The sequence below is a fragment of the Erythranthe guttata genome, chromosome 2, assembly GCF_056151865.1.
Source record: "Erythranthe guttata isolate IM_541 chromosome 2, IM_541, whole genome shotgun sequence".
Lineage (NCBI taxonomy): Eukaryota > Viridiplantae > Streptophyta > Magnoliopsida > Lamiales > Phrymaceae > Erythranthe > Erythranthe guttata.
The window spans coordinates 5,334,423-5,404,838 of NC_142534.1; the positions used below are offsets into that span (position 1 = coordinate 5,334,423).

The 70,416-nt window shown below is 35.8% G+C and overlaps 10 protein-coding genes across 12 annotated transcripts in view; 5 read left to right on the forward strand and 5 right to left on the reverse strand.

Annotated features, from left to right (window-relative positions):
• Positions 1–2,471: 2,471 nt before the first annotated feature.
• Positions 2,472–3,377, reverse strand: LOC148772186 (uncharacterized). The gene has a single exon (XM_088814879.1). It carries the CDS (start codon positions 3,375–3,377, stop codon positions 2,472–2,474), a length of 906 nt encoding a protein of 301 aa, XP_088671005.1.
• A 7,506-nt stretch (positions 3,378–10,883) lies between these two features.
• Positions 10,884–13,082, forward strand: LOC105978147 (putative L-cysteine desulfhydrase, chloroplastic). The gene is made up of 2 exons (XM_013003566.2): positions 10,884–12,396; positions 12,781–13,082. The coding sequence occupies exon 1, from the start codon at positions 11,040–11,042 to the stop codon at positions 12,390–12,392; it is 1,353 nt and encodes a 450-aa protein (XP_012859020.2). The 5' UTR covers positions 10,884–11,039; the 3' UTR covers positions 12,393–12,396; positions 12,781–13,082.
• A 2,037-nt stretch (positions 13,083–15,119) lies between these two features.
• LOC105978130 (uncharacterized) lies at positions 15,120–16,350 on the forward strand. The gene has a single exon (XM_013003546.2). The coding sequence runs from the start codon at positions 15,359–15,361 to the stop codon at positions 16,181–16,183; it is 825 nt and encodes a 274-aa protein (XP_012859000.2). The 5' UTR covers positions 15,120–15,358; the 3' UTR covers positions 16,184–16,350.
• A 1,060-nt stretch (positions 16,351–17,410) lies between these two features.
• LOC148772187 (uncharacterized) lies at positions 17,411–18,590 on the forward strand. The gene has a single exon (XM_088826221.1). It carries the CDS (start codon positions 17,568–17,570, stop codon positions 18,390–18,392), a length of 825 nt encoding a protein of 274 aa, XP_088682347.1. The 5' UTR covers positions 17,411–17,567; the 3' UTR covers positions 18,393–18,590.
• A 469-nt stretch (positions 18,591–19,059) lies between these two features.
• Positions 19,060–21,454, reverse strand: LOC105978131 (uncharacterized). Its single transcript, XM_013003547.2, has one exon. It carries the CDS (start codon positions 21,300–21,302, stop codon positions 19,131–19,133), a length of 2,172 nt encoding a protein of 723 aa, XP_012859001.2. The 5' UTR covers positions 21,303–21,454; the 3' UTR covers positions 19,060–19,130.
• An 8,846-nt stretch (positions 21,455–30,300) lies between these two features.
• Positions 30,301–33,317, forward strand: LOC105978174 (nuclear envelope-associated protein 2). Its single transcript, XM_013003595.2, has 6 exons — positions 30,301–30,613; positions 30,992–31,220; positions 31,328–31,435; positions 32,189–32,650; positions 32,738–32,839; positions 32,945–33,317. The coding sequence occupies exons 2-6, from the start codon at positions 31,047–31,049 to the stop codon at positions 33,116–33,118; spliced, it is 1,020 nt and encodes a 339-aa protein (XP_012859049.1). The 5' UTR covers positions 30,301–30,613; positions 30,992–31,046; the 3' UTR covers positions 33,119–33,317.
• Positions 33,318–33,586: 269 nt separating this feature from the next.
• Positions 33,587–35,244, reverse strand: LOC105978173 (uncharacterized). The gene is made up of 4 exons (XM_013003594.2): positions 35,090–35,244; positions 34,095–35,009; positions 33,875–33,998; positions 33,587–33,783 (listed from the first exon to the last, which is right to left on the reverse strand). Exons 1-4 carry the CDS (start codon positions 35,148–35,150, stop codon positions 33,600–33,602), a joined length of 1,284 nt encoding a protein of 427 aa, XP_012859048.2. The 5' UTR covers positions 35,151–35,244; the 3' UTR covers positions 33,587–33,599.
• Positions 35,245–49,202: 13,958 nt separating this feature from the next.
• Positions 49,203–54,732, reverse strand: HASPIN (Protein kinase superfamily protein). The gene is made up of 15 exons (XM_013003627.2): positions 54,615–54,732; positions 54,389–54,521; positions 54,223–54,312; positions 53,106–53,196; positions 52,421–52,992; positions 51,114–51,237; positions 50,891–51,000; positions 50,638–50,749; positions 50,450–50,542; positions 50,306–50,367; positions 50,088–50,218; positions 49,953–50,023; positions 49,800–49,852; positions 49,608–49,674; positions 49,203–49,501 (listed from the first exon to the last, which is right to left on the reverse strand). The coding sequence occupies exons 1-15, from the start codon at positions 54,628–54,630 to the stop codon at positions 49,382–49,384; spliced, it is 1,845 nt and encodes a 614-aa protein (XP_012859081.2). The 5' UTR covers positions 54,631–54,732; the 3' UTR covers positions 49,203–49,381.
• Positions 54,733–64,428: 9,696 nt separating this feature from the next.
• On the forward strand, positions 64,429–68,245 carry LOC105978168 (putative receptor-like protein kinase At5g18500). 2 transcript variants are annotated; one of them, XM_013003587.2, is made up of 8 exons: positions 64,429–64,782; positions 65,014–65,720; positions 65,829–65,933; positions 66,183–66,305; positions 66,410–66,580; positions 66,684–66,813; positions 67,087–67,299; positions 67,844–68,245. In XM_013003587.2, exons 2-8 carry the CDS (start codon positions 65,056–65,058, stop codon positions 67,943–67,945), a joined length of 1,509 nt encoding a protein of 502 aa, XP_012859041.2. In that variant the 5' UTR covers positions 64,429–64,782; positions 65,014–65,055; the 3' UTR covers positions 67,946–68,245. The 2 variants fall into 2 exon arrangements, with proteins under 2 accessions (XP_012859041.2, XP_088682382.1); XM_088826256.1 differs by having other exon boundaries at positions 64,682–64,782; positions 64,998–65,720.
• A 260-nt stretch (positions 68,246–68,505) lies between these two features.
• LOC105978169 (uncharacterized) overlaps positions 68,506–70,416 on the reverse strand; it is a 4,282-nt gene continuing 2,371 nt past the window's right edge. For both annotated transcript variants that reach the window (XM_013003588.2, XM_013003589.2), the window contains exons 4-9: positions 70,339–70,416; positions 70,125–70,241; positions 69,413–69,610; positions 69,264–69,323; positions 69,088–69,186; positions 68,506–68,924 (exon numbers count right to left, since the gene is read on the reverse strand). The exon at positions 70,339–70,416 is cut by the window's right edge and continues 93 nt beyond it. In XM_013003588.2, the coding sequence (XP_012859042.1) occupies positions 68,829–68,924; positions 69,088–69,186; positions 69,264–69,323; positions 69,413–69,610; positions 70,125–70,241; positions 70,339–70,416 (648 nt within the window). In that variant the 3' untranslated portion in view covers positions 68,506–68,828. The remainder of the gene's footprint in view (positions 68,925–69,087; positions 69,187–69,263; positions 69,324–69,412; positions 69,611–70,124; positions 70,242–70,338) is intronic.

A 70,416-nucleotide genomic window follows, 5' to 3' on the forward strand; every position in this document is an offset into this window, starting at 1 on the left:
ACTGCTCAAGAAAAAGAATTCCAAATTTCAATGGTTAAAATGGTAAACCCTAAACTAATGAACCGATAATTCTAATAGTCTAATTCTTGAACTAACTACGACATGTAATAATTCTATTGAGAAAATACAAAAAAGAATAGGTCGTGGCTATATGCAATACTAATTTCAATTGTGCAAAATCAATATATTTCAATGTATAAATACTATAATACCCTTACTTGTTAAAAAAATAGAAAAATCAAAATGTGCAATACCAAAAAACTCTAAACCACCAAAAAACATTATCACAAAACCACAAGACCAACTCTCATCTTCTCCATCTTCCAAAACCCACAAAACCTTTCTCATTCCTCCTCCATAAACACATAGAACCTTAACATTCAAAATCATCAAAACTCAACAAATCTTACAAAGATGGCAAGTATGGAGTCAGAAGACATCAAAATAGAAGATTCTACAGTGGAAGAACCCAAGAAAGTTACTCCTAATTTCAGTCAGTTATTTTTCCAATTGTGCTCCTGCCACCTCATCAGCCATTCTTTTTTTTCGTTATTTAACTTTTTTTTTCTCTACCAGGTATATTAATCGACTATGATGAAGAATAGTCGATTAAGGAACTGATTACTAAAAATTAAAAAAAAAACACAACTACATAAAAACAAAAATCAACGTTTTTTTACAAAACAAATAATATATATAAATTGTTGTTGATTTATACAAATGGGAATCAATACACAAAAATTCAAAAATGAATTAAAAAATGAAGTCGAGTAACCTTAATCGACTACCAAAACAGTCGATTAACACTTTAATCGACTACCAAAGCATAGTCGATTAAGGGTCCAATTTGCGTAAATTTCTCCCCCCACGCCGTCCTCCATCCGATCTACCAAAAAACCCTAAATCTGTCTCCCGGTCGTCACCCCACCGCCGCCACACCACACCATGATCACCCCCCACCATCAACACTTAGCCAGTGTCGGCACCGCCCTATGCAATCACGTATCTCCACCGACCACCTCCCTTATGGTCTCTTCTTTATCTCTGCTATATCTTTTCTTCACCTCCATCACCACCACCACCGTTTTTATTTTTAGCGATGACGGCGCCTCCAAAGAGACGTGTTATCCGAAAATGGCGGTGATTCTTTGAGAACTACGGGAGGATTCCTTCAACATCTATGGTGGCGCGTTGAGGCTGTTGCCGGAGAAAAGAGAGAAAAAAAACAGAGAATGAAGAAGAAAGAAAGGGGAAATGAGAATGGGATGAATGAAAAATGAGATTAGGGTTTTGAAAGAGTACACTGGACAATTAAAGATAATATTTGAATTATGAAAATAGCATTTGGGTGGAATATTAACTAAGAGGGTTTTCTCTAATTATTTTTCGAAGAGGTATTTTCTATAACTACATTTCCTAGATAGGGGATTCTTGCTAATTTTCCCTAAATTTTATTTACAAATAATGTAACTTCTTTATTGGTTATTTAAAGTTGATTTTTCATAATATCTGCATACATTTTTTTAAGTTATAAAAATAAACATTTGTCCTAATCTTAACTCATAATAAGTAACTTTTATTTATATAAAACCTTTTCCAGGCACTAACGGTTATGTTGCACGGACACAGAAACTCCGACGGTGAAATGGGAAATCAGGCACGCCAAAACTCTATATTCCAAAAACATGGATACGAGAACATGAGGAAACAAGTAAATATTCGAAATATAGGAAAATATTCATAAATTCTAAAATTATTATAAACTTAAACATATATGTTTATCGTCAACTATAGATGTGCATCCTCAAATTATATATTCAACTATAGATGTGCATCCTCAAATTATATATAACTTCCGAACATAAAAATGTTTGTTTTTACTATAGGACTAACATCTATAAAACGATATCACAAGGCGGCGATAAGTGAAAAATAGACACAAGATTTTCGTTTTTTTTTCCTTGCAATTGTAGGCAATTTTGAATTTTTACTTAACAATGTTGATTTTTTTTTCGTTTGCGGAAACGCATTCTCATTTTTTCATTATTACAAAAAACGTGACTGGAACTTTTAAATATTTATAGAAACAACCCTGAATGTTTCGAACATGTGTCATGGAGTTTCGATTTCAAAAATCTGAAAAACGCGTAATTTAAAAAATATATATATAATGTGATTAATTATGTAAGAACTTCCAAATATAGATGGAGATTGACTTCTTCGACCCTACACCCGGTGATAAACATTGGGTGGGTATTCTGCTGCCACGTGTAATATTTAATTATTTATAATATATTCTCCCACTTTTTTTTTTTTTGATTGAAGATGTAAATAATATAAATCAAAAAAAGGTCGTAGACAATTACAACGGGCATACCTGAGGGAATTGAGGCAAGAACCGATAGCTACAAGCTATCAAAAACATAAAAACTCATAAAGAACAAATAACGATTGGGGTTAGCCCCCTAGGCCTAGTGGTCGTCAATTTGGCCGATGTTGAAACGGCTTCCTCTACTAGTAGTTAGTTCCGGGTATTGCATGAACATAACTGAGTAAACATGGGTTTGAATCTTCTTAGTAAGGGCGGTAGCCGTAGTCTCCGTACTGTCGAACCTCCATTTGTTCCTAGCCTCCCATATATGATAAACAACACTCGCCAAAGCACATCTCCTCGTCTTGCTTCGGTACGATTTGCCTTTAACATCCTTGAAGAGCCACTTCAGCGCTGCCCGTAGCATAGTCGGCCTTTGTGAAATTCCAAGCCATACACGGATACGATCCCAGACTTCCCTCGATATGCTGCATCGAAAGTATAAGTGCTCACGGTCCTCGTTCCCCGCTCCGCACATCACACAGGTCGTCACAACGGTCTGAAAAGTAGCCACATGTTCTAAGGTTTGCAACCGATCAAGGGCGGCTAACCAAATAATGAAAGAATGCTTTGGTGTCATTGAATGATCCCAAATGCGTCGGCCCCATGGGGGTCCCCCGGTTGGGACCCGAATCCAGTCGTAAATCCGCCCTACAGTAAGTTTCCCCATGCTCGAGAACGTCTCCAATCGAGCAAGGAGCAAAGGAATGGACCCCGCCTTGCCCACGATTTCATCCCGAATCCTACAAATATTTTTAAAATACGGTGGTGATGTCATCGACGGTTGCCGATCCCAAATTGCCGTGCCCTTGAGGTAGAACTCGTTGACCCATTGAATCCAGAGGGAATCCTTTCTCAAATGGATGTCCCACAGGTCCTTCACTAGCAAGCTCCGGTTCCACGTACGCAAACATCGAAGGCCCAGCCCCCCATCGGCCTTCGGTTTGCTCAGATATTCCCATCCAACTTTAGGTTTGCTTGTGCCCCATAAAAAATCTCGAGCCATATCCTCAATGTAACCAATAACCGTAGTCGGAATCGAGAAAATTGAAAGCCAATAACAACATGTACCTTGAACAACCGCCTTCAAGATCTACAACCGGCCGGCATACGATAGCGTATGACTCTTCCAAACTCCAATGGTATGCTCGATTTTATCCAAAAGAGGTTGGTAGTTCAGCACTCGAAGTTTTGACGCAGCGAGAGGAATACCTAAGTATCGAAATGGGAAGGTTCCGGTGGCAAAGCGGAATTCCTCCTCAATCGACGTCCGGTCGGCCACAGGAATGCCGGCAAGGAATAAGTTCGACTTCAAGTTGTTCACAAGAAGTCCCGATGCTTTCCCAAATTCAATCACCGTGGTGGCGAGCGTACGAACGGAGGCAACATCGCCTCTCGAAAAAAGCATCAAATCGTCGGCAAAGATGAGATGTGTCAGCTTGTGCAAGTGGCACATCGGGTGGAAGTTGAGCTCTTGCTCCATCGAACGAACATGCAGCAATCTCGACGGATATTCCATGCAAATCACGAAAAGGTAAGGTGATAACGGATCACCTTGACGAAGCCCTCTCATCCCCGGAAAGAAGCCTTTCGTCACTCCATTAACCGACACCGTATAGGGAACCGATGTCACACACTCCATAATCCATCGGATAACCAAATCCGGGAACCCTAGTCCCACCAACATCGAACGCAAGAAGTCCCAATTTACGGAGTCGTAGGCCTTCCGTAAATCCATCTTGATCATGCACCGGGGTGAGATCTGTTTGTGTTCGTATCCCCTCATAAGTTGCTCCACCATGTGTATGTTGTCCGTAATAGAACGCCCACTTATACGCGTAAAACCTACGTATGAAAAACCGCAAGTGTACAGTATCGCGTTTTGTAGAATAGTGAATTCCAGATATCGATCCACAGGGAATTAAGTTCCTAAATTTACCAAGTACCGTAATTATATTATCCTAAACTTTATCTAGACGATCGAAAGGGATGGGAAAAATGAAACAAAAAAGAAACAATAAATAATAAAAACAACGGTCCGCCAGTAAAAGCGAGGAATTCCGACGTGTGATGGCTTCTAGGGTAAAATCCACCAGTGTACTATCGATAAAGATCTACAAATCTGAATCTAATGTCAATTCTATGTTCGCTAACCCAGACACTAAAGTACCCTAACCCCCGTCTCCAGTGTAGTTAGAGTCTACCCACAGGTCCGACGTCTCCGTTCAGAACCTGATATTAAGAGAGCATTTAGGTCAAGTCCTTAAGGGCTACCCGAGGTGCATCACGTCTCCGTTTCCACAACCCGAGCTATGTTTTTCTAAAATCAAACGAGAAATCCTCTCTCGAGTTCATTCCCATTTAGAATCAATTCAACTTTTGGCCAAACAATCGAAAGCATTTAATACAGGAAAACATAAACATAATCAAAGAACGACAATTAGATCACAGACCTGGAAATCAAAATCAATATATACAAGGTTTCATTTCCCTAAAAGAAAATTCTTAGTTCATTGCAAACATAGCATCAAAATGAAGAACACGAGAAATTATAAACTAAACGTAAAGAAAAGCTTATGAAAAACCCGAGTCGAAACCCTCGTCGAAGCTTCCCGCGAAGAACTGTCGAAAACCGTAAAAAGTCGAAGAAGGAAAGAAGAATGAAAGGGCCTTTCTATTTATAGAGAAATGCAAAGCTTCCTCAAGAAGCTTTGCAAAACAAAATATCTTCCTTTAAAGGCGTGCCCAGATCGCGATCCGACTTCCTGGATCGCGATCTGGATCTTTAATGATTTCAGCTCTGTAAGACACCCCAGATCGCGATCCGGAATGCTAGATCGCGATCTGGGTCTTGATCCATTTCAGCTCTGTCAGACCCCCCAGATCGCGATCCGGAAAGGTGGATCGCGATCTGGGTTTTGATCCATTTCAGCTCTGTAAGACCCCCCAGATCGCGATCCGGGAAGGCTGGATCGCGATCTGGTCTTCTGCGCCAACTAAAAACACAGTTTTGACCCTTTGTTAGCCCAAATTTGACAATTTTGTATTTCACAAAACTTGTAGATCTTGAAGTTATCTTTCTAAGGCCACTTGAATCAGCTCAATCGGAGGTCGTATGCAAAAGTTATGCTTGAAATACGAAACAGTGCCACATCCCGCGATAATGCACTTTTGCACGTGTTTGGTTTTATTTTCGGCTTCGCTTCCAAAATCGTTTCGAATCGGCAAAAATAGCTTCTATTTACCTAAAATATAAATAAAACAAAAACAATATAATATGTACAAATAAAGCCGAAAACTCGGACGAACGAAGACCAAAACTCGAAGATTCGATAAGTAAAAGTTGTGCAAAATGAACACTTATCACCCACTCACAAAGGCTGATTGGGCACGATCAATAATAGTGGGTAGCACCTTCTCGATGCGCTTCGTAATTACCTTAGCAATGACTTTGTAAATAACGTTTCAGCAGGCAATTGGCCGAAAGTCACCCACCGTTTCGGCATGGGCTGATTTTGGTATAAAGACCAATACCGTGTTATTCCACTGTTTGAGCAACTCGCCACTTCGAAAGAACTCCAAGGCTTCCTCTGTAAGTAGCGGTCCCACGGTAGTCCATGCCGCTTTGAAGAAAAGGGCAGTATACCCGTCCGGCCCGGGTGTCTTATCATCAGCAATATCAAAGAGAGCTTCCCTAATCTCCACCCCCGTCACTGGTTGGCTCAGCCCGTCCCGATCTGCCTCACCTAGAATCGGTCCCGTGGCAACGATGTGAGGGTCGACAGGTTCACAAGTAGTACGAGTGCCCAAGAAATTCTTGTAATATTCCTCGAATTCACCAAGGACCTCATCCCTAGAGGTAGTGATCAAACCATCCTCCCTGCGAATCGATACTATATTGTTCCGTTTTGCATTCCGCTTTGCAATCCCATGGAAGAATTTCGTTGTACGGTCCGAATCTCGTAAATGGTGAAGTTTCGCCTTTTGGTAGAAAAAGCTCTTCTCCGCTTTTGCCAGGAACCAAAATTTCTCCACTTTGGCCAGCATCTCTCCACACAATTGTTGATTATGGGGGTCGTTGTGGTAGAGTTGTTGGGTTGCCTCGAGCTCTTCGCCCGCACGTTTCACCCGTTCGGATATATGGCCGAATTCACGTCGGTTAAATCGCTTGAGTGGATGCTTAAGGACCTTGAGGTTCTTGCAAACGGCCCATTGGTGGCTGCCCCGGTAGTTGGCCGTCCATACCTCCCTCACTTCTTGTTGAAAATCGTCATGCTGGGTCCACATGTTGAAGAACCGAAAGGGCCGAGATGCCGGGGGCTCGGTCCCACCCATTTGCACTATAATCGGAGAGTGGTCCGACACCGCCCCAAAGGGAAGGAATTGTGCCGCACTGCCCACAAATTCGTCATGCCAAATTCGGTTTACAAGTGCGCGATCGAGCTTGCTCCACACCGTTTGGTTCGTCCATGTATAGTGAAAGCCAATTGAGGGTAAATCCTCCAGTCCACTCTGTCGAAAACAATTATGTATATCATTCTGCAAGTAAGGTGTAAGCAAGTTACCTCCTGATTTCTCCTCGAGTTTGAGGACCACATTAAAATCTCCCAAGCAAAGCCAAGGGGCGGTGACACCCATCCCAAACTCCACAAGCGATTGCCACAATGGCCGTCTAGTAACCGGCGTGAAAAGTCCATACACAAATCTAGCATAATATAGCCGTTGAGTGACCATACATGTTATCTTGCAATGGACCACCTGCGACGTCATATCAACTACTTCCACCCGAGCCACGTCCGCGTTCCATACAATGAGAATCCGGTCTGCCGTGTGGAGGTGAAAATTGTTGATGTTCTTCCAATGCCGGAAGCGCCGTTCCATGATAGAGTTTAGCGTTCCTGGGTCCCAGATCTTCGTTTCCAATAAGCCACAAACCGAGAGTTTGTGCTTACCTATGAGGTCCACGACCTCCTTCTGCGTGAGGGAGTTAAGCAACCCCCTCACATTCCAACACCCCACAATCATTTCTTCCGTGGGGGTTTGAGGCCCCATCGCGGCTCCCCATCATCACGCTCCTCTCGTACTAACTTCGGCTCAATTGCCACTCCCGAACTTGATTCACCCTCTTTGAGCAACAGGATCGCATCCGGTGGAAGAAACTTCTTTTTGGTAGTGATCCTCGACTTGGGGGCTATTCCCGGGGATTTTGGAGAGTCTAGGGCATTAAACTCAACCAATGAGCCATGGTCATCGTCATCCACAGCATAGCACTCGGTCGATCCATCCTCCGATACTACATCCTCATCGTTCTCGGCTTCCACTTCCTTTTCCGGCACCGGAACCTCCTCGAGCACCGTCCTTTTGCCCGCCCATACCGTCGTCACCGGTGGATCTTGTCAACACTCACCACTGGTTTAGGTTTACGGCTTTGTCCACGCTTCAGCACCGCCTCTGCTCTACATTGATCCGTCTTATGCGTAAGGGTTTGGCATTTCGAACAAAACACCGGTTCATAGCTATATTCGATTGGGACCTCATAGCTTTTGCCTTTCGCATTTATCAATGTGAGCGATCGTCGTAATGGCTTGGATGCGTCCACCTCCACTTGAAGGCGTGCAAACTCTAGCCTCCCCATCTCATTCGTAACTTTATCCATTTGGATCGGTTTGCCAATCTTCTGAGCGATCTTACTCAGTGCCTTTTTGTTGTAGAGTTCAGCCGATATGTTGCGTAGGATCACCCAAACCGGTACAAACATCATTTCATTGATGTCAAAGTTGAAGAAATCCGGCATGGAACGGATGTATAGCGTCGCCAAACCATGCTCAAACTTTCCCATCTCCACCACCTTTATTCGATCTTGGTCCGTTGTGAATTTGAACACGATCCACCAGGTAGGGTGAATTTGAAATTTAACCGGGACCTCCCATTGTGCCTTGATAGCGCGTATGGCTTCAACTCCGGGGAATTTCCCCGAAAAATAAGCTACGGCCAAAAACACACCCTTAGTACCCCAATCAACCTCGTCGTCTTCCTCAAACCTTAGGACGTTCGTGTCGTCCAATCCTTTCACCGAATCCAAGGCCAAATCCTCCGGTGGTAGCGGGTTTCCTTTGAAGAATTGTGACCAATTCATTCGTTCGCCGTCGCCGGAGTGTTGCTCCGTTGTAGATCCACGAATTTCACCTGCCTTTGATGTTTCGGCATGTGGAATTGGAACCGTCGTCTCTGTTGTAGGAGCTGCCGTAGGAGTCGGACCGTGTCGAGCCAAAGCCGGATCCGTTCCTTTGCCTTTGCCGCCCACTGCACCGGCGGCCTTCTTCCGCACCATTGTGGTGCCGCCAAGCCCGAGCCCCTTGTGCCTCCCTAACCCTAACTTCCCAAACCCTAGCCGCCAAAGCCCACCAAGTAACCCTAGCCACCAAATCCCACCGAAACCCTAGCCGCCAAGGATTCGAAAAACCCTAGCCGTCAAGATTTGCCGAAACCCTAACGGCGGCCGCCTGCACACCGTTGGAAACAACGGCCGTCACCACACCTCCGACCTATCACCGCCGGAAACACCTCCAAAAACCACGCCGTAGCGACCAAAACGTGGCCAATCCTCAAGAAAGTCGTAGATCCAGCCACCCCACGACGTAGCACTCAATCACACACACAAACACCACCAAATCACGTGCAATACCCCCAATTCTCGAAGAAGAAGATAAAAACGAAACTTCCGTACCCGACGACAGATCCACACAAAATCACACTCAGATTGAACTCGCCGATGAGACGAATTGAATGGTGTTGCCACCACGGAAATCCGATCACCGGAAGAGGAGGAACGGCCGCCGAAAGCACCCCTTTGGCCGAGAAAGCAAGAGGGGCGAAAAAAGTTTTTCCTAACTTTGGGGAGCGTTTTTTATATATTCTCCCACTTGAGTTTACCTTTAAGGGTATTAGACAAAAGGGGTAATATGCCATGAGTCCCTCAAACGAAACCTAATTTGAACTAAATGACAAGTTCAAATCCAATCTTTTAATTAAATCCTTAAATTGAAATAATATATGAGCCACATCCCTAATTTTTTTATCCCTATCTTACCCTTATAGCCTAATCATATAACTTATACATTCACGTTTCTTCAATTTAGATTTGTTTTTCTTCCTTTCGTTTTCTCTCTCTCACGTTCTCTCTCTCACCGCTCTCTCTCTCATGTTTGCTACTATCTCCCTTTCTCTCTCTCTTCTTTTTCTCCAGTAGCAGCATAAAGGCCACCACCGCCAGCAGTGACGGAGGGAGAAGGAGCAGGGGCGGCGGAGGGCGTCGTGGTGGAGGCGGCGGCGGCAGCAGGGGGAGAAAATGAACCGGAATATTAGGGCGGGGGAGCGGCCACTTTTTCCGTTCCATTCGCCGAAGTATATCACGAATCTGACGAAGAAATGCTGGGCGACAGATCTGCATCAACGGCCGGGTTTTTCTTCGATTTGCTGGATTCTAGGCTACGCGAAGAGGTTTTTGGCGATTAGCCCTGAGCACAGCCAGATCGACGCGCCGATGCCGCCGATTGATTTTGGGGAGATTGAATTGGGGATTGTGAGGGGATTTCCATTGATCGGGAACTCGAATTTGGTGTCAATTTGGAAGATTCCGTTTCAGATATTTGCGTATAGGGTTACGGAGAGGGAGAGGGCTAACGTGAGCCAGAGGGAGAACTCTAAATCGGGAAGCGATGGGGCTTCGACTACTGTATTGTAACATTTGAAGGGTGTCATTTGATTTGAAAATGTTAAATGACATCTAATTAGGTTTGATTTGGTGGGGCTCGGGTTTAAAATGGTGAAATTAGAATTTTCAAAATGACTACTATAGTCTACTGGGTCTGACGGCGTTGTGAATCAAAAGATCGGAGCTAAGAAGAGAGCGAATCTTGGGTTTTAGGAAGAATATAGTTATCTACGGATCACTACAATTGACTATGACTTACTAAGGATGACCACGGATTACTACAAGTAACTATAGGTTACTTCGGGTGAAAGGGATATATATATATATATATATATATATATATATATATATATATATATATATATATATATATATATATATAGAGTGTGTTATGAAGTTGGATACATGACTTGGGTGACTATAAATGATTCCGTAGAACTATGGGTGACTATATTGTGATTAATATTCTGCATTTATCGATAAAAATCAACTAAATAATAATTAAGAATATAAAAAGAAAATTAAAAAAATATGAAAATATTAATCTTCAATTTTATATCACACAAATAAAAAATAAGGAAAAGAAAAAAAATTGAAAATATTTAAGGTAGAATAAAAAATGATAAATGCAGTTTAAATATTACTTTGTGTATATTTCATTTTTTGTATATGAAGGCATTTTATGAATGAAATTTATAAGAGATGTGAAGCAAACGATTAGTTTAGCTTGTCATTTAGTTTAAATAATTTTTATCAATACGTCAAGATCCACCCGATATAAAGAAAAACTGATAAAACATACGTGCAAACAAGGTCAACCAATTCCATGTGTCGTTTAGTAGTGAAGCGTCAGCTTTTTTATCAAACCTCTGTTTTTACTTTCAGTTATATACAATTTCCCAACTTCTCGCATGTCAGTTGTCACCCATCTCAATCTGTCATCACTAACCTCTAATGGCCGCCGCCCTCCACCACCGCAACGGCACCACCACCGCCGCCGCCGCAGCCCAAAATTCAATTCCTAAACCCAAACCCATCACCCCATCGGAGCTCCGCTCCGAATTCTCCCACCACGACCCCACCATCGCCCGCATAAACAACGGCAGCTTCGGCTGCTGCCCCGCCACCATCATCGCCGCCCAGCGCCGCCACCAGCTCCTCTTCCTCCGCCAGCCCGACGACTACTACTTCAACACCCTCAAGCCCTCCGTCCTCCGCACCCGCCTCCTCATCCAAACCCTCATCAACGCCGACCACGTCGACGAGATCTCCGTTGTCGACAACGCCACCACCGCCGCCGCCATCGTCCTCCAGCACACCACCTGGTCCTTCTTCTCCTCCGCCTTCCTCCCCGGCGACGCCGTCATCATGCTCCACCACGCCTACGGCGCCGTCAAGAAATCCGCCCACGCGTACATCTCACGCGCCGGCGGCCACGTCATCGAGGTCCACCTCCCCTTCCCCATCAACTCCCCCTCCATAATCATCTCCGAATTCCGAAAAACCCTCCAAATCGGAAAATCAAACGGCCGAAAAATCCGGCTCGCCATCATCGACCACATTACCTCCATGCCCTCAGTAATCATACCCGTCAAAGAACTCGTAACCATATGCCGAGACGAAGGCATCGCCCGAATCTTCGTCGACGGGGCCCATGCAATCGGAAACATCGACATAAACGTGAAGGAAATCGGCGCCGATTTCTACACAAGCAACCTCCACAAGTGGCTGTTCTGCCCACCCTCCGCCGCATTCCTATACTGCAAGAAATCCGACGACGACGAACTCTCCGACGACCTGCACCACCCGGTCGTGTCCCACGACTATGGCAAAGGGTTACCAACCGAGAGCGCGTGGACCGGCACCCGCGACTACAGCGCCCAAATGGTACTGTCGGAAGTAATGACCGAATTCGTCAGCCGATTCGAGAACGGGATCGAGGGTATAATGGGAAGAAACCACGAGAAGGTAGTGGAGATAGCAGAAATGCTGGTCGCGTCGTGGGGGACCGAGATGGGGGCCCCACCGGAGATGTGCTCGAGTATGGCTATGGTGGGGATGCTGACTTGTTTGGGGATTAGGAGCGATTTCGACGCGTTGAATTTGAGGAAGCATTTGAGGGAGTGTTTTAAGGTCGAGGTGCCGATTTATTACAGGGAGGTTCACGATGATTGTTCGGTAACGGGGTATGCGAGGATTTCGCATCAGGTGTATAATGTTGTTGAGGATTATTATAGGTTTAGGGATGCCGTTAATAAGTTGGTCGAAGACGGGTTTACTTGTGCTCGTCTCGATCTCCAAAAATGACGAGGTATGGTGTTTGTTTCTCTACTATTGATTTAAATCAGTTCTTGAATAAATGATTGAATTTGTGCCTTTTTTATATATTTGTTTGCGGTGTCTAAAAAGAGTTCCGTTGATCCTTGGTTTTCGATTATTGTCTAACCATATATACGGATGTACTAATGTACCGGACCGCCTAATTTTTGCCATGTCATCTTACTTCGAATTTTACGAATTTCATTTGCTAGGCTCTCCCCCGACGGTAATAAACACAATTAGTAATACAAATGCGTTTCTTTCCTTAAACCTTTTAACATAAATCCACTAGTTCGAAACAACGAGAGTTGTATTTATTATGAATGTAAAGATAAACTGTTATTGATTTTTTTTATTTTTTTTTCGTACTCAACAGCTTACGAGGAGTAGGGAATGCTAACCTTGGAACTTTTGAATGTGGAAACTCTGTCTGAAAAAAATAATATCGGCATCGGGGCCTTGCGTGGTGTTTCCGTAAGACTGAGTATAATGATGCATAGTTGTACTGTGTTCGTTGTAAACGATCAACGACCCGTTGATTGTGATTTTCTTTTAGATGGATTTATCAGAAAATTCAAGCAACAAAGACTCTTGAAATGGGACTGTTTTTATTGCAATGTATGTATATATCTATGTCATATTGGAAGTTGAAAAATGAATTATAGGTAAAAAGAAAAATATTAGAATGTTTACCTCCGGTTGAAGTTGGAGAAAGATTCTCATCTTAATGTGTTGAACTCCTTTTTATATGATAGTTACTTCAAAACAAATCGATTTTGACAGAATTAAATAGAGATAAGCTAAAAAGAATAAGCACTTCCGATATTTTTTTTTAGACGTGGTTCAAAAGAAAATCGGAATTGGAATTTCCGAAATTAGCCTGATAAAAGTCGGTTCCAAATTGGAAATTTCTAGGGGTGGAAACCTGACGTAATAGATCGGAATGGTTTTTTCCAAAAATTTCCAAATTTTCGAAAGTTAAAAATGGATTCTCATTTCCATTCCATAAAAATCAGAATTTAAAAATCCATTCCGAATTAGGAATGTCTCGGATTCGGCGGAATTTCGTAGACTTCAAAACTGCATTAATTTACAGGTTAAATGGCAAATAGGCCCATGATAAGGGACTTAAATGCACATTATGTCAAAACAAAAAATAGTTTCGCAAATAAATCCATTCCCATGTCTTTTATCTGAAATACCCATCATAATATAATTTTCATCAATTTCATATATTATACTCTAATTTCATCAATATTGCACATTGACCTCAGATTTGAACAAATATATCACATTAATCCAATTTTCATAATTTTTTGAAAAAAATATTTTTTTGTTTAGAATTTTTTTTTCCGGCCAGATTCCGGCAATGACTTTTCTTTTAAACTCTTTTTTTATGAATTATTTCTTTCGGCCGGTCAACCGTTGATGACTTTTTTCTTTAAAACTTTTTTTATCTCTCTAAATTTCTAAATTATTGTGTTAACAAAAAAATTATTGTCTAAGACAGTAATATTGAATGCCAAAACAGTAATATTACTAATATTACTGTCCCAAACAGTAATATTACGGTCGGAGACAGTAATATTGCAGGCAAAGACGATAAAATTAATTAATACATTAATATTACATTCTTTTACTATAATATTACTGTCCGTGAGAGTAATATTGCAGGGCAAGACAGTAATATTAATGAAAATATATATTTTTTTCTCAAAAAAATTTCAAAAAAAAAAGGTCAGCGGCCGCTGACCTGTCTGAAAAAAATAAGTTTTCAAAAAAAAAAGAAAAGAAAAGGTCAACGCTGGAGACCTGTGGCGACGGCGGTTAAAATTGGGGTCACAATTGGAATAATAGTCAAAATTGGTTAATTGGACTACAATGAAGTATAAATCATGAAATTGGAATTGAATTATGGTTTCAAGGAGTTGAGAGTAATTTTGGTATATATAAAAATATTTTTTCCTTATTTGCAAATTAGTTTGAATGAGGTGGAGAGATTTGCGACAAAAAAGTTGTATGTCCATTTTTCTAACTAAGTGTCCTTGTCATTTGCCCTAATTTATAATCTCTTGTTCAACATTCAGGTATAACGAGAATTTTCACTCGAATTTTTCCAGCAGAATGAAAGAAAATCCAATAGAGAATCCTACAAAATGCAATAAATAAAATGATATGTAAGAACAACAAAATGCAATAGAGAGTTTCTAATAAAAGAAAAATTGCAACATGAAGTTTTTTATACCAATTAATTTTTTATAAGGTTTTTTGCAGCATGAAATTCCATTCCGATTTCAGCCCCTAAAAATTTCCGATCGCAATGGGCATATTTTCATTTCGAAACTTTCCAAGTTTTTAGTCACCTAAATTTAAAAATATATAAAATTATTCATAATATAAGTATAGTCTTTGGGGAAAAAAAAAAAGGAATTTTCAGAATTATTCTCGATAACTAAAGTTGGATCGAAAATCGTAATCTCGTATATACTCCAATTTCGATAAAAGAAATATTTGAAAAAAATCGGAATTGAATTTTAGGAATGAAACATATTGCTCCAGAATCGGAAAAAAATTGAACTGAAATTAGATATTCCGTTTCAATTGTATGGTATTATATTTATTCCAGTTGTAGCCAATCCATAAATAAGATTTGCAAATTGGAATAATTATCTTCCCTTATAAAACCGTGATAATTTGACTCACACGAAACGACGTCGTTTTTTCTCCTGAGAGGTGATAAACCCCTCAACAGTGCCATCTCAAGAACAATTTCAATTTTGCTTCAAATCCCTAGAACCCTAATCCCCAAATCCCCAAATCATCTACCCCAATTCAAATCTTTCGATCCGAATTCACATAGAGAGATTTTTACAGCCGACGATAGTGGCGATTTCTCTAGAATTTCATTCACAATCGGCGGTCTAGATTCTTAAAACAGTTCCGGTGGGGTTAATATGGTGACAAACCAACACCCTCCAGCGGCGGCGGCCACCACCGCCGCCAGTTCTCTCGTGAAGACGGCGGCGTGCGGAAACTGCAACGTGTTTGAGCGGATGCTTCTCTTTCACGTGCTCCGCCGCGGGGTATACCTCCACCTCTGCGCCACCTGCGTTCTACGCCTCCACCACCAATTATTCTGCCCCAACTGTTTCCAAGTCCACCCATCACCGCCGGCGCCGGCGCCGTCAAACGACGCCGCCTTCATCACCTGCACCAAGTGCTTCTCCTCGTCCCACACCATCTGCGTGCCGTCCCCTCCCACCACCCCCTACATCTGCCGCCTCTGCACCGACCCGAACGCCGCCACATTCAGATTGAAAACCCTGAAAGAGGCTGGTGTAGGAGAAACTGGCGGCGATCCACGCAGGAGGGCGGTGATGGATGGAGACGCGGTGAAGAAGCTGTTTGCCGCTGCGAAGATTGCTACAAATTCCATGAACAACGCGGCGGTGGCTGCAAGAGAAGATGCAGAGAGGAAGGTGATGGAGGCAGCTATGGCGAGGAAGGGGGCCACCCAAGCATTGGAGCGTGTCGCCTACTTGGAAGTCAAGGAGAAGGCGGCGGCGGCAAAGAAGACGAAAGAAGCTTCTTCGGCTGAGGTAGCTGCCGCTGGTGGTGGTGGTGGTGGTGGTGGTGGTTTAGGGTTTGGTTTAAGCCATAATAAACCAGACAATGCAGTCCCGTGTAGTAACATGGATGAAGAGATCGATATAATCGGAAACGGAGTTGATGAAGTTGAGTTGGGGGAAGATGATATGATAGATGATATGATATCGTAATTTGAAACTTTTGCTAAGGTTTATTGGTCGTGTTCAAAGTTTCGATTTTTGCAGGAATTTTAAGGTCGGAATTGTGACAGAGTTTTTTTTTTTTAATTGAACATATTTTTATGACAGTTTGATGAATCGTATGTGAATTCTCTCTTGTCGAATTATTGTTTTTTTTATATACTTTTGGTAGCTTTTCGATAAGTTGCGATGTGATTGTGTAAGTATGCTTTATATAAGTTGCGATAATTTGCTACGCATATTGCTTTTGGAAGCATTCAAATGCTTACCAGAAATACTGCTGCAAGTTCGTTGCAAAGAGAAATAGATCAAAACAGAAGATACGCGGCTTATGAGATACCCCACGTGGCTTTAAACCGTAGATCCACATAAATAACTATCCAATAAACACATATACACGGGGGTGTGTGTTATTAAAACCGTGGATCCACATAAATAACTATCCAATAAACACATACATGTGTGTGTGTGTTATTATGTATGTGTGGATCAATAGTGTAATATTACATGGTGTATTTCACCGGATGCAGGTTCTACAAAACCGAAGATACACCTGTATTGGCTCTGCAACAATTGTTTCTAGTCTTACTTTTATATAGACAGTGAAGCTTGTAGTGAAACTTTGTTCTGTAATTTGCAGATTTAGTAGTAGAATAAGGAGGAAAAGAATAAATAATCATTCTCATGGCTAAACAATTATTTGTCAAAATAAAATTAGAATTGATTGATTTTCAATCTTTTAATAATTAAAACAAATATATATATATATATATCGGTGTATTTGAATGAAACGATAAAATTGCACAATATGATGGAACTATGGGTGGTAAACGAGCTCAGCAGCTCATGACCTCGATGAGCCGGCTCAGCCTCGATGAGCAGGCTCGAAAAAAGCTCGAGCACAAACTTGTTTTTACTTGTTCGTGAGATCGCGAGTCTATAAAATTTTTTTTAATAATGTATAATAATATAAAATATTATAAAATGAAATAAAAAGAATGTATAAATAGTAAAAAATATATGTAGTTATTTATTTTGAATTTGTTTTATTATAATATAAATATTTTTTAATTATAAAATGTAATAATAAAAAAAAAACCAAAATGAACTTAGACTCGATCTCGAGCTCGCCAAAAAAAATAAACTAGACGAGCTCGAGCTCGACAAAGTAAACTCGAGCTCGAGCTCGGCTCGTTGACAGCCCTAGGTGGAACTTACAACTCGCAAGACAAATTAATCTGAATCCCAACTTACATTAAAACGACGCCGTTCGAGCATCCTGCACGCACCCCCAATCTCGAATGAACAATTTCGAATTTTAATTTTTTTCTGCGGAACCCTAATCCCCAAATCACAGAACGGTTTTCAGCCGCCAATGAATCAAATCTTTACACCAAATTCACAGAGATTGATGAAAAGAGATAGTGCTGATTTCTCTACAACTTCACATTCGGTGGTTAACATGCTGAGGAAGCAAGACGCTCCTCCGGCCACAACCAGTTCTCCGGTCACCGGGGGGTGCGGAAACTGCTGCGATGCAGAGGACCCGCTGGTGCTCCACCACGCGCACCACGTGCACCACCGCGGTGTCTTCCTCCACCTCTGCACCACCTGCGTTCTACGCCTCAACCACCAACTCTTCTGCCCCAACTGTTTCCAAGTCCACCCACCTCCGCCGCCGCCGTCAACCGACTCCGCCGCCGCCGCCATTCTCACCTGTTCCAAATGCTTCTCCTCATCCCACTCCCACTGTGTAGTGTCCCCACAAACACCCTACATCTGCCGCCTCTGCACCGACCCCGGCGCCGCCACATTCAGATTGGAAATCCTGGAAAACGACGGAGGCAGGAGGGTGTTCTTGGACAGAGAAGCGGCGAACATGCTGTCGGCCGCCGGAAAGATTGCTTCAACTTCTATCAACAATGCGGGGGTTGCAGCCGTCAATGCGGATGCTGAGAAGAAGGCGAAGGAGGAGGCACTTGCGAGGCGAAGGGCGTGCGAGGCCGCAGGTGGTGGCGGTCGCCGCGGGTGGGTGTACTACGGGGAAAAAGTGGAACGAGAACGCGATATAGTTCCGCCTCGTGATAGGAACTGGGGTGTGGGTTCGATCGGAAATGTGGAGAGAGTGGATGATTCTCATCAGTCTGTGGTGGCATATATTGTATCCAAGTTGATACAAAATGGGAAGATAATAGCTTAAGGCCCCGTTTGGTTGCCAAGATAAGCTAAGATTAACTAAATAGTTGGACTTAATATGATGTTTGGTATCGGCAGTTTTCGGGTCGACCCACCAAAATTATATAATCATGGTTTATCTTAGCTTATCTTGCCTTCTAGTGTGTTTCGTCCGTTGGACGTCGCAAGCTCCAATAAAGTAATTGGGTTTTGTTAGACTATTTAATCCTATCTTGACTAATCTTATCTTGTCAACCAAACGGTTCCTAAGAGAACAAGGATTGTCACAGTTGATTGGATTTCAAGATTTGCAGTTTTTAACAACCTTGAATTTGGTTGTTTATGTCTGTAATTCTGCTAAGGTTATTGCAGTGTTTCGGAAGCTTGGCTTTTGTAGGACTTTCCGACATAAGTTGACAAAGTTGACGGACACTCTTTTTTGTAGAGATTTTCCGAAATAAGTTGCTATGTGATTGTGCAAGTATGCTTTAAATTTGGATGTCAAATATGTTCGGACTATTATGGGACCAAAATATGTTCGTTTCGCAATGTAACGAAATGTTTGAATGGGTTGAAAATTGTACTAAGCTGGATCGGATTCGGGCCGGGCTGTTGCTTCCCTGCTTTGCCAAATTCTAAGGTGCTTTTATCTCTCTGAAAGTGAGATGTATAGATGTATGAGGATTTAGGCATTTAGCAGCTAATGTAGTCTATAAAGTATAAATCGAAAACAATAGCTCAAAACATCAAGAAACAAAATCGATCACATTTTTCCAAGACCCTCTTCAAGTATGCAACCGACACTATCTTCTTGATTACCAAACTTTCCATCAGCAAATTCTCTGCTGGCCATTTCGTTTCTTGCAATAGAACCCATTAGCAACGCGTGCGTAGAACCATGTGGGACCCACCCCTTCTCCAACATCAAATCAAGCAAATATTTCGCCTCGCTTTTGTACCCTTCTCTCCACAGAAAATCAACGAGTATGTTATGCGTAGACGAATCAAGAAGCTCGGACTTGGAGATAAGTTTATACATTGAAGGCAAAAGCAAGTGCAATTCAGAATCCTTAGCCAAACACGACAACAAACAAGCTAATGTTTGCGAATCGGGCACTAATTCCTCGCGTAGCATTAAGTCGAAAAAAGCAAGACAATCGCCTTTCCGATTAAGAGCACACATACCTTGAATAAGTATGCAGTACGTTTCAACGGTAAAATTGCAGCCTAATACTATCATTTGCGAAAGTACCACCAAGATGCAATTTTTATGTTCCGACTCGAATAAACTTCTCAAAATACTATTGTAAGAAGCCGAACCAGTGTAGTGAGCTATAGATAGTAATTCGATTGCTCGTTTAACTTCTTCGCTTAGGCATATTTTCTCAATCAACACACCGAACGAGGTGGATTGAAGAGCACAACCTTTATCAGACATATATAAAAACAAATCCACAGCTTCTTGAATATTTCCCCTCTCACAAAGAGAATCAACAAATTCTGCGTACGAGACCGAATCCAAAACCCAACTTTTCGATTTAACACGGGCAAATAAATCTAAAGCATGCACAACGTTTCCCGATTTGCAATTCCCGAGAATAATAGCAGAGTAAGTAGCGGAATCTGCAGGAAAAGAAGAAACAACCATTCTACACAGATACTCCATCGCTTTACCGACCACTCCCTTCTCACAAAGGAATCTGATAAGGATATTCCACGACGTAGGATCAATTATTTCTCTTTCGAACATTTTGTCGAACATACCTTTTGCCATTATAAAATTACCATTCTCACAGTAGGACTCAAGAAGTATATTACGAACACAAGTATCCTCGATATTTCTCTCGTCCAAAATGTGTCGGGCTTCGTCGAGTCTATTTAACTTACAAAACCCGTTTATCATATCCACAAACACTTGATTATCGGGCGATAAGCCACTATCGATCATCTCTTCATAAAGTTTGACTGCATCATCCAAACGAAGATATCCACACAAACATCTTATCACAGCTCCGTAAGTGACGCAATCGGGAGCTGTATTCGAAGCTCTCATCATTTCAAACAACCTTAATCCGATCTCGAGATTCTGCATATTACAAAATAAAGGTATTACACAAGTGTAGAAACCCGAGTCGGGCTCGCATCCACACTGAAACATATCGTGCACTACGAGAATCGATTCTTCGACTCGATTCCTAACAGCAAGACCACTTATTAGGATTTGGAAAGTCCTAATATTCGGATTACATCCTTTCTTTTCGATTCTTCTGTACTGATCCATAGCTGCATCAACTCTCCCCGATTCGAGCAAAGACTCCAATAGGTGATTTAGTGTGTCGATATTCGGTAAAATTCGGGATTTCACCATTTCCTTATACACAAACAACACATCTTTAAAATCCCTCTTGTCCTGTACAAGTGCACGCATTAATGCATTAAAGACGCATATCGAGGGCTTCGAATTACTCGAGTTCATAACATAAAGAACCCTCAACGCTTCACTAAGCCGACGACTACGAACAAACGAATCGATTAATTCCGACAGAGACTCATCGAAACCCGAGAATCTCTCCCTCACCATTTCACTGCAGAAACCCTCCATTTCTTCAACATTTCCAGCATTGCCCAGCTTCAAAATCATCATGCGGTAAGTATCAGCAGTGTGGTAAAATTGTTTTTGAAGGGAAGCCCATTTGAATAGATTTACTGAAGAATTCAGATCGTGGGTGTTCTTCAAAATCGAAACTAAGGTATCTGGGTGAAGCTTGTTCTTTAAAAATCGAATCTTTGTTTCAATTTCGGAGGATTGGATTAGGTCTGGTTCTTGGGTGGGCAAAACGGTAATTGCGGATGATAGTGAAGAAAGAGGGGCGTTTGGAGAAACCCAGTTGAGAATTCTCCTGGACTGTGTTAAAGATTGAAGCTTTACAGCCATTGAAGAAGGTGCTGAAATGGTAATTTTACTAAATCTCCATGGAAATTTTTCTCAGGGTTTCGTGTTGACTGCAAAAGCTCTAATTATATATTTTCTTGTAGCTCGGAAAGAGGGTTTGTCGACAGGTTTAAACATTTTTGAGTGAGAACATCTCTAAACATTTTAATAATATAATTATTATTTTTGGGGGTAATATGCTAAGATCATCTTTCCAACGTTTTCACTATTCTTCACTCAATTCTATTTTTTGTGGAGAGAAAATGGATTTATCTCCTATTTTTAGCACATTATTCTACAATTTTACTATGTATGGTGAAGAAATAGTGTATCTGGTCTTTCATTAATTCAATCAAATTTTACACCAAATAATAAAACAATAATATTTTAGCATTTTTCTATTTATAGAAAAAAATATTTAATTTGGTTTCCCGTTGTATTTCTATTACAAAATTATAAATTGGCGGCAGTTATATGCAAGCCCATTTTTTTATTAGTTCAACCTCCAATGTAAAAATACTAATTTACCCTTAATGAAATTTAAAATCAAATAAAAAACACAAAACATTAAAAAATAAAATAAAAATCATTTCCTTTGTGCAAGACCAAATAAAATACATAAATCCAGAAACCCTCCTTCTTTATTTCACGACTTAAAAATCTCCACCATCTCCTTCTTATTGACAAACCCACCAAGAAATCCTACACACCAAAATTATCAAATACATACCAAATATTCACGATGGAACCATAAAACAATGATATGGTGGTTTACGAGGGTGGAGAAAAACACAATGAAGTATGTTTTTACCGTTTATGTTTGCTTTTGGGTCTTTTTTTTTTGTTGGGAAAAAAAATCGACGATACCAAAAATCGGTCTGCAAATACCGATTTTTGTTCCTAAAGTCGGTAACCACATTCCGATTATTTTAATAAAAATCGGTACTTAAAAATCGACTTTTGTAGTACAAATCGGAATGACAACACCGATTTTTTTTGTAGTATCGGTATTGTCATGCCGACTTGTACTACAAAAATCGGGTTTTAAGTACCGATTTTATTATCTGTGTTTTTTAAGACCGTTTTTCTCATACTTTCGTGCAGCAACCTAGGGGATTAATGGAGGATTATTCAAATGAATTATCTAACGATTAAATATTTGAGACACGGAAAGCTCTACTCGATTGGGTTAAAGGAGTTGGTAGACGCCATCGAATGGTGATAAACATTTTCGTTTCAAATATTTAAAAAAATATCAATTAACCAAATATATAATGTATTATTTCAAAAAAATCCGAAAAATATCGGTATCCGGAAACCAATTTTGTACTCAATAATCAACATTAGAACGCCGATTTTGACTTGTAAAGTCGACGTTGTGTCGCCGATTTGGTTAACAAAAATCGACATTATGACGCCGATTTTCGTGTACAAAATCGGTCTGGGTAAACCGATTTGGGAAACCAAGAAAACAAAAAAAAAAAAAAACCAATTTCAATCTCAATATTTTTTTTCCAAAATCGGCCAAAACATTGCAACCCAACAAGAAATAAGAATAGGTTAATGTTCATTCATACATATTTATCAAGAATCGATGCTCGATTAATGTTTTCGAATTTACAAATAAAAGTTTAGTAAAAAAGACATCGATGCTCGATTAATGTTTTCGAATTTACAAACAAAAGTTTAGTAAAAAGGACTTAGCTTGTTGGTGGTGGTGCGGTGGTGGTAATGGTGCGGTGGGTGGGTCGCTGGTCATCGCCGGTGCGGTGTAAGTCTCGCTGGTCGGCGTCGCGGCGGCGGCAGTCATTATATTTTTTGTTTGGTCTTGAACAAATTAAAAATATGATTTATTTATGTTTGAGTATTATTTATGGATAAGGGTATATTTGTCATCTTTGGTTTTGATGTAATAAAATTAGATTAATTTACGGGCTTTAACTAATAAACTCCTTCATGTGTGTTTGAACTAATAAAAAAAAAGACTTGCATATAACCGCCGACTTATAAATTTAATGTTAATCATAATTTTTATCTATTTTTATTTCAAAAATAATGATTATCAATCCGATTATATTATAAGTAATAATGTTACTGATTATATAATAATAATAATAATAATAATAATAATAATAATAATAATAATAATAATAATAATAATAATAATAATAATAATAATAATAGTAATAATAATAATAATAATAATAATAATAATAATAATAATAATAATAATAATAATAATAATAATAATAATAATAATAATAATAATAATAATAATAATAATAATAATAATAATAATAATAATAATAATAATAATAATAATAATAATAATAATAATAATAATAATAATAATAATAATAATAATAATAATAATAATAATAATAATAATAATAATAATAATAATAATAATAATAATAATAATAATAATAATAATAATAATAATAATAATAATAATAATAATAATAATAATAATAATAATAATAATAATAATAATAATAATAATAATAATAATAATAATAATAATAATAATAATAATAATAAATGTATTTATCTTTTGAACACTAATTCATTCATTAACACTAATATATTTATAAATTGGTAATCATATAAATTAGTTAATATAATATTTTTATATGCTAATTATAAAATTGTGTTAATTACACTAAATCCTATTTTAATTTCTATTTTTGATAGGTAAAATAGGATTTGTGGAAAAAATAGTAAAATTTGATGTAAATTTCTTCCACACACAAATTAGTGAAAATATAGGATTTAGTAATATGCTGCTATAGGGTTTGACCACAATAGTGTAGGGTGGAAGAGGCCTAAGAGCCCCAAATTAAATCTAATTTGAATTAAACGAGAACATTATCTTTTTTTTTTTTTATAATAAAATTCCTACATTGAAATCGTATATGACTCGGATTCCTAATTATTTTTTATCCCTAATTTGTCCTTATACCGTAATTAAATTTATATTATTCTTGTGAAATAGAGTTTAAATCAATAAAAATTAAATTAAAGTTAATGGAAATAAGATTCAGTAAAAAAAAAATCAATTTAAAATAATAGTACAATTAAACATCTCCGCCTTTTACCTAATTTAAATTTTACACTACTCCTCATACCCGTCCTATATTTTTTCGAAGCAGATAGTACCTACTAATTTCAGGCTCAGGGTCGGGGTCAAATTGACATCAATACTCTTATTATTATTGGCCAATGACTTCTATTGATTTTTGGGCAGCCTTCTCTTGGATTTGTTATAAGTTATAAACTCGTATGAAAAGTTTGATTAACGAATGAATCAATTTGAAAATTTAAATAGTAGGAGTAAAGAAAAAAAAAATATAATACACCATCAAATATAATTTGATTGTGAAAGTAATATATATATATATATATATATATATATATAATACAAAGAAATATTATTATATATAATTTGACATTTATACTTCTTTCTTCATTTTTTCCCACATTCTTCTCCACCGGTTAAATTATTTACCCCAAAGTTTAAAACTAATTTCAGATATTAAAAAGGCATAACAATTATTTTTTTAGCAAAATATTTATAAATCCCCAATTTCAGATTTTAATCAAACAATAAAGGAGTGGAGAAGTCATTGTATGTAGGGCTTGGGATGGCCATGGCCCTCGCAAATTTTAATTTTTTTTACTACTATGCATGTATATATAATTATGCCTTTGTATTGTACTCCTATATTTTTTAACAATTTAGGTTATACAAAAAATAAAATTAATTATTTTTTGTCGAAGAGAACAAATAAAATAATAAGTGAGTTTAACAACTTGGTGAGAAAGTTATAAATTGTACCATATTATATAAATCTCCCTTTTCTTCTCTTCTTCTCTCTTTTCTCTCCCTCTTTACACCAGTTAGTATATCCACCACCAGTACTGCCGCCGTGCAGAAAAATAAAAGAGGAAACATGTCTGGAACAATGTCTGAGAAGAAAGAGGTGAATGCACTTGCAAGTGAAAAATATACGGTGCCCTCGAACTCACCAACATCGTTGACAGAGCGCTCCCTAGCCTAATCAGCAAAATCGACGTCATACAAGGAGACAACGGAGCTGGGACCATCATCGATTTACGTTAATCAACTATAAAGTTATAGTCGATTAACGTAGATCGACTATGAAATTCATAGTCAATTAATATAATTCAACTACAAAATTCATAGTTAATTAACGTAATTTGACTATAAAATTTGTCAAAGTTGTTGTGTTTTTGGCAGATGAGTAAAAAGTTTGCGGTGCATGACGACAGTACCCTATTTCGACTACTACGACATAGACAAAAACGCTGTTGACTGGAGAAGACGATTGTCGGGGAGGCGGCGGCTACGACGACAATCAACATGGAGTTTTGACGGTTTCATGTTGGGAGAAGGTGATTCACGTTTGTGGAGGTCTTCAGCGAAATTGAGCGTGATTGTTAGGATTTGATTTTTTAATTTCCGTAATTAGAGAAATCGGAGGGAAAGTGGGTGTGGCAGAAGGAGTATAATTGAGGATTAAAAAAATTACATGAGAATTGTGAAATAGTGAATATCAATTTGAATCTCTCCCTTGGGGATTTTATCTAAATGGCCCAACCAACGTAGTTTTCAAGTTGAAATTGACAAAAAAAAAAAAGGGCTTTTTGCTCATAAATACCTCATGCCCAAAAATGTTTTATTTTGAGTTTCTATACGTTTTTTATTTGTGCGCACTACCTACTTTTAAGTTTTTCTAACAGTTCACTCCCTAACCACCTGAATTGACATGTTTGCGCTTCGATAATTCATTTTTTATTTATGTTTTCTTCTATATATTACTAAACTTATAACCAAACACTCCATATTCCTACTTTCAATAAATTATTTTAGTTTCCAAATAACTCCAAAGTTTACCCAAAAAAAATTAAAAAAACGAAAATTTGTTTTCTCTGATTGTCATCATCTCTGCTTCTCTACATCGTATTCTTCTTCCTCTTCCTCTTCCTTTTTCTTCCTCTTTTTCTTTTTTAATTATTGATTTTGTGTTTGACGAATTTCCATCGGGAAATATGAATTGTGTGTTGTATGATGATCTTGATATGATCAGTGTAATTGTGAATCGAAAACAACGTTGGGAGAAACGACACGGGCAACATGCAATCTGCTCCTGCACTTCCCTCTGCAGCGAACATTGATACACACACAACGATGATATTTTTTCGGTACATAGACGTTATATAGCAATCGACGATACTTAATTGGTACTGTAGACATACGTTTGTGTTGAATGTATAACTCAATATTTGAATTTTAAGAATTTTTTAATTTATAAATAATTAGTAGCCATTACATGGCTCTATAACATGTTTAAAAATATCAATAACTACATATTTAATTTATAAATAATTGATAAAGGAGTTACGCGTCCACGTCCATGTCCCCGCCGTCCACATCCACATCCACGTTCATTCCGTTGTTTTTTGGGTGCCGGCGTAGTATTTCCTGGACTGACAAAATCAGACTCCTTTGTCTTTACCACGCGGTCATCTCTCTCTGATCCTCTTAACCATGAAAGACAGGCGGTAGACAACTATTGCCTGTCAAATACATAAATAGTTTATGTAAATACTCCAAATCATATACATTTCACATTTTCAATAATAAATGCACTTACATTTGATATGCCGAACCCCCCCTCTTTTTCTCCGTTTTCCTCACCTCATTCCTCTGTTCCCCGTTATGATTATTTTTTTCATTTTCATCATCCCGCCTTGATTTGTTTATGTTGAATGATCCCGAAGTCTTTCCGCACATAGGTTATGTTTTACAAAGCTAACGTATATATTTTACAAAGCAAACGTATATGTTTTACAAAGAAGACGTATATATTTTACAAAGAACACGTATATGTTTTACCAAAACCACGTATATGTTTTATACAACAAACTTATATGTTTTATAAAGAACATGAATATATTGTACAAAGAAGAGGCATAACAGCAGTATATCAACAGTATCCATAATGTACTTACATGTACGGTGGTGTCAAGATCATTAATGTCCCCCGCTTCCTCCTCTTCCTCTCCTTTATTGTCATTTTTCTCTCCTTTCCTGTCCCCCTCCTGATTTTCTTGTATCTCGTTCCCTTCCTCATCTCCAGTGACCACCTCATAATCTACTCTATCAACTTTCTTCTTTCTTGCAGTTCTTTTGACCTATGTTTCTTTTTTCTCAATTTCTTTATTTCAGGTCGTCTTTCCCTTTGTATCATCGTGAAACACTTGTATCGACGTCTCAAATTCCTTCACAATGTGTCAAATTACATGATGAGTAATATCGTATATCTCAATGTATGTATCGTATATAACTGGTACTGGACATGTATATAAATAGAATTGGCGGTTCTTCTTCATTTGAATGACTTCTTCTTTCGAATGTCTTTTTCTTTTGCTTCAATTTTTCTATTGTTTTCTTCAACAATGCAATTTCTTATTCTTTATCCTGAAGACAAGAGGTATCCAACGACAAACCACCAACTGTAGATGTATAACATCCAGCAGATTTCTCCTATTCGGGGAATGCAATTCTTCACCCGAAACTTTGTTATTGCATTGGATGTTGACTCAGCTTCTTCTCTTGCAACGGGGATCCTGCTGTCCCTCCACCATAGAAGGCGAGCACGTATGTCAACAAATATTAGATCGGCTATGGAAGGTATCCTCTCATGCACCTAAGCCTGCACAATTGTAACTCATCATTGGATTGTTCTTATACGAATAAGTACATATGAAGTAAATAAAACGTACCAAATAGTCCAATAGTGAAACCGTTGAAATATGGCGCGCAATCAACAACGTTAAGCGACATTTGAATGATAAACAATAGTACATGCAAACAATCCTATATGCTGCACTTTATTAATATAATGATAAATAAAATGGATGCATGTCCGGCTAGTGATTGGAAACAAAAAACAGTTACAAAACTTGTACAAATGAATGAAGTCTTCCATTTTTTCATCCTTATCTACATACTCTTCCAGTATAGTACCAATACGATTTCGATTGGAATTTTTAAGATCTCCATCAAAGAGGTTAGCAACAATAGGACAAGAGTTGTCGGTTTTCAGATTGATGTAATTGCATGCCCGTGTTTGTATAATCCCAGTCGTAGAAAACTCGACTGGATCACATGGGACTGCAATTGGACGTTTGCTATCCCCGAACTCAAGTTCATTTGAATCAACATTATATCTCCTCATCAAATTGTGTACCTTTGCAAAGTTGTGCCCCAGTTTGGGCATGTCTATATAATGTCCAAATGGATTTGAACTCAATGCCTCATGTCGTAAGGGTCTCATTCTCGCCTTTACTTCGGTCATCGTTTTCATGTAATGATGAGGGGAGCATCGAGTCTCATTTTCCCTTTTTCTCTTGTTGTTAGCCGGCTCTTTTTTTGGACCCATTTATGGGAATACGACAAAGCCACAAAATATACGAACGGTTAAGAACCTAATCACTACATAATTACTCTGGGAATACGAAAATGCTCTGTAATTTAGTCCACTGCCACACCTTAAAAACTAATAATCAAAATTCGAAAAAACCAAAAAGACAGAATTTTTTGACCAAAAGGGCCTGGGTGTGAATGCACATGTCTCTTACGATATACTAAACATGTGTAATCACAAAACCCATCCACTTAAATACTCAAAATCGTTAAGTTCGATGAAAAAACAAGACGTGTGTTTTACTCACAGCAACAAAAGCATAAATTTCTATTGTGTAATTTTAGGGTTTTTCAAATTGGGTTTCAATATTTTTTTCAAACAAACATGCAATTGTTTCAGAGCAAGAACCGAACCTTCAAAGCAGGTTACTTTTCATATTTTTTCTGCCTTGAGGTTTAAGACGAGTGTGGAGTATTTTTGTATATTTTCTTATTCCTTTTTCCTCTTTTCTTTTTTTCTCGTCGTCAGCCAATTCTTCTTCGCGGGGATTCACAACGTTTGATTTATTCAAATTCAAACCAATGTTTCGTATCCGGAAAACTTGTTTTGTTCGGCACGTTTTAACGAGAAAATGTATTCAGCTATGAAATACGTGTTTTCGTTCGACACATTTTTTACACAAAACGCGTTCTTTAAAGGAATACAATGAGGCAGTGTAATTTTGTATTAAAGAGAAGGGTATTCCAAACATTTCAAGTAGGTTTGGGAGTGAATTGTAAGAGAAACTTAAAAATAAGTAGTACAACTAATAAAAAATATATAGGAACTGAACAAAAAACGGTTTTTGGCATTAGCTATTTATGAGCAAAAGCCCAGCGATAACAACCACGATCGATAGGGAGTTTAGACAATTTCATGCTGGGAGAAGGTAATTCACGTTTGTGGAAATCTCCAATAAAATTGAGAGTGATTGTTAAAATTTAATTTTTTTAATTTCCATAATTAGAAACACTGAACGGGAAAGTCGGTATGGCAGAAGGGATATAATTTAATTAAGGATTAAAAAATACAGGATATTTATGAAATAGTGAAAATTAATTTGAATATCTTCGTGGAGGATGTTATCTAAATGGCTTGACCGACGTAGTTTTCAAATTAAAATTGACAAAAAAAAAAAAAATAATTGTTAACTAATTTATTAATTAATCCGATTATTAAATTATTGGATACATCCTTCAAGAGGCTCACACGCGTACTGTGTGTGGAGTGTGGACAGTTTTAGATTTGCCGCGCTTAGGTCATCCGAACCAGTTTCGAATCTTGTCATTTTCACAATACCCGAGGTTCCCACTCTCCGAACCTCCTCTACTTGTATCCGAACCTGAGGTCCGGCCTTCTAATTTAAACGCGCCTGATGCTCGTGCTAATCACTTGCGATGGCAAGCACTAATCACAGCCCTTCATTTCTCCCTTCCTCAGTTTCCAACCGTCGATCCTCTGACACAACAAACCAAACGACGCCGTTTCAGCATCGCTGAATTTAAATCAATCAAATAATGTATTTTTTTAAGCTGAATATTGCGAATATCGCTCTCTTTTTGGAAGACGAGTTCCATTTGTTCATTTATTTTTGTCTTGTCAACTTCACCCCCCTCTCTCTCTCTCTCTCTCCTCTCTCTCTCTGCATGTTCATAACTTTCTCTCTCTACATTTATATACACACACTTTTGGTATTTGAATCTGCATGCCTTCGTCGATTTGCTAGGGTTCATGTGAATTGGGTGAAACTGCATCTAATTTGTTCCGCCATTTCGAAAATTCAAAGCAATAAATGTGCGGCTGCGATCGATTCTACAGAAGGTTGAGTAATAGTACTACTGTTCATTTTTCAACTCTATTAATTAATTAATTGTTTTTGAATTTTTGAACTGCAGAGAGTAAATTAAATAATAGTCAACATAATTTAATTAATAAGCTATCGATGGATGGATGAGTGCTTAATTAATTGGGGTTTAAATCTCAAATTGTTTTCAAGTATTAATTGCTTCACGCAATGTGTCCACATGAAGAGGGCACTCTCGATTGCGTGTTTGTGTGTGTGCCCTGTGTTGTGGGGGGTGGGGTGGGTGGTTTATGGGGGTTTGCCTTCATTGATTGCAAAGAGAGAGAGAGAGAGAGAGAGAGAGAGAATGACAAATAAAGAGTGGAGTGAATAAAAATTCCTCTTTCAATTTACAGACTTCAGTGCAGCAGCGGCGGAGGAGCATTTAACGGCTGCTGAACGTGATTAGTGATGTCAGCAGCGGCGACGGCGGCGCGGGAGATGGATCCGTTGCTGAAGGAGCTGAATGAGAAGAAGCAGAGCTTCCGGCGGAACGTGGTGTCGCTGGCGGCGGAGCTCAACGAGGCGCGCAGCCGCCTCGCTTCTCAAGAGCAGACCTCTCTCCGAGAAACCCTAACTAGACAGGCATGCAAAAAAAAATTCTAAACTCAGGCAATTCATTTGTTTAAAGGCACAGAGTTACTTGTCAATTAATTAATTTAATTTTTTTTCGATTAATTTGATTTTTACAGGAAGCAGAGAATAAATTGAAAGCCATGGAAAAAGAGATAAACAGATTGGAGAAGAGTTTAGAGGACAGAAATTTGCAGCTGCAAGCTTCAACCTCTGCTGCTGAGATGGTAATATTTCGTATATAATGATTTTTTTTTATTTTTTATTTTTTGATGAGTTTTAGATCTGGTTTTTGAATTTGGAATTTACGAGTTTTCGGTTATAGTGCCAAACAAAATATGGTGGCTATCGGCTTTTTTTGAGCATTTTGGATTTTCTTGTTTGGTTCGATACGGGAAGTGGGAATACGGTATTCAAATGTGTTGAAACATATAATTAAATTGTCTCTCCTTGGATTAAGTGTTGTTACTTGAGTGGTTCTATGAGCTTGTCTCCTTGTAGTTGGCATGTTGTTGCATAAAAGAGGAATCTTTAACATTGATTAATCTGATTTTTTTTCCAACTTTATGTTAATGCTTTTCTATTATGATATACTTTGTTGGTTAAAATGATTTAAAATAAACAGCATTTCGTAAATTACGAAATTCGATCAAACCCTGAGCGAAGTTTTTGTAATTTACCCTCGTTTGTTTACTCATACCCATTCCTTTTCCTATTCAAATGTTAACATTTCACAATTCCGTTTTTCGATTTTTGTTTCTTGGGTTTTCACTTAGATCCGGACCCCCTTTTATTTTATTACTACCGGTAAGATGTCCAACTTGAATTGAAGGGAAAAAATGCATAAAAAAAATCTTCGACGAGTCAATTTCCGACACTTGTATTTGCAAAAAAAAAAATGCACAAAAATTATTAATTGGTCTTCCACAGAAGAGAACTAGAACGGATATAGTTATTTATTAATATCATATTTATTGCAGTATGTCAAAGACTTGGACGAACTGAGATTACAGCTTATAGCAACTAGAGAAACTGCAGATGCAAGTGAAATATCTGCCCAATCTGCACAATTACGGTGTTCGGCACTGGTGAAAGAATTAGAAGAGAAAAACTTCTGTTTGAAAGAGCACGAAAATCGTGTAAATGAACTGGGAGAACAATTAGATCTTCTACAGAAGGATCTTCGAATCAGAGAGGTTTCTCAAATGCAGCTAAAAGATGAGGTGGCGAGAATCGAGGATGACATCATGCAAGCATTAACCAAGGCTGGAGCAAATGAAGACTCTGAGCTGCGGAAGATTCTAGGTGAGGCGTCTCCGAATAATTTCGAAAAAATCAACAAGCTATTGAAGGTAAAAGACGAAGAAATAGCTAAGCTCAGAGATGAATTAAGGATCATGTCTGCTCATTGGAAGCTTAAAACTAAAGAACTCGAAGATCAGGTTCGTTTTTCAACTCTTTCTTTACCTTTGATCACTTTAGCTACTTTGTATAAGTAATGACTTCTAAAACTATGTTTAATTGAACAGTTAGAGAAGCATCATAGGGCAGATCAAGATTTGAAAAAGAAAGTTCTGAAGTTGGAGTTTTGCCTGCATGAAGCACGAGCTCAAACTCGCAAGCTTCAAAGGGTATGTACAAGTTTACCCCCTGACAACTTTTATTTATTTATTCGAAATCGTCGTTCGTGATGGCTTATACTGGCTATTCAAATCTTGATTATGCCTATTATGCAGATGGGAGAGCGAAGAGATAAAGTTCTGAAGGAACTAAGAGATGAGCTGGCAGCCAAACAAGAGGCTGTGCCTCCGTTTCGGGGCAGTGATAAGCAGAGTATTTGGGAGAGCCCGGGTTTCAAGATTGCAGCTTCAATGTCGATGCTCATCTTAGTAGTGTTCGCTAAGCGGTAATATTATTATATAATTTTAAATTACTACTCTTGTATTATATGAGGATCGGATGGGGTTAGTAGCTACTAGCTACACTAGGGTGGTATGTGTAGGATTCAGTTTTGTTTGTATAAATCTGTAATTTTAGCGTATCTTTCATTGTACGGCCACAATCGAGAATCAAGAAATGGGAATATTGCAAGCTTGTTTTTTGGGGTAATTATCTACTAGTTTATAGCTGCTTCATATATAAGGTGCTACCACCTCTACAAAGATTAGTTCCCTAATTTATCAAGAACATATACAGTATTACATGTGGAAATGAATCTGGCCATGATCGAATTGATCATCGAGAAAGAGTAGGACTATCGATTTACGAGAACCGAATAAGGGCACTGGAAATTCTTGATTGTGTCTCCTGCAAAACGAACTTCACCTTAAAAAAAAAAAAACTGTACTTCTGGACTGATAGGCTTCTGATCTTTCGACTGGTTTTAAAAAATTACAAAACTACCCCCAAATTGATAATGGATGTCACCACAATAATGTAGCCGATGAAGGGCTTCAGATTAGTCGAAATGGAAATCGAAGTGTTGAGATTTGGAGGGGTTTCGCCGAAGCCTATGGTGGGCCCTCCAAAAGCAGGGTTGGTTGCATTCAATATGGCTGGAGGAGTTCCTGGAAAGCTGAAGTAAAAAAAAATGTCATTTTTGTTTATAAGCATTTAATAGTGAAGAAATGGTAATAATTAAGTTAATGGAAACTGGTAATCTTTACCTTATTGGTGTTGGTGTTGCTCCAGATGAAGATGCTGTAGTTGGAGTTGGATTCATCGTAATTGGTGATGCCGTTGTTGGTGTTGTTGAAGACGACCATGTTGTGAAAATACAAGAACCGGAACCTGAATGCCGTTTAATTCAAATCAGAAACTTTTTTCGTAATTCAAATCAGAAACATTTTATTGGAAACGACATTGGAAATGTTTCGTAATGCTTACTTGGATTGACATTGGTTACCAGAGCAGTGCCCCCGAAGTCGCAGCTCGTTTGCGTTGGATTCCGCTGATAATAGCTGTTAAATGCGTAAGATGCGTGATTTTGCAGTGAGATGGGATTGTAGCAGCTTGCACCTAGCTGAATTGCCGAACAATCTGCTTTTCCGATTCCACATGCGTAGTCTAGCGCCGTCTGGAGACTTGTCTCCGGCACCCCACCCTTGGCCACGCACCAGCTCTGTCCTGGAACCGCCGGTGCGTTGGCGGCTGCCACTGGTGGAGCCACCACCACCGCCGGAGCGCCGCTTGTTGGGGTCGTCGGAGAAGTTGTCACCGGTGCGGGATTATTTATGGTTGGAGTGGTAACTGGGTTGGTTATTGGCACTGCCGGATTAGTGACAGGGGTTGCCGGAGTTGGACTTACGGTCATCGGAGTGGCTGCTGGAACTGTGACGATTCCCGGGCTTGAAGTATCCGGTGGGACAGTGACTGTGACTGGATTAGTGGCTGGATTTGTAGCTGGATTTGTCACTGGATTAGTCGCTGGATTTGTCACTGGATTTGTCACTGGATTAGTCGCTGGATTTGTCACTGGATTTGTCACTGGATTAATTACTGGATTTGTCGCCGGATTTGTCGCTGGATTTGTCACTGGATTATTAGTTGCTGGATTAGCCACTGGATTAATTACTGGATTAGTCACTGGATTAATTACTGGATTAGTCACTGGATTAGTTAATGGATTAGTCACTGGATTAGATACTGGATTAGTAGAAGGAAAGGTGGTGGTGGGAGGATTAATGAAGTCATGTTGAATGGTGTTTGTTGCTAAAGTTCTACGGGACGAACGGAATATTTGCTCGTCTTTTCGAAGTTGTTGCTGATCGATATACTCAACCGTCGAGAGAAACAACATCCCTGAATACATAGAAACAAGACAGAGTTATTTCCTGTCTGAAATCAAGAGATCAATAATACATATTACATACATACAATACCTGTGGAGCATGCAATATTGAGAATTGAGAGGAGGAATAAAAAGAGAAATTTAAAATCCATTTGTCTTCTTGGGGTTGGAAATTGGATAATCCAAAATGGAATAATGTTATGTGTTTCTAATATATAACATAAAATTGAAGAAGTTGGCCAAAATTTAGAAAAAGAAAAGGTGGGAAGATAAAGGTAAGAAAAAAAGGAGGGATAAAGTAAAAGAAACAAAGAATAACATGTCACCATGATAAAGAAAAAGAAAAGTGCTTTCTTTGTCACTAAGATTGAATTTTTGAATGTTGCGCGCACACATACATGTATATACATATACATATATATTACTTACAAAGAAGTGATTAGGATTGTGTAGCGTTAACTTCTTTTATATATAACGATTAAAGGTTATCAATATTTTATTCGTCTAAAATCAATTCCCTTCCTAATTTTGCCATTACTAATGACATTTTCCTGTTTTTCTTGATTCTTTCCAATATGTATATATGTTTGTTTTTCTGTACTAATTTTATAATTTTTTTTCTTCCTTTCTTATCTCAATAGAATAATTTTCATCTTTCTTTGTTATTCTGCTTCGTTTGTTATTGTCATCCTTGTAAAAAAATATTATTATATTTTACTTTATTAATTGCTTCATTTATTTAACGATGAATTCGTATTATGGCAATTAAATTTATATAATCTTTTGGTCAAATTTATATGAATATTGATGTAGTTAGTGTAATTTAAATATTACTAATAAGTTTTATTATAATAGGCTAATATATTTCTTATTATAAATTGTTATTGTTATGTATTAAATTAATTATTTCTTTTAACTTTTGAGATGGTTAATTAAGGAGACCCACTCAAAACATATTTATAAAAAAATGTACGCCCAATGCTATATTGACTCTTAGCAACACCTCCTTCATTTGAAATTGATATTAGGGTAAATTACACCTACACCCCTCAGGTATGATGAAATAACTTAAGGTCTCTGTAGTATCAGTAATTACACTCATCCCTTGAAACATAGTTAGAAACTCTAATGGGATAATGCATTAGACACGTTATCTCGATAGGTTTCTAACGGACTATTAGTTTCAGGAAGTGGTAGAGACCATGGTTGTCAAATCGTAAATCGAATCGAAAATCGTTTTGTCAAATTTGCGAATCGTAAATCGTAACGAATCGTAAATCGTAAGATTTATTAAATTTCATTAAAATATTAATATATTAAATAATGTACACATATTTATGAGACATTATATAATATTAACAACAATAAATATATATATATATATATATTGTATATATTGTTGCATAGAAATCTACAATCAAACTACAAGGTTATATGATTAATATGCTAATATTTCAAATTTTATAGTAAATGGACTATACAAAAATTTAACACAATAAAAACAAAAAGTTTAATATCAAAAGAATTTCATTTAATTTGTAGTATTTGTCAATGCATGGCAATTGACGTGTGTCCGAGTAAATCAAATATAACATTGAAAAAAAATAAGAATAAAACTCTCTTGAATATACCTGCTACTTTATAATGTTATTAGAGTTGCAAAGTACAATAAAAATATTATTAATTTAAAAAAAATACAATTGCAGATGAACAATATCAAAAGAAGAAAAAATAGTCATTATAAGATGTAAAGTGTTGGTATTACGAGGAATTATCATATATTATTTTATTTGTACTTAAAATCTAATATTTTAGCACAATTTTTAATTTTATTCTGAAAATATATTTTTTTGCTGAAAATTGTCCAAATCGTAAAAATCGTAAAAATCGTACAAATCGAATCGTAAATCGTACAAATCGAATGCAAATCGTACGATTTTTTAAGATTTACGATTTATTCAACGATTTGAATCGTGAAGGATTCAAATCGAATCGAATCGTACGATTCAAATCGTAAATCGTACGATTTTGATAACAATGGTAGAGACAACATAGCGCTATGGGTGATTTAAGAAATGTTGGGGGAGCCATGTCACTCCCTAACTCTATGTTGTCTCCACCACTTACTAAAAGTAATAGTCTGTTATAACTCTATTGGAACAACGCATCTAATGCATTATCCCATTAGAGTTTCTAACTATGTTTCGGGGTGAATGTAATTATCGATACCACATGGACCTTAAAGTTATTTCAGCATACCTCAGGGGTGTGTGTGTAATTTACCCTTGATATTAACCATAAATCTAAATTATAGTAATATACCTATTATGCCATTTTTTCTCCACCAAAAACTCTACTTCAAAATGCATGGTCATTTTAAAGATCTTCTCTCACTCTCTCTCTTCCACAAGGGTGGTTTCCCGGCAACAAAAATTGGGTGGTTCTCGCTCCCTCTATACTTCTCTATCTTCCCCCTTTCTTCTACGACGAGAGACACAATGACTAGGGTTCGACTGTGAGAGTAGAGATATATATCGGCGACGCATCGACTGTTCCTGCTAGGGTAGACCACCGTTGTTTTTAGGATTTGTCATCGGTCGCGCGCGGTGCAATAGGGCAACGGTGCGAGCGACATTGATGACGAGGCGGCGGTTCATTCTGTGGTAGATGGTGGAATTATGCTAGGGTTTGGTGACGGCTCTTTCGAGTAATCAGCGGACATCCTTCTCATAGGGTTAAGTGGCGCGCGATACAAGATGGCAAATTTTTAGTTGGTTTTCAATAATTTGTTGTCGATATTAGTGATTTTATAGTTGATTTCAGTGATTTTTTTAGCTGTTTTTGGTGATTTTGTAGTCGATTATGATTTTTGTATAGTCGTTTTTGTTATAATAAATAGTTCTTTTCAATTGTATGTACATTAAAATTATAACTGATTATAATAAAATTTTGTAGTTGATTAATGTAATTTGTAGTTGATTATGGTTTTAGTAAATAAAGATTTTTTTTTATATAAAAAAAACGTAGTTGATTATTGTAATTTGTAGTTGTTTATGATGTGGTAAATCAATCAGGAAAAAAAAATGAAGAACTTATTAAAAAATAAATTTATTAAAAAGAAAAAAAGAAAAAAAATAGAAGATAGAACGATATATAAGTAGTGGGTAAGATGGATGAGAAATTGGAATAATGTAAGGATAAAATGAGATTATAAGAAGTTAAGGAGCTTTCTCAAATGCAAATAACAAAGTGAATTTAATTCATTAAAACAAATAATGAGAAGGTTCCCGCTAATAAACCTCTTTTAAAATGCTATCTCGTGCATGCACAGTGAAAGATACTAGTTAGATAGATTACACTTATTTGAGAAGTGTCGATTTTATCTCACCAAAATAATTAATTTTAGGATGTATATACTCTCCTTCTAAACCCCGTTAAAATTTGGAAAATCAAAAAAACTATGTTAAGATTTGATTTGTGCCAACATTTAATCCTATTTCGATTGTTGATTTATTATAAATCAATTGATGTCGGCAAAATAACTAGTTTCTTTTAATTTTGGAATTAATTAGATGACCCTACAAATCCTAACAAATAACAACCTAGGGTGCATACTGCAAATGATGAATTTGGATCTTTAATGACATCAAGATTCAAGAGACATGTTAATAATAATAATATTTTGAAATTGAAATGATATTTCCTAGTCTATTGTAATAAATCTTAATATTAATTAATTTGTTAGAAGATCCTAAATCATTTTTTGATTTTCTGAAGGAAAAAAAAATAAAACATCTAGCTACAAAATTTCCTCGAACCATGCTAAAAGACATAGGACATGGTCTATGAGATGCTACACCTGGTGCAATACATTGTGTGATTCTGATTCATAGATCAATTGTTCAAGATCACCCACTAAATATAAAAATACACATAAGTGTATGTTATTACCCACTAATTAAACATATACATACGCATAAGTGTGTGTCATTATGTGTAGATCAATTGTTTAAGATCACCCACTAAACATATACATATGCATAAATGTATGTTATTACCTACTAAACATATACATACGCATAAGTGTATGTTATTATGAGTAGATTAATTGTTCAAGATCACCCACTAAACATATACATACATATACATAAGTGTATGTTATTACCCACTAAACATATACATACGTATAAATGTATGTTATTATATGTAGATCAATGCTTCAAGATCACCTAATATATTTTAGTGGATGTACTATCTACAAAACACTAAAGACATCCTCAACTATAGTGTAAAAATAAGTTAATCATTTAACAAAAACTTTTGTGAGCTAAGCATTAAATTCTCCCGCAAAATGCGCAGTCATGAGTTTTTATAAGCTCAAGAAATAAGAATAAAGAATTCATTAGTATTTTTTTTATAAAAATATATTTCTTTGTATGTATAAGTTGCATGTACAATAAAGCAATTGCATAAGATCAACAAGTCCTTTTTTTGTGGGACTAAGAATATGTTATTAGTATTCGATTTAAAGGGGAGTCTTATCTCCGAATTCCCATGTGCTTTCATCTCATATATCTAACTTTTATTTCTTTCTTTTTGAATGAATCCTAAAGTATATCTTATCTGACTCACTCATCTAATCTGCCTAAACCCTTCACCATATTCAGATATTTGTTTTTTTTTTTTTTTGTGGGTGTGAGAAAGTATTGATTAGGGCTCTTTTAACTAAGCTTATCTTAAACAGCTGATAAGCTCTTACGTCTGATAAGGTATTTTAAGAGCTGATACATCTTATTTTTAGAATTAATTTTTAAAGTGTTTGGATAATAAAATCATTTGATATTTTTATTTATTATAAGATCTTAAATAAAAAGGTGGCTTAAAAATATTTATTAAAAAACAATTTATTTATTCTTCAACAACTTATGTTAAAAATAAATACACTTAATTATAAGGGTTTATTTGAGGGAGGCCCCTCACTATCTTACGTACATAGTGTGGAATAAACCAAAGTGCATTTTTTTATGTATGTTTTTGAGTAAATCTCATTTGTTGTAAGTTTCATTTGATATAAATTTAAATAATTAGTTTATACCGTTTTTATCATTTTCAAACTCTAACTAGGGTTTGCTTTATCTTATTTATTTTGATTATTATTATTTTTATTTATTTATTATTAAAAAAATTTACTTTTTTTTTTTCCGACGGTGGCTTGGGTGTTTGGAGTTTCGGTTAGCTGACTCAGTATTAGTTGACATTCCATTTTTTTCTTTTTTTCTTTTTTCTTTTTTTCTTATTAATTTTTTTTTCCGGCTGCTTGTCGTCGGAGTTCCGGTTAGCATCCATTCGTTTTCAGATGACAGCTAATTTTTTAATTGAAGTTCAACTTTTTTTCTTGTAATTTTTTTTGTCCCCGGCAACAGGACATTGGTACTCTGATTAGCTGACTATGCATTAGTTGAGTTCACATTAACTAACTTTGCATTAGCTAATATGGTTGGTTTACAATAAAAACAAATTTTACAAATAAAATTAGCTAATATGGTTGATAGCTGATTATTGTTAGCACTTGATGCTTGTTAAATATACATTTAATGACATCCTTTGTAGTTCAACGTGGAAAATATGGTTGGTTTACAATAAAAACAAATTTTACAAAAATATGGAAATATTATTGAACTCACTACAATAAAAAATAGGGGTTTTTGTGCATAAGTCCTCAACCAAGCATGTTTATTATTCTAGGTTTAGGGACTATATCTCTTTCACCAATAAGCCCATCCCTTAAATATTTATCATAAATAAATAAAACATCCATGTATATGCCAATATTACCCTCGACCATTTATATCCAATTCTTAATTATAACCCCAATTTAATCAATTTTGTCCACAAAAATTCAATTTTGACTTTTTTTTGGAGCATAATTTAATATGCTCCAATTTCATCCTTAACTTAATTTAATCTCAATTTGACCCCATATTTCACAAATTATTCAATTTTGACCCAAAACTTTTTTTTTCAAAAAAACTTTTTTTGCCGCCGGATTCCGGCGTTGACTTTAAAAAAAAATTGCTTTATTTTGTTTTTTTTTCTTTCGGATTTTTTCTCCGGTTAAACTTTTTTTTTTTTGCTTTTTTTTTTCTTTTCTTTTCTTTCAGATTTTTTCGCCGGTCTCCGGCGTTGACATGTTTTAGTGTTTTTTTAAGTTTTTTTTGGTTTGGTTTTTTTTTTTTTTTTAGGTCCGCCGCTAAACTTTGAACGTAATTGTGCTGTCACTGACAGTAAATTAACGTAATTATACTGTCAATGACAGTTAATTAACGTAATTGTTCTGCCGTTGACAATACATTTATGTAATTGTGCTGCCATTGGCAGTAAATTAATGTAATATTATTATTTTTTTTTTGTTTGATTTGTTGACAAGTCAACGTAATTATATTACTATTGTTGACAGTAAAATAACTGTAAACACAATAATATTACTGTCAACAACATCAATATTATTATTTTTTTGGGTTTTTTGTTTTGTTTGAGTTATTCACGGAGTAACGTAATAATATTACTGTCTATTATTGTAATATTACTGTAAACACAATAATATTACTGTGGTTGACGGTAATATTACTGTTATTATAGTAATATTACTGTCAACCACATCAATATTATTATTTTGTTTGGATTTTTTGTTTGTTTGAGTTATTCACGGAGTAACGTAATAATATAACTGTCTATTATTGTAATATTACTGTGGTTGACGGTAATATTATTGTTGTTATAGTAATATTACTGTCACTTACAGTAATATTAATTATTTTGATTTTTTATTATGTTTACATTTATTGAACGGTCAACATAGTAATATTACTCTATTACACAATAATAATGAGTTTTGTTGTGTTAATATTACTGTGCTAGAGATTAATATAGCAATATTACTATGTTAAACTGTAGTTTAGTTAATTTTACTGTGTTTAATAGTAAGATAGTTAATATTACTGTCAATCACAACAATATTGTTGTTTAAACGAAAAAAAAAAAAGTTACAGAAAGAAAGAAAATAATTTTTTTTTTTGAAAAGTCAACGCCGGAATTCGGCGGAGAAAAAAAGTTTTTGAAAAAAAAAAAGTTTTGGGTCAAAATTGAATAATTTGTGAAATTTGGGGTCAAATTGAGGTTAAATAAAGTTGAAGATGAAATTGGAGCATATTAAAGTATGATTGGTTATTTTAGTCCTTTACAAAAATCTGAACCATGTGTGGACTTATTAATAAATGAGTTTTTTGTCTGCATCTCTTTATGAATAAGTACCCATTGATAGGCTTATTTGCAATGACCCCTTAAAAATAATAATAATAATAATAATAATAATAATAATAATAATAATAATAATAATAATAATAATAATAATAATAATAATAATAATAATAATAATAATAATAATAATAATAATAATAATAATAATAATAATAATAATAATAATAATAATAATAATAATAATAATAATAATAATAATAATAATAATAATAATAATAATAATAATAATAATAATAATAAAATTTACAATGCATATGATCAAGAAGATTGGGAGGAAATAAAATTAATCGTGGATACAAGAACATCATGGTAGTTACAATTAGGGTTCAAATGTGGGTTAAGGGGGCTTAATTGTAACATGGTACGATGTCGTTTGAAGGCAGAGAAAAATATTAAAATCTGCTTTTTTTTTATTTTTTTTTTATTCGATAAATCTACATTTTTCAGTTGTGCGCTTATATTAAATAAAAGGGGCCACAACAACTCTGCTTCGAATTGAATAGAAGAAAGTCACATGTTATCATACACCTGCAATAGAGGATAATTCCTCATCAGCTAGATACCTCTCAAAGATTTTCCTAAGTTGGATCTATATATATAGCTTTTAGGGTAGGTAGCTAGTAGTTGTAGAACCTTAGTTAATGTTAGGGCATCTTTAAGTGAAACCCCAATAAAACACTCCCCAAACAGTGGGGTCCACATGCCACCTATTCAATTTACTATCTCCTTAAAAGTAGGACCCACATTTAACACTTTCTAAAAAAAAGTTTCTCTAGTGGTACATTTAAAACTCTCTAAAAACTCTCTAAAAATTTGATTCTTTGTATTTAATTAAATTAATTTCGTATTAGATTACATTAATTAAATATTAGTCACCATTTTTATTACGTTGTAATATGTATTATTTTATCTTGTTTGTATCCATATTTATATCGATAAAATAATACAAAGCATTCAACAAACATAAATGAAATAAAATTAACAAAAATACATGAGTGAAATTGAATTATTAAAATTAACAAAAATACATAATTGTAAAATAAATATTTCTTGTATTATTATAGTGAAATTGAATTATTAAAATTAAAATATAAGTTTTTTTTACCATATTAATGAATTTAAATATAAAATTTATTTTACTATTAATATTAAAATCAATGAAATTAAAATTTGTAATTTCTAAAAATTATAAAATAATTAAATAATTATTAGAATTAATTATTACTTCTAATAAAGGAAAAAAAGAAAAAGAAAAAATAAATAATCAAAGTCAGATTAGTGTGACACGCATTTCAAAAATACATTAAAATAATCAAAATGGCTCCACATACACTCCCCAACCATGGATTAACTGTGGGAACTTCAATTCGGAGTCCCATGCCACATGGCACTTTTAGGGAGGCTAGAGGAAAGCACTAGAGATGATAAAATTATCAAACACTCCCAATATTTTAAAGTTCTGACAAAAATAGTAAATTGGGAATGGCACTACAGGTGCCCTTAGTTGATATTAGTTTGGGTAAATTACAGCCACACCCCTGAGATATGCTTAAATAACTTTAAGGTCCCTGTAGTATCGATAATTACACTTACCCCCTTGAAACGTAGTTATAAACTCTAATGGGATAATGCATTGGATACGTTATTACGATAGAGTTCTAACGGACTATTGGTTTCAGGAAGTGGTGGAGACAACAAAGAGTTATGGGTGATTTAAGAAATATTGAGGGAGCCATGTCACCCCATAACTCTATGTTATCTCTACCACTAGCTAAAATTAATAGTCCATTAGAATCCTATCGGAATAATGTATCCAATGCATTATCCCGTTATAATTTCTAACTACGTTTCAGGGGGTGAGTGTGTAATTATCGATACCATAGGGACCATAAAATTATTTAAGCATACCACAGGGGTGTGGATGTAATTTACCCTAATTTATATATTGAATTGATGTGTGCAGGCGCAATTTAATCGTGCATGCACTTTTTTTTACCATTCTTGAAAAATCAAAAGGTAATATTCCACAAAAACTCTCTCAAGCTTTTAGACTTCGATTTCAGATCCCGATCGAGACGATAACAGATCGGAGGTAATTCTTACATTTTTTTTATTGTTTCGTTACGTAGATTACGATTATTGATTTTTTTTTAAACGATGCATTTTGTTTTACTCGCGTGATTCTACACGAGTACAGTGGAGTTACTCGTGTAGAACCACGCGAGTAGATGAATGTAATTTATTTTATTATTAATTTTTAATTTATTTTTAAATTCGTATGTTTTTTATTGAAAAAAATAAAAAAAAAATTTAGGTCGTGTGTTTTTATGCGAACAGGGGGTTTGTGCTCGTGTGAAACCACGCGAGCTCAGTTCATCGAGCTCGCATAAATCACACGAGCTTAATTTTTTTTTTTGGCTGCTCGTGTGAAAACACGCGAGGAGATTTATTTTACTCGCGTGCTTTTTTTTTTAAAAAAAAAAATTAAATACTAATTCAGTTTTTTTGTTAAATTGTAGATGGCCGGAGGTAGAGGGAAAAGTTTAATGAGTCAAGTTACGGGAAAAAGGTAAGAGTTTAATGAAAGCTTTGGGTCGGAAGTCGAATAATCCGGACGATCCGGGTCGTATTGGAGATCGGGGAGTTCTTGCATCCGATTGTAGAAGGAAAGCGGCGGCAAGAGAAGAAGCAAATAGAGCGAGGTTTCCCTTGCTTTCGACCAGAGGTTTCCACGACATATATAGAGTTCGAGCCTCGGTGTAAAAATTGGGCCTCTGGCGGTAGTTGTAGGCAGAAATTGCAGTATTATCGGAAGATGCTCGACGAAATGTCAGAAAGAGATGTAAGTTAGTTTGTAATTTAGATAGAGCATGCGTTCGAAATATATTTTTTCTAACTTGTGCCAAACTTGTATAGGTTCACTGGACACCATACGGGGCTGATGCACATTACCAAATTCCTCGTAGTATGTATTACGGCACTATACAATTTATGGAGATAGTGGAGCCGTACATGCCAGACCGTGTTATACGGCAATATGGTAGAGTCCAGACGATCCCGTTTCACATTATCGAATCTGCTGAGCCCCACCACCGCGATATGTATGCTAAGGGCTACAAGGTCACATTTCACGCACCCGACGGCATGTGGGAGAATGAAAACGCCAACTTCATTAACTTATCGAACGACAAGGAAGCGTGGCCTCCTGAAATAGTTCATCCGAACTATATGTTGCGGTATGTGAAACGTACGCACCAGTATTTGTGCAACCCCACAAGAGCGTCAGCTTCAGTTCAGCCCGTTGTTGCCCCCCTCGCCACCAGATCAGCCGTTTGCGAACGAGATAGTTCGTCTCCTATTTCCGATCGTGTACGGACAAAATGGGCTTGATGCGGCAGAACAATTTATGTCAATCCAGCCACAGTTACTTGATTTGATGATGCCCCATGCTCAGTATCTCCTCCATCTTGTACCCGTGAGGGAGAGGGATCGTGGGGGACCGAGGACTAGGGGTAGGGGATCGAGGGTTAAACAGTAGAATGGTTATGACAGTTGTTTTTTATTTTGACTATTATATTCCATTTTCATTGATTTTGTACTAGGACAATTGTTACTCGTTTTTCTATTTTGATTGTGTGGAACAATAACTTATTTTTCTGTTTTTATTGTTTTGAACGATTACTTGATTTTCTATTTTGATTGTGTTGGACGATTACTCGATTTTCTATTTTTATTGTGTCAAAAAATTACTCTATTTTCTATTTTAAATATGATTTAAAAAAAATTAAAAATTGTACTCACGTAGTTTTACGCGAACAGAGACCATGTACTCGTGTAATTCTACGCAAGCAAAAGCTATCTGTTCGCGTGAAACTACGCGAATACAATTTTTAATTTTCAATTTTTTTTATACGATATAATTAATTATTAATTAAAAAAAAAACTTACTCGTGTGATTTCACGCGAACAGGGATGTTTTGCTCGCGTGTATATATATATGCTCGTGCAAAATCACACGAACACAAGAAAAAAAAAATCAAGTACTCGTGTGATATTACACGTGCACATAACATGTGCTCGCGTAATATCACACGAGTACTTGAAGATTCGAGAAAAAATGAAAATCTTACCTCCGGGTCTATATTTGTTGGATCTATTTTAGAAATTGTTGAATATCTAATTTTTTTTGCAATGAATGTTGAAATTCGATTTTTAAAGGATTATAGGATTTGTAAATTAAAATGTAAAATGGTAAAACTTAAAGTAAAAAGGTAAAAAATTATGATAAGAAAATGCATGTTCGCCAAAATAGCGTATGCGTATATAACCGCCCATTTATTTATGTAGGATATATCCTGGGAGTTTGAATTTTCATTAATTGTTTTGTACTTTAAACTCACTTATGAATAAAAATATTTTCGTCCCAAAATACTAATTTATAACATGCATAAATGAAAGAAATAACTTTCATGATGAAAAAGTTTGTCAACAAAAATAAAAGATATTATTATGTATATTATAATACAATAATTTTTTGAAACAATTTTTTTTCTTATTCCAATTTCCATTATTCTGATTTTCAGTATTTTTTTTAGTTTTGGAACAAAATTGGAATTAATTTTTCGATTTAAAACAAATATTTATTTATTTGAAGTGCTAATTCATATCCTATCAGTAGGGGTGGGCATTCGGGTCGGGTTATTCGGGTATAACCCGACCCGGTCGGGTATTACCCGACCGGATCGGGTAATTTTTTACGTAACCGGGTTTTTCCCGGGTTCGGGTACCCGGTGCTCCCAAACCGGGTCGGGTCCGGGTATTAGAAATCCTACCCGGGTACCCGATCGGGTACCCGGTTGAATTTTTTTTTTTTTTTTTTTTATATATAAATATATATATATATATATATATATATATATATATATATATATATATATATATATATATATATATATATATATATATATATATCAGTATATGTATATATATGTATATCAGTATATGTATATCAGTGACAGTATATGTATATGTATATGTCTATATATATATATATATATATATATATATATATATATATATATATATATATATATATATATATATATATATATATATATATATGTATATCTTAAGTAAATTTAGTTATTGATTATTTTTCAAAAAAGAAAAAAAAAAAAAAAAAAAAAAAAAGAGGAAAATAGCAAAACCCGAACCCGACCCGAACCCGACCCGAGATAACCGGGTACCCGGTTGCCGGGTACCCGGTTATTTCGGGTCGGGTTCGGGTAATTTTTTTTTTGCAAAAAACCCGAATAACCCGACCCGAATAACCCGAATAACCCGACCCGACCCGAATGCCCACCCCTACCTATCAGTCTTATTTTCATTCTAGGTAGATCTTTATTCACTAAGGTGGTGTTTGCAAAAACTTTTTAAAAGTGATTATGAGTTTTTTTTTCTTCTCATAATCTGTTTTTAGGTGTTTGCAAAATCATTTTTTGTTTTTGTTTCTTTTAAAATAATCTGTTTTAAACTAATTTTTAAAAAACACTCATAGCCCTGTTTTTTTCTATTTAAGTTCATTTTCCGAAATAATTGCAAACGCCCCCAACTTTTAGAAATAAACACTTAAAACTGGCTTAAGGTGGTGTTTGCAAAAGCTTTTTGAAAGTGATTATGAACTTTTTTTTGCTCATAATCTGTTTTTAGGTGTTTGCAAAATCAAGTTTTGCTTTTGCTTCTCTTAAAATAATCGGCTTTAAGCTATTTTTTTAAAAGCACCCATAACCCTGCTTTTTCTTTTTAAGTTCATTTTCCGGAATATTTGCAAACACTCCCAACTTTTAGAAATAAGCACTTAAAACTGACTTAACTCACAATCACTAACTTCTGCTTTTGAATAATCATTTGCAAACACCGCCTAATTCACAATCACTAACTTCTGCTTTTAAATAACTAGTATTCACCCGTGCGATGCACGGGGCGGCATATTTTCAACTGGAAATACATGTCTGAAAAATAAATTTACGCATATATAAATTATTACGCTCATTGAATTTAAATACAAAACGCGACCATCAATATTAAAAATATGTTTTAAGTATAATGTTCTTCATAGTTACATCATAAGAATAATATTAAATATTAGTATATCGTCAAAAATAAATTTTCAAGATAATAAGTTTGCACTGAGCATCCTAGGGACATGACTGAAAATAACATCGCACGGGGGAAATTATATAGAGAAGAAACACCTACCAAAGAATAAGTTGTTAAAAAAAAGACATGTTACATGAATAATTGGTAAATATGAAAATATTGTCTACCTTCAAATTCGATGAAATACTTCCTTGTACAAGACATTTCTAGTAACATTGGTGAGTTCACCCGAATCCGACTTGATGAATATCTTAATGCCACCTCTGCTCGTAACTCTGGACAGTGCAACATATAGTTGATCATGGCTGAAGACATGCCTAGGAAGATACAAACCAACATGCGAAAGAGTTTGACCTTGACTTTTATTGATAATCATTGCAAAAGAAACAATCAATGGAAACTGTCTTCTCTGAAATTTAATTGGCAGTCCGAAGTTAGATGGTATTAGCCCTGTTTTTTTCTATTTAAGTTCATTTTCCGAAATAATTGCAAACGCCCCCAACTTTTAGAAATAAACACTTAAAACTGGTTTAATTCACAATCACTAACTTCTGCTTTTAAATAATTATTTGCAAACACCACCTAAGATATATGGACTTCAAACACCCTCAAGGGGGACAAAAAAAGGAGCCAAAGATATGGACTCCAAACAGTTGATTTGCTAAATCGACATACACGAAACATTAGTAGCATAAGAACCGAGTCATACGATTGATTACCCGAACAAATTAGATACCATAAACTCATAACTAAATCAAATAGTCCCTTCTCTTTCCTTACATCTTGTGTTTGTTACAATCCCACCAGCATATGTTAATGGCAGCAACCAAGTTGGTTTCTAACTGCACTACATTAGTTTTTCAAAAGTAGCAGGAAAAAAAAAGTCTAAATCCAGCGCCATGATTAATTATCCGTCGACCAATAAGTCGGTGAAGAAAGCATCAGAGGCAGCCTCTTTAGCTGAACCATAGTTATTCAACCGCTTCTTCAGTGAACGTAATTCTCTTTCATTTTTCGAGGTTCTTTCCTGATAAGAAATTAAATTTCATTTGTCAAACAACTTATGGTTATGAATTGGAAATTATTATACTGTAGTTCATTTCATATCATATAGTTTCTAACGAGAGACTTACATACGACTTCTTTAATAGCAAAATATCGACCAAGTATTGCAGCCACAGCACGTTCGTCTTGGGGAAACTGTAAATAAATCATTAACCGAACAAAAAAATGGTCATCGGTTTTTTATAAGGGAATCAATCTCGTTTGTTATCTAATCACAAATACCGAGCTCGATTAACATATATTATTTTTAACAGCTTTACCTTCCTTCCCAACATTCATCTGTGACATCCCTCATCTTCCTATAAGTATCCGCCTGCATTTAAATTTTTGTGAACCAATTGATTATTAAATATTTAATTTCGGACCAAAAAAAATAAATAAAAAGTATTATGACTTTTTAAATTTGTTCTTACTTGTTTATCTCCCTTTGGACCCTCGAAAATTTCGGGGTCGGATGATAGGTCCAAAAAGAGTATATCTTCACCTGTTTACATAATGTCATATTAATTCCTGCATAATCTGGAAATAAGTAATTAATAAAAACGAACCTGTATTCATCCTTGAGAGTGTAAAATCAATTATGGACACTAGCAATCCGAAAGTTTTGACTTGAATCTTTTTTCCTTCAAGAGTGAATTGCAGAGTACGAGAATCTTTCCGACTTAACAGAATATTTCCCCTGTTTAAGATAAATAACAAAATAAAAATAAATTAATAAATAAAATGACAAATATGCTGAAATTGATTAAGAGTATGGGAACTAAACCAGTGCAAATCTCGGTGTTCAAATTCATATGCAGCCTCAGCTACAGCCAATGCCAAAGTGACCTGCAGCATATAGATACAGAGTGTAATATATATAATAGGTAGAAACTAATGCAACAGGATATACATTCGAAGAATATCTTACCTGTACTAATAAACTCCGTGCTTCGTCAAAATTCGAAAGCACAAAGCTTTCAAGATCTCGACCGCCATGTTCTTGAACGAAAATGACAAAGCACTGAAACAAAAAAAAAAAAAAAAAAAAAAAACCGTACTGATTTATAGAGAAAATTCAAATGGACAAACAATAAACTAATATAAATATATAATTACCTGATCTGCAGGAAATTCCTTAGGATGATCGTTTTCTGAACTATGCTTCGTATCCCAGTCTTCCCATGCACGTATTAGAGCAGCATCATAATATCCTTGGCACACCCTCAAACTATGTGAACGAGAAACGAAACAATATGTAGGGTGTCAATTCTTATAATATACAAATGAAAAAAACAACAAAATAGAAATTTCTGCAGATTACAACGAAAGGAAAAAAGTATTCGGTTGATTAAGGGATAAGAAAACATACTCGATTGTTTTTATGAAGGTAGTGCAGGCATTCGATACCTCACCGTCAATTCCTCTTAGATGATTTAGAGTGCAGGAAAGAACAACCTCCTCCAATAATTCTTCCGGTTTCTGAAGTATATCGAGGCACCATTATTAAAAAACTTGGTAATGTAACTAATTAGGCAAGCTCAAATATAAGTATATAACTAATCGAGATTCCGAAAATCAATATATGTATATACCTTCTGAACTTCTCCATTGACTCGTAAATCTCCACCAAATGGGACGATTTTGCAAACATTATTGCCGACCTTGAAAGCTTCTCCATATGTTCCTTCTCCAACCTTAGTAATATTCTCTCTGTCGCTGATTTCAACAACGTATTTCCATCAAACGTAGGCAACCGAGGATACGTAAAAGTTGGAAGGATGAATCGAAACTTAACAATGATAATTGGTTCTATTCTTGTAAACTAAAAACACTGGTCCCGGGAATTTAATTTAACAAGTATAAGGACTGAGTAATGCGAGTTAGATGGGAAAAGTAAGCTGGAATACGAAAAAGGTTCTCCAGCTTCATTTAAATTAGACCTCTCTCTCTCTCTCTCTCTCTCTCTCTCTCTCTCTCTCTCTCTCTCTCTCTCTCTCTCTCTCTCTCTCTCTCTCTCTCTCTCTCTCTCTCTCTCTCTCTCTCTCTCTCTCTCTCTCTCTCTCTCTCTCTCTCTCTCTCTCTCTCTCTCTCTCTCTCTCTCTCTCTCTCTCTCTCTCTCTCTCTCTCTCTCTCTCTCTCTCTCTCTCTCTCTCTCTCTCTCTCTCTCTCTCTCTCTCTCTCTCTCTCTCTCTCTCTCTCTCTCTCTCTCTCTCTCTCTCTCTCTCTCTCTCTCTCTCTCTCTCTCTCTCTCTCTCTCTCTCTCTCTCTCTCTCTCTCTCTCTCTCTCTCTCTCTCTCTCTCTCTCTCTCTCTCTCTCTCTCTCTCTCTCTCTCTCTCTCTCTCTCTCTCTCTCTCTCTCTCTCTCTCTCTCTCTCTCTCTCTCTCTCTCTCTCTCTCTCTCTCTCTCTCTCTCTCTCTCTCTCTCTCTCTCTCTCTCTCTCTCTCTCTCTCTCTCTCTCTCTCTCTCTCTCTCTCTCTCTCTCTCTCTCTCTCTCTCTCTCTCTTGTCAAATGTAAATTATGCACAGTCAAAAGACGTCGATATTCATTTCAAGACTTCTTCATGTTTTTGCGACAACAAGATATCGAAAGTCAATTTATATTTGCAGTGAATGGAGAGATACAGACTGGACTTAAGCAGCCTATCTATTACATAAGCCCTTGAAGGAGTACATGTAAGAGAAAAAAAATACGTATTCCCTTTTAATAGTGTTATTCTCTTTCGTAGTTCGATTACGGACACACAAAAAAAAATCAGAGATAAAAGACAAAACATCTTGAAATTACAATGACATACAAACAGGACCATGAAATAACGTAAATAAACTGAGAAAAATGAGCAAAATACACAATAATGTAGAGAGAGAGAGAGAGAGAGAGAGAGAGAGAGAGAGACGAACCAGTAACTCAATAACATATCTGCTAGTGTTGAAGGAACCGACTGCCCACAAGCAGTCAAAAGAGCTGAAAAAGAATCCCAACCGTGACCAGCCATTGAAGGCCTTGAAGTCAAAGACAGTTTACCAACCGCAACTTCAATATCTTCGTCTATCTCCTGGATCGACATTCCGGAGAGGTGCTTCTTATCGTTCAAGCTCGAATTAAACCTTTGCTGTATAGAATATAAGCTCAGAGGTAATTCTTGATAGTTCGGTGTCTTTGTAGTTGAAGACGAAAAACTGCGGTGAGAAATAGGGTCGTGGTCTAACGCAGGAGTTTCCAATATTTTAGAAAGCGAACAACGAGAGAGTGAGCCACGGAATGCGTATGATTGGTTTAGTTTCTTGGAGATCAGCCATTTCTGCAACACTGAGGACAAATACGGTATGACGACGTCATCATCGACTTGGGCGCCCATTTTCCAAGTACCGGGTTTCTTTGGTGAGGGGCTTTCTTCTAGCAATTCAAAGGCATCAACCTCTTCAAAATATGCTTTTTCTTTGTCGTAATTGGGTGGTTGTACGGCTTTTTTCTGTCCAGACCAAAAAGGTGATGTCAAAACTATATTAAATGCACGAAATTCGAGGCTTGACTGTATAGTAAGGGAAATTGGGAAAATACGGTAAAAACTTAAAACGGCCGTACTTTAGGAAGTGGTGGTTTAGCGTTTCTTCTAGGTTTTCTTTGTTGTGGTTGATGATCCACAAATCCAGTGGCAGCAATGCTTGTCCGTCCTCTGTCAGTAGGGAAACGAGGTTCTTAAAACTGTCAAGAGACGGTCCATTCTTTTATGTCTATGAACTAATAAATAAAAAGAGAACCTTCAAGAGGATACCTAAAACTGATGCCACAAGTAAAGTAATAAAATGATAAACGTAAACAGTTTTCAGAACAGTTAAGGTAGATATCGGCCTATGAAATGGGTACCTTTCTCACGTCATTTGTGTTGTTTTTGAGCAGTTTTGTAACAAAGATGGATTTATATATGGAGGTTGACTGGAAACAAGTTATGTACGAAACCATAGATGAAATAGAAGCCAACAAGTGAGGAAGAACGCCGAAGTGGCGCCCGAATCTAGGATAGTGATGTAACCAAATATTACGATGATTTGATTTTCATTTCCCGTTAATCACAAGTTTATCCGATCTAGTTGAGTTTTTATTGTCGATTTTAATGCTTTCAATTACTTGGCGACTAATTTTTCGATAATACTAATTCAAAAGGTGAATTACATGTCTAGTACATGCTAAATAGAAATTTGATTTTGTTTACGACTAAAATCAGAGTAATTAGAGTGAGTATAATCCTAGGCTTCTAGATTTTAAATTTTAATTCATCAGAAGTTCTTCATTAATTATTAAATCTTATTTTGCTCGTGTAGTTAACTTCTCTAAGTTTCTATTCACCATCACAATCTTCATTTTTCAGATACGATTACAGACGACGCAGTTTTCGGTACTTGGTGACAACAGTCCTCACATATACGACACTACACTCACTCTTTGTTACTTGTCGAGATCTCCCCCAACTGAAACTAATAGTAGCACAGGACTCTCGAATAAAGCAAGCTAACAGACGAGATTTATTAACCGTAGAAGAATTAAAACAGCAGGTCAGCCGTACAATACGCATAACCCGGAGCATAGAATTGCAATATTCCATATTACACAATGTGAATACAAGCAGCCCACATGAATTTTCACTTGCAAGAGCACAAAATTGCAAATTAAACACAAAATCAGTCAAAATTAGGGCACAGACCTAGTGGAAAGTGACCGATTCCAACTGACTCGCTTCACCGGCGCAAGACTCTTTCGATTCCCATACTCGCTACTTGAATTCGATTGCCGCCTGCCAAAAAAAAAACATAAAAACAAACAAAAAACCTAAAAAAAAATATTTCAGATTGACCCACACAGAAACACACCTTGGTGCGTTTTTCTGAGGGATAATAACATCGGGCTTCTGTCTCTGATAAATTACTGCGATTTCCGGCTCTGGAAGTCCAACTGGTCGCTGATTTTCCGCTTCTTCCTCGACGAGTTTTGCCCAGAGATCACCTGAATTTGCGATTTAAATTTTGGTTAAATATAAGCCAAAAAATGGGTACTGAAAAATCACCTGATCGAACGCATATGTATATATTGATATACCAATTTGTGAAGCCATAGATGTAATTGTTGTGTGAAATTTGAGGTCCAACGTTCGGATTGCTGTCTTTTCAGCAGCAGAATTCGAAAGATGACATTTTTATTTGTAGGCGGGAAAATAAAAAGGAAAGGGGGCATTATCTATATTTGTCCAGTTTCAACTGAAGTGCGATTTTGTTAAAGTAAACAGCGCTTTTTAGAGTCTCCAACTATATATGGGCTGCGGGTGGAAACTCAATCGGGAGATGTTTCGGCTTATATTCCTACAAATGTAATTTCCATTACCGATGGACAAATATTTTTATCTGCCGATTTATTCAATTCTGGAATCAGACCTGCTATTAATGTGGGAATCTCCGTTTCCAGAGTGGGGTCTGCAGCTCAAATTAAAGCTATGAAACAAGTAGCTGGTAAATTAAAATTGAAACTGGCACAATTTGCAGAATTAGAAGCTTTTGCACAATTTGCTTCAGATCTTGATAAAGCTACTCAGAATCATTTGGCAAGAGGTCAACGATTACGTGAATTGCTTAAACAATCCCAAGCAGCTCCGCTTACAGTAGAAGAACAGATAATGACTATTTATACCGGAACAAACGGTTATCTTGATTCATTAGAAATTGGACAGGTAAGGAAATTTCTTGTTGAATTACGTACTTACTTAAAAACTAATAAACCTCAATTCCAAGAAATCATATCTTCTACTAAGACATTTACTGAGGACTATATCCAAGACTAAAACCACTTGTGCAAGACCAAATTAAATTTTTCAATGTATAAATACTATAATACCCTTACTTGTTAGAAAAATAGAAAATTTCAAATGTGCAAGACCAAAAATTAAAAAACACAAAAAGCCTATCACAAGACCACAAGACTAACTCTCATCTTTTCCATCTTCCAAAAACCACAAGACCTTTCTCATTCCTCCTCCACCATAAACCCTCAAAACCTAAACACTCAAAATCATCAAAACTCAACAAATCTTACAAAGATGGCAAATATGGAGTCAGAAGACATCAAAATAGAACATTCTACGGTGGAAGAACCCAAGAAGATATGCATTTATGGGTTTTTTTAGCTAGAATATCGTTTTTCCAAAACAAATCCTGCGCAAACGAATTCGACATGTACATGTCGAATTTTATGGGTAAAAATCGACATTTAAATGTCGATTTTGAGGTATCAAATTCGACATTTGGCAATGTCGAATTTGTGCTATAAATTCGACATGTCAATGTCGATTTATGCCTATAAAATTCGACGCTTAAGTGTCGATTTGTAGCATAGTTTTTTCGACACCTTGGTGTCGATTTTTACCAGTTTCAAATTTAATTTGTTTTTTCTCTTTTTTTGTAAGGTTTTACTAACTTCAAATTTTTACCAGTTTCATAATTGTGAGCGGCGGGGCTGGCGACGGCGGCGATCAGTGGTGGAGCTTGGGCGGCGGAGCTTTGACGACGAAGAAGGTGGGCGTAGGTACGGTTTGAGGAGAGGGGGCTGCTTGTTTTTTTAACTCACGCATCTATGTTTTTTTTTTTTTTTCTTTTTTTTGTTTTTTTTCCTCATTATTTGTATTTGGTCTTGCATTAAAAAAAAGGGCATATTACAAATAAGCCCATCAGTGGGAACTTATTCATAAAGAGATCCAGACAATATTCTCCTTTACCAATAAGTCCACACATGGTCCAGATTTATGTAAATGACTAAAATAACCCCTCTTACTTTAATATGCTCCAATTTCATCCTTAACTTACTTTAACTTCAATTTGACCCCAACTTTCACAAATTATTCAATTTTGACCCAAAACTTTTTTTTTTTCACAAATTTTTTTTTTTTCAAAAACTTTTTTTTCCCGCCGGATTCCGGCGTTGACCGGCGGTCAACGCCGGTCTCCGGCGTTGACTTTTTATTATTTTTTTTATTTTTTTTTTTTTTTTCTTCCGGATTTTTTTTCCGGATTCCGGCGTTGACTTTTTAATTTTTTTTTTTTTTTTTTTTTTTTTTTTTTTTCCTTCCGGATTTTTTTTCCGGATTCCGGCGGTGACCGGCGGTCAACGCCGGTCTCCGGCGTTGACTTTTTAATTTTTTTTTTTTTTTTTCTTTTTTTTTTTTTTTTCCGTTTAAACAGCAATATTGCTGTGAATGACAGTAATATTAACTATATTACTGTTAAACACAGTAAAATTAACTAAACTATAGTTTAACACATTGATATTGCTATATTAATCTCTAGCACATTAATATTAACACAACAAAATTCATTATTATTGTATAATAAAGTAATATTACTATGTTGTCCGTTCAACAAATGTAAACAAAATAAAAAAAACCAAAAGAATTAATATTACTGTGAGTGACAGTAATATTACTATAGCAACAGTAATATTACAATAGTAGACAGTAATATTATTACGTTACTCCGTGAATAACTCGAACAAACAAAAAATCCAAACAAAATAATAATATTGATGTGGTTGACAGGAATATTACTATAACAACAGTAATATTACCGTCAACCACAGTAATATTATTGTGTTTACAGTAATATTACAATAATAGACAGTAATATTAATACGTTACTCCGTGAATAACTCAAACAAAAGAAACACCCCAAAAAAATAATAATATTGATGTTGTTGACAGTAATATTATTGTGTTTACAGTTATTTTACTGTCAACGACAGTAATATAATTACGTTGACTTGTCAACAAATCAAAAAAAATAAAAAAAAATAATAATAAATAAAAAAATATAATATTGCATTAATTTACTGTCAACGGCAGCACAATTACATAAATGTAATGTCAACGGCAGTACAATTACGTTAATTAACTATCATTGACAGTATAATTACGCTAAATTACTGTCAGTGACAGCACAATTACGGTCAACGTGTAGCGGCGGGCATGGAAAAACAAAACAAACCAAACAAAAAAAAAAAAACTTAAAAAAACACTAAAGAAAGAGACCGCCGGAAACCGGCGAAAAAATCCGGAAGAAAAGAAAAGAAAAAAAAAAGAAAAAAGCAAAAAAAAAAAAAAAAAAAAAAGTCAACGCCGGAATCCGGAAAAAAAATCCGGAAGGAAAAAAAAAAAAAAAAAAAAAAGTTTAAAAAGTCAACGCCGGAATCCGGCGGCAAAAAAAAGTTTTTGAAAAAAAAAAATTTTTTGAAAAAAAAAAAATTTTGGGTCAAAATTTAATAATTTGTGAAATTTGGGGTCAAATTGAGATTAAATTAAGTTAAGGATGAAATTGGAGCATATTAAATTATACTCCAAAAAAAAGTCAAAATTGAATTTTTGTGGTCAAAATTGAACTTTTATGGACAAAATTGATTAATTTGGATTACAATTAAGAATTGGGTATAAATGATTGAGGGTAATATTGGGATATACATGAATGTTTCCTTTAGTTATAATAAATATTAAAGGGATGGGCTTATTGGTGAAAGAGATATGTCCCCTATACCTAGAATAATAAACATGCTTGGTTGGGGACTTTTGCATAAAAATACCTAAAAAAAAAGCCAATTTAATTCATGGGTACATTTGTGATTTCATCTTAATAAAATAGAATCTTTTGGAATCTTTCTTTGATTTGGTCTTGCACAAATGGAATTAGCATTACATATAGCCGCAGCCTTATATATGTTTGTTTTCATTTATCTATCGAGAATTTTCTTTTTTTTTTTCCTTTTTTTTTCTTATCCATAATGTATCGAGAATTTCCGAACATATTTATGTTCGTTCTTTAGTAAGACGACATGTTTATTAATATCATTAAAGTAGAGTGGTGCTATTTCCAACTACAAATTATCTCAATTCACCATAAAAAATATTATAAATAACGCTCGAATTTCTATTCCATCATCTTTTCTTATATTTGCTTAATCCTCATTTGTTCTAAGTTGTTTCTATATTTATTTTTTTTTAGTTTTTTGCAATGAAATATTTATTATAAGATATATTTAGATTTCCATATCAGATTAGCTGCAGATTATGTAACGACTCTTTTTTTAGGAAACAAAATTATATTACGCCAAACTGATCAATTCTGAAGGAAGTTCATGGCCTTTCCATACAAGCACTCTTAATTTATTGAGGCCTTAGGATATGGGTCCCTGGTTACAAAACTTATTTGAACTAAATCACAAGTCTAACAAAACATTTGCTTCACATCTTTTATAAAATTCATTCTAAAAATGCCCCTCCACTCAAATTCGAAATATTCATTAAGTAAATTCCAAACTGCATTCAACATTTTATTTATTATGCATTTAATATTTTTATATTTTCATCTATTTTTTTTTTCTCGGAATATCGTTTTGTCTTCCTTTTTTTTCTTTATTCATGTTAGCATTTTATACACTATTATAAATTTTGTTTTCCTTTTTTTCGGTCTTAATATTGAGAATTAAAAAAAAAACATGCTATTTTTTTTTATTTCAATTTACATATTTTTCAATTTTTCTGTAGTATATTATGGTATATTACGATGTACTGTAGTATACTATAGTGTAGTGATGTACTATGGTATACTATGGTGTAGTATAGTATACTACGGTGTACTATATATTACTACCAAACCCTAGCCACCAAGCCGTCGCAAACCCTAGCAACCTACGCTCGCAGCCGCCGCGACTATAGTCACCTACCAACTTTGGGAAAACCTAGATCTGACATTTAAACCTAAATCAAGCAAAAACCTTTCAAAAAACAAGGAAATCAAATCCAATTTATTAGTCTAAAATATACTTTCCATAACATCTCAACCATAATCATAGGCCCCGCCCCGCACAACCCCCACCACGCCTCCACCCGCCGCTACTGTCGCCTCCACCCGTTGCCGCCTTCACCCGCCGCCGCCGCCTTCCACCATCACCGCCTCCACCCGCCGCCGCTACCTCCATCACACTCTCTCGATCCACCGCCCGTGTTCCTGCTCCCTCCATAGCCTGCGGTGGTTGCCTTCGTGCAACTACTGAAGAACAAGAGAAAGATAGAAAGATGAGAGCAAAGAACGAGATAGATAGAACGTGTGAGAGAGAGGAAGATGGAGAGAGAGAACGTGTGAGAGAGGGAGAGAAAACAAAAAAAAAAAGAAAAATAAATCTCAATTGACGTGAATGTCTAGGTTTATATAATTTAGGGTATAAGGGCAAGATAGGGATTAAAAAAAATTAGGGATGTGACTCATATATTATTTAAAACTAAGGATTCAATTAAAAGATTGAAATTGGGTTTGTCATTTAGTTCAAATTAGGTTTCCTTTGAGGGGCTCATGGCATATTACCCCTAATTTATTTCTCCAAGAACGTAAATATCTGCTCATTTTGACCTTTGGATATGTTTTTCTCTGACAAATTTACTGTTCACTTGAAGTGGAGAGAGTGAAACTTTGTGGTAAAGATTCCAGTTAAAAATGGTGGAGTGTTTTTATAAATATTTTAATTAGTTTAGTGGTGGACGGTTTATGAATTTGTACATAATATAGGTGAAAGAAGGAAGAAATGGGGTAAAATAGAAAATATATATTGCTGGTGAAATAAAATATATTGAGGATGAAAATAACACGTCTCTTAAATCATGGGGAAATTAGCACGTCCCCCTATTTGGCAAATTCATGCAGGAGAGAGCGCCTTTTTTTTTTTTTTTTTTTTTTAGAGAACCCTTTACCTTTGATACAACCATTCTCATATATTTAAACCGTCAATATACCCTTCAAGACTCTAATCTCGTTATTCTTTTCTCTCTATTTTTTCCCGTCTTCTCTTTTCTCAAAGTTTTTTTGCCTACTTTGTCTTCCCAGCTATTGGGTTGCTTTCGTCGGTGTTTCTCTCTCTCCAATGGTCAAAACTAAGCGGTGTAAATACTGTTGGCTTCATATTGTCGGCACGATTCTTCTAGTTGTGATTTTGAAGGATTTCATTCGAGGGTTGGAGAGCGACCTCGTTGTTGAGCTGTGATACGACTCCGTCAGTTCTTTTTGGCGTCTCTCTCCTTACATTTTACGAGAGAAGGGGGGTTGGGATGATGGTGGAAGGAGTTAGAGTTGGTTTGACGAGGTTTGAAGGTACAGTGGTTGAACTCTATGAGGTGGGCAGATTGGCGACGACGCTCAAACCCTAACCATGAACTGTGTTATGCCGAAGAAGAAAAAAGCTGATAAATGAGGGGCTATGCCGTTGGCTCCAAAAATTGTCGAGGCCGGTATGTTGATGGATAAAGAGAGTGGTACATTGGTAAATAATATTGAATTTTCATTCTATTTATAATATAATTTTAATGTGGTTCTTCAGTTTGGTTTCATTTCCCCGATATGATTGGTCGTTTTAGTAAAACAAAACTGTCGAATGGAAGCTGAAAGCAACGGTTGTTTTAGTAAATCAAACAAATTTTACTTTCATTATGCATACATTGCCATCGAGCGATTAAGTTACTAAATCAAACAAATTTAATAACGAGCTTTTGTTAGGTACCCGTTTGAATAAACTGAAACATGAATAGATAAACATCCTAATCTATTACAATTTTGGGTATAAAAAAGAAACCAATAACTGATCTATGATCTGAAACAAACAATGAAGCTATAAAGATCTTTCTGTAAGGACTCAGCTTCCTTGTCTATTTTACTCGTCCAGAATTCACCGGCGGTGGCACCAACAGTCCAGCAAATACAAAGTTATCGGAAACCCTAGGTTTAACCGGAATCACTTAAATTTGGTCTTAACTTTCACCCAAGAAACCCTAACTCACAGGTTTGAACACTCGCGTGTTTCCCTCACTCACTCAGATAGATCTCACACGTTCACAAAAGAACATAAATACAGACAAACATAGATTTAAACTGGAGTGTTTCTCACTTCTCTTCTCTCTCTGTGGACGTTTGATATATAGATGGACAAATCACATTGTCCTAAAGAAGAGACAAATAAAAGAGCGTCCATCGTCATGGTCAAACGGTTGTGACACAGGAAAATGACAAGGGGCCTTAATTATGGTGTAATTATGGTGGTACGATTTGTATCAAAGAGGGAGAGAGAGAGAGAGAGAGAGAGAGAGAGGGAACCGAAAAAGCTAGAGTTTTGAAGGGTTAGAGGTTAAAATACCTTGAATGAGTGGCTCAGATCAAGCGATGGAAAACAACAAATATAATCAGAATATCTAGATGCTTCCAGGTTTGACCGAACTTCAAGTAAGCTTTGGGATTTGCTGAACTTTGTAGTTAGGCTGCTTCAGGTAGAGAATGGACTACTTGGATCACACTAAGAATAATCCTTTGAGCCTAATAACCAAAAACATTGATTTTCACATAATGGCCGAGACAAGAGTGTTAGACTCTTGTCATTAAGGTAACAATGATAGACAGTGGTGCCCACGGTTCTATAATAATTACCTCCAATATACGACTTTTTTATTGACATAGTAGCACTACAAATAGTAGGACGGCGAACAATTCAAAAAAAAACTATTCACAAAGAATATTTTTCGATCTAAAGAATGAAGAAATCCAAAAGATTAATTTGGAATGAAGTGATTCAAGGTAAACACGGCCATGGGATGGGCCCGAACTAGATTTGGACTTGCCCCGGACCCGACCCGCCACTGTGGACCCGGACCTGAACCCGAGTTTGCATGGGTCCGAAATGTTCTAGGTCTTGTTGTGGTGGACCCGAGACCTGACCCGAGGACCCGTCCACCCAAATTTAATGTGAAATATCAAAAAAATGCATGATTTGGGAAAACCTGAGTTGCCCGAGTGGTTTAATAGAGTACTAACCATTCGGGCAAAGCAACTTATCATAATATTGCTAACTATAAACATGTAAATATAAATATAAATAAAATTGTAAAATGATTATAATACTTGTATAACTAATGTTTAATAAATTATTAACTGTCATATTCACTATTATTAATATTAACAATCTCCACTAATAGCAAATGCATATATATTTAATTTTGAAAAATATAAAGAGTTACGATTCAACCCGTATAATTTAAAAGAAAGATTGAATTTTTTTAATATTATAATTTTAAAAAATCTCTCAATTATTATTTTTACTTATAAATAGTAAATACCCCCAATTCAATCTTCACCAATTAATTTACACAACTTTCATTTTATTTAGTTTATTTCTCAAATTCTTAATCGTTTGAATTTTTCTAAAATTGTTTAGTGTTTCAATTCATTTTTTTTTTTTTAATTTTGAATTTAAAGTTAAGCTCAAATTTTTATTTACTTTTTTTTTTTTCTTTCTTGCAATTCTTTGGAAATTTTCTTTTGAAAAATCGGTTTGGACTCGGACCCGAACACAGATGGACCCACCCCGAACCCGCCTCCCCACGGGTCGATTTCGGGTCCCCTAAAAGTCGGACCCGATCCGGGCCTGACCCGACCCGTGGCCGCGTCTAATTCAAAGCATGAATATTTTTATTTTTTTTATAGTTTGAATTGATACATTTTTTATTGACTCTGTCTAATCTCTACTATTTCCCCAATTAAATACTCTAATTATCCAACTAAAATTGATTCAGATTTCAGACCCTCAATTTTTTTTTTCGTACAAAAACATTGCCTAAGCCTTTCTTTGATTGAATCCTCTCTTTAGCTTTCTTTAAATAATAAAAGAAGAAAAAAAATCCCCACTTTATCTGCAATATTTTGTTCTTATCTCCCTGGAAAGTAGTATAACTTTCAGAGACAGTTATCTGTCCAAAAATGCTATACACATGTGGCAACAGTTTTTTCAATTATATCTAAATCTCTTAGTAATAAAGGAAAAAAATAAAAAGAAAAGAATAAACGTTTCTACTTCTAACAGTCAACTTCACCATTATTTCTCTCTAAAGCTTACAATAATATGGCAGTTATATGATAAGTGTTGTTACTATTATATTTCATTATTAATGCATACTGTTTTTTTTTCTTTTTTTCTTTTTTGGTTAACAAGTCATCTTCAAATTAAAATTAATTAATTAAATGAAAAAATTGCCAGCCAAGACTCTTTTCTTGATCTGAAATATTAAATGTTGTTTGTATTTTACTAATATTGTTTTGACTTAAAATGAGATGTTGATCATTTTCTAGTATGATTTTGGCAAAATATAATAGAGAGAAATCGTAGCTCTTTATATTAGCTTTCTAATTCAACCTGAGTCAGCTGATTTGGATATCAAATGACAAAGTTATGTATGAATGACTTACGCTTTGAATTTTGAATATCTCAAATTATCAAATTTTAAATATCTCAAACTCATGAATAAATTTCTCATCTGATATTCAATCTTAATGATTCAAGTTAGATCCAGACTTACAATTTATTAAAATTTGCATGAATCCATACACAAAATTTGTCAAAAGTTGCCTCAATCCAAACTTAAAATTTGTCAAAATTACGTTTAAAGTTGAAACGGCATTATTAAAACTGAAACGATATTTATCACACTCCCTTTCCTTGATGCTTCCATTTTACATTTGTGTTAAATAAAAAAATTATATTTCTTAGTATATTTTGTAATATATTTAATTAATTAATTGTTATCAAAGCATTTTCTCACCACCTACCATTGACAACACCACTCTTCCTTCTCTCTCTCTCTCTCTTCCCCTCATTTTATTATTCATTTACTACACACATTCATGATCATATTCATATAAAAACATATTCCTTAAAACAAAAAAAAAAAACAATAATCAATTTCATTACTAAATAATATTAACACCACCACTAATTACCAAGCCCCATCTTAAGCATCCTATGCACACCTCTTCTAAAACTCTCTCTCTGCAACTAACTACAGTATTTTTTCTTTTCTTTTTTGTTTGTTGTTAGTTGTTTGTTAATTGGGCAGGTGTCTCTTTTGAAGGAGTGGTGGTGCTCAAAACCACTCACATTTTACATTTGGTGAACTGAAAATTAAAACCTAATTCAGATTTGCAAATTTGGGGAAATGGGTTCTCTTTCTTTAAGTTAAAGATTTTGTTTGCTCTTGAAAAAAAAATGTGGGTCTTCTGCTGTTGAGCTTTCTCTGCAGAGAGAGATCTGTTTTCAAGACTCCATTTTTTTTTATTTTTTTTATTTTTTTTTAATTCTTGCAGTTTGTGAAAATGATATGGTAAAAGGGTTTTCAAGATCTGGTCTTTCAAAGGTTTCCTCCACAAAGGTAAACACTTCTTGAAAGTTATCTTTTTTTTATTTATCTGCATTTAGTTTTTTTTTATATATATATATTTGGTTTCTTGTCTTCGGTTATGTCTTGATTAGAGATGATGATGAATGATATTACTTGTTTACATTGTGTTGTTGAATATGTTGATGATGAAATTCTATTCTTTTTTGAGTTGTTTTGATAAGAAGTTACTTAGCTACTAACTGCAGTTGCTAATTACTTTAGAAAACAGAAGTGCCGATTTCGTTCGATAGTCGAATCTAGAAGATGGCTACGGATCTCAATGCGGAGCTCTCCAAGAAAATCGGAATTATGGGTCTCAAAGTGTGGGAAGTTATCGGAATCATCGTCGGTTTGTTGATAGTAATCATTCTCTTCGCATTGACGTTTTACCTCACCTCACGGAAAAAGTCGAGAAGAGCCCAAGCAAGGATCCCTCAAAGCCAAATACCTGCCAACTCAAAAGAAATTAAAGAAGTGAGAGTGGAGCATGTGTCGACCGATAAGTTCGTCCCGCGCGACGGGATTCTTCTCACAATCCACGACAAATCGAGCGATAAGGAATCGGACAAAGTGTTGGTCCATTTAGAGATGCCGAAAGCGAAAAATGGGGACACTATCAGCCAATCGGATTCGTTCGGTCATATTGATAAAGAGTATTGCGGGTCGGAAGAAGGGAGTTCTTCTGGAACATTTGCAGTGTATAAACCTTCTTCTTCGTCGCATCCGATAACTGCACCTTCGCCTTTGAACGGTTTGCCCGAATTTTCTCACTTGGGTTGGGGTCATTGGTTTACCCTAAGAGACCTTGAAATTGCTACGAATCGATTTTCGAAGGATAATATTCTTGGAGAGGGTGGATATGGAGTTGTTTATCAAGGGCAGCTTATTAACGGGACACCTGTCGCTGTTAAGAAGCTACTCAATAATTTGTGAGTTAGATTTCTTTTTCTTTTTTTTTTTTTTTGAAATATTTAAAAGGGTGCTCTTTTTTTCCGAGTTCTTGAAATTTAATGTATTCGTGTTGTTAATTTGCGCAGAGGTCAAGCGGAGAAGGAATTTGGAGTGGAGGTTGAAGCTATTGGCCATGTTCGACACAAAAATTTGGTTCGGCTTTTAGGGTATTGTATTGAAGGAACTCATAGGTATTGATTGCTTTGATCAAGATTTTGTTTTACGAGTGCATTTTGGATTGAATGATTTGGATTTAGGAAATGATTTCGAATCCCACTTTAATGACTCAAAAAAAAATAATTAAAATGAGAGATAAGGATTTGAAATGCAACCGAAAACGAATTTATCCAAACAAGCGCATGGGATTTATTATTATGGATTTTGAAATCTTTTTATACATTCTAAACTCGTCTCGTTTGACTCAATCTTAAAAAAAACAGGATGCTAGTTTACGAGTATGTTAACAATGGCAATTTAGAACAATGGCTACATGGAGCTATGCGTCACCACGGATCTCTTACTTGGGAGGCAAGGACCAAAATCCTTCTCGGCACCGCTAAAGCGTAAGTCTTCTTTTTTTTTTTCTTTTTTTTTTTTCAAATTTTCGTTCAAAGAAATCTTCGATTGTAAATCTTGTATTCGGCAATAATGTGGGACCCTTTTGCAGTCTTGCGTACTTGCACGAGGCAATCGAGCCGAAAGTGGTTCACCGAGATATTAAGTCGAGCAACATTCTTATTGATGAAGACTTCAATGCTAAGGTATCTGATTTCGGTCTGGCTAAGCTGCTCGGTGCTGGAAAAAGTCACATCACTACTCGTGTTATGGGTACTTTCGGGTTAGTTTTCAAAATCTTTCGTTTTTCTTTGTTCTTGTTTTCTTTCTTTCGAATAACTTTTAATTGACTTGCCTTTTTATTTTTTTCGAATTATATTTTTAAGATACGTGGCTCCGGAATATGCAAATAGTGGCCTTTTAAACGAAAAGAGTGATGTTTATAGCTTTGGGGTTCTACTATTGGAAGCAATTACCGGACGAGATCCAGTCGACTATGGGCGTCCTGCTCCCGAGGTATTTATTTTTAGCACCTTAGTTTTTGGCTTGATTTTTTACTAATATTGCCATTAAAAACCCAATCTTTACTTATTTTTTTACTAAAAATCGATCTTTGCTGTAAGTACCGTCTTTAATAAATATGCTCGAGTCTACCTTCTATGTAACTTGCTAAAAGAAAATAATTTGTAGTCAAACCCATTTTATTATTTTATGCAGTAGTCTCTTCTATAATATTTAATATATTAAATTATTTCATTTATTAAAACATTTCGGATACATAAAATGCAGGTAAATCTGGTCGACTGGCTGAAAATGATGGTGGGAAGTAGGCGGTCGGAGGAAGTGGTGGATCCGAGTATCGAAACGAGGCCATCTACACGAGTTCTCAAAAGGGCACTTTTGACCGCTTTGAGATGCGTTGACCCAGATTCTAACAAGAGACCTAGGATGACTCAAGTTGTCCGAATGCTCGAATCCGAAGAATATCCCATTCCAAGAGAGGTCAGTCTGCATTTTAATGTTGCTTCGATATTATTTTACGATAGGCCAATGCTAGCGCATGATATACAGTAGAACCTCGATAAATTAATAATCTCGATTAGATAATAGTTTCTCTCGGTCCCGACTCGGTGAAAACGTGTTAAATTATTAACTCGATAATTTAATAATTCGCTAAATCAATAGAATTTCCCTAAGGCAGCGGCAAAAACAAATACCCTTTTTTTCTCACTTCAATACCACCAACATAAAAAATAAAAAATAAAAAATAAATAGGTAATGACATTATTACCATTAATGAAAATCAATATCACACACAAAATTTGTGTGGTATTGATTTTATTAAGGGCATTAACGTCATTACCTATTTATTTTTTCTATTTTTTCTGTTGGTGGTATTGAAGTGAGAAAGAAACGGTATTCGTTTTAGCCGTCGCCTTTCCCTAATCCCGACTGTATTAATTTATAGAGAGGTTTAACTGTGATTCCTTTTGTCTGAAAGACTTATATATAATTGCATATAAACGGAAATGGTGATTGTTGACAGGATCGAAGGCACAAAAAAACCCGAGCGAGTAGCAGTGAATTGGATCCGCAACGAGATAACTACGATACTGACAAAAGTTCAGAGAGCACGAGAAACTATTGAGCTATGATCATAACCTAAGATTAATATTTTCTTGATTTTGCACTATTATTAAGGACCAACATTCTTTTCCAACAATCACAAAATTACAGTGTGGTGATTGTGTTATTTGTTCAGCAAGGTTATGTTGTAAAGCACAAGAGGACGGACGTATTACGTATCGTAGATATTCTTTATTTTTTATTTCCATTTTTTTCGATTTTTTTTTTTTTGCTTCTGTTTTCTTCAAAACAATTGTTCTTGTATGTAAAAATTGGCAGACAATGTTCTTTTTGTGGTGTAAATTGGACCTATTTCGATAAATGTCGGACGTACATCAAGTTGTATTAATAGAATTCTTCAATTGATACGGTTTTGCACTCGCAATAATCACGAACCCTGAATCCGAAAACCCGAAACCCAAAATCTGAAACTTGAAACTCGAAAACAAAAAACCGCAAAGACCGTTTTCCCCGATACTCAACTTATTTTTTCAGCATTTTGATGCAATTCTTTCAATTTGATGAATAAAATAAATATTAATTCCTTACATAAAAAAAAAATAAAAAAAAATAAGAAAAACAAAAACAAAAACCTTTCAATGGCATTACTATTTTCATATTAACAATCTCATGTTCAAAAAAAAGTTCTTCAAGCAGGCAGATGTACTTCATCAAGCTGACAGGCGACAGCTTAACTCAAAAAAATAAAAATCAAAAAATCAAAAAAGAAATAAAAAATTGTCCAATATCTCTAAAGAAATTTGGCTCGATTTTGCAAGATGGGCGAACATATATGTACAAAGTCGTCGACGGACTGATTACTAGTTTAGAGCAGCAAAGAATAAAAGAATCGAATAGTATTCACAAATTTAGACAGATAGGGTGAAATTGGGGAATTATGTTATTCAAGATGGCTGCAATTGCTTCTGTTTAACACTTTCCGATAGCTTCCCCTTTTGTTTCTCATAATCCTCCTTCATTTCCTCCAATCGCTTCGACACCTAAATAAATCAACAAATTAACCCAGTTTTCAAGAAACAAAAAAACAATCCGATACATACAGCTATTTATTAACTAACAAGTCGACAAATTTACGAGCTATATATATATGCCCTTCTTTTTTCCTTGATAAATATTTGAAATCTTTCTAGTAGCCGCACAAACCTTTATCGAATAGGCCATTGGTAGTAGCATATCAGGGTTCATTGCGTCGTCGGGGAAATTGCGTAACGCATGTATGAGTTTTTCGAAAGGTAACTTCACCTGTTGACGTAAAAACAAAATTTAGAAAATAAATCCGTATCGAGATGTTACTTGTCAGAGAGGATGATAAAACTCACTAAATCGTCGTGGCAGTATTTCAGTAGAGCTAAACCAACTTTAAACACAATCTTAACACCCTGAGAAAGAAAACAAAAACATTGACTATTCAGAATCGGCAGTTGACCTTGTAATAAACTAAGACGAAAAAAGAGATGAGTAAACAAACCTCGGAAAGAAACACATCCCAAATCCTGAGAGCCAAATGAAACGGGAACGAGTAAGAGAAAACCGTTATGAACCACTGGCTTGCGTACATGCTGGGATTTATCATTTCTTGAGTAAAATGATCTCCCAGTTTCGGCAACTGCTCTCTCACTAACTGCTCTAACTGGAAAAGATATTGTTGCACAAGAGGCAACCCAACCTGCAATGAATTATTTCGCACGAGTTTATTAGTGATTTAAAATTAATGCGAATTCACAAGATTAATATAATATACAGTTAACAACCGTTTCAGCTCAAAGAGGTGCAATCATAGGTCTTCAAACATGTAATTTGTAGCATTATAGTTTGTAAACAAATTACATTCAAGAAGCAAAGAATAATAATTATATAATCTAATCCAAATTTTCCGAGACACGACAATAATTACTAAAACTTTCGAAGAACATCTAGTTAATTGGGATGCACAGAAAGTGCTCATGTAGTACCATCTTCCGTCACATTTTTTTAACTAGAAGAGTTTCAAGAATTCGATCCGAAAATAAAAACCATGATTCAGTTCATTTGTTCATTGAATCTCTAAATTTTGCAGCGCCTGAAATAAAAGTTTCGAGTATTCACCAACTTGAAATATGTTCATTACTGCACATTTTCTAAGAAATCAAGAAATTCGTAGACTATCCAAAGACGAAAGAAATTTAATATTAAAACTATACCAAATATAATCCTTCCATTGGAGCATGAACAGCTCCTTTTAATAGCGCCACCAATAACCAAAATGCATCTTCTTCACTCATATAAAGGAGCAACAGACCCGCCACAAATCCCATTCCCTGCAAACCAAACGAACTTGACTTCAGTACTAACATACGAGCGACAAAAACCTTTAGCTTCGGTAATATTATGACAGTGAAGTGGATAACAACAAACCTGCACATAACCAACATCTCTGTCAAATACGGAATACGCTTTCAGAACATTATAAAGGGATCTTTGACCCGGCCCATG

What these genes read in the sequence shown, in the direction of transcription:
- LOC148772186 (XM_088814879.1), bottom strand. Translation starts at nt 3,377, where the DNA reads ATGGCTCGAGATTTTTTATGGGGCACAAGCAAACCTAAAGTTGGATGG.
- LOC105978147 (XM_013003566.2), top strand. Translation starts at nt 11,040, where the DNA reads ATGGCCGCCGCCCTCCACCACCGCAACGGCACCACCACCGCCGCCGCC.
- LOC105978130 (XM_013003546.2), top strand. Translation starts at nt 15,359, where the DNA reads ATGGTGACAAACCAACACCCTCCAGCGGCGGCGGCCACCACCGCCGCC.
- LOC148772187 (XM_088826221.1), top strand. Translation starts at nt 17,568, where the DNA reads ATGAATCAAATCTTTACACCAAATTCACAGAGATTGATGAAAAGAGAT.
- LOC105978131 (XM_013003547.2), bottom strand. Translation starts at nt 21,302, where the DNA reads ATGGCTGTAAAGCTTCAATCTTTAACACAGTCCAGGAGAATTCTCAAC.
- LOC105978174 (XM_013003595.2), top strand. Translation starts at nt 31,047, where the DNA reads ATGTCAGCAGCGGCGACGGCGGCGCGGGAGATGGATCCGTTGCTGAAG. An exon ending in GAGAAACCCTAACTAGACAG is followed by an intron (nt 31,221 to 31,327) that starts GCATGCAAAAAA and finishes TGATTTTTACAG; the next exon opens with GAAGCAGAGAATAAATTGAA. An exon ending in CTAAAGAACTCGAAGATCAG is followed by an intron (nt 32,651 to 32,737) that starts GTTCGTTTTTCA and finishes TTAATTGAACAG; the next exon opens with TTAGAGAAGCATCATAGGGC.
- LOC105978173 (XM_013003594.2), bottom strand. Translation starts at nt 35,150, where the DNA reads ATGGATTTTAAATTTCTCTTTTTATTCCTCCTCTCAATTCTCAATATT. An exon ending in CAATATTGCATGCTCCACAG is followed by an intron (nt 35,010 to 35,089) that starts GTATTGTATGTA and finishes CTATGTATTCAG; the next exon opens with GGATGTTGTTTCTCTCGACG. An exon ending in GGTAACCAATGTCAATCCAA is followed by an intron (nt 33,999 to 34,094) that starts GTAAGCATTACG and finishes AACGGCATTCAG; the next exon opens with GTTCCGGTTCTTGTATTTTC.
- HASPIN (XM_013003627.2), bottom strand. An exon ending in CACGGAGTTTATTAGTACAG is followed by an intron (nt 50,368 to 50,449) that starts GTAAGATATTCT and finishes TATATGCTGCAG; the next exon opens with GTCACTTTGGCATTGGCTGT. An exon ending in TGCTATTAAAGAAGTCGTAT is followed by an intron (nt 49,502 to 49,607) that starts GTAAGTCTCTCG and finishes ATTTCTTATCAG; the next exon opens with GAAAGAACCTCGAAAAATGA.
- LOC105978168 (XM_013003587.2), top strand. Translation starts at nt 65,056, where the DNA reads ATGGCTACGGATCTCAATGCGGAGCTCTCCAAGAAAATCGGAATTATG. An exon ending in CTTCTCGGCACCGCTAAAGC is followed by an intron (nt 66,306 to 66,409) that starts GTAAGTCTTCTT and finishes ACCCTTTTGCAG; the next exon opens with TCTTGCGTACTTGCACGAGG. An exon ending in CGTGTTATGGGTACTTTCGG is followed by an intron (nt 66,581 to 66,683) that starts GTTAGTTTTCAA and finishes TATATTTTTAAG; the next exon opens with ATACGTGGCTCCGGAATATG.